This window comes from Convolutriloba macropyga, chromosome 2, assembly GCF_964194025.1.
Source record: "Convolutriloba macropyga chromosome 2, txConMacr16.3, whole genome shotgun sequence".
NCBI classification, from domain to species: Eukaryota; Metazoa; Xenacoelomorpha; order Acoela; family Convolutidae; genus Convolutriloba; species Convolutriloba macropyga.
Genome location: NC_134469.1, coordinates 20,375,625 through 20,447,713, shown reverse-complemented (window position 1 = coordinate 20,447,713; position 72,089 = coordinate 20,375,625). Strand labels below are relative to the sequence as shown.

General features: G+C 35.6%; 3 protein-coding genes across 3 annotated transcripts; 1 reads left to right on the top strand and 2 right to left on the bottom strand.

Moving 5' to 3' along the window:
- Positions 1-1,359: 1,359 nt before the first annotated feature.
- On the top strand, positions 1,360-4,700 carry LOC142335183 (uncharacterized). Its single transcript, XM_075383564.1, has 2 exons — positions 1,360-3,425; positions 3,926-4,700. The coding sequence occupies exons 1-2, from the start codon at positions 2,126-2,128 to the stop codon at positions 4,492-4,494; spliced, it is 1,869 nt and encodes a 622-aa protein (XP_075239679.1). The 5' UTR covers positions 1,360-2,125; the 3' UTR covers positions 4,495-4,700.
- Positions 4,701-19,602: 14,902 nt separating this feature from the next.
- On the bottom strand, positions 19,603-67,482 carry LOC142357804 (uncharacterized). Its single transcript, XM_075409329.1, has 10 exons — positions 66,994-67,482; positions 66,037-66,675; positions 64,107-64,348; positions 63,630-63,704; positions 55,414-55,786; positions 55,015-55,175; positions 49,091-49,337; positions 44,901-45,155; positions 37,225-37,580; positions 19,603-19,915 (listed from the first exon to the last, which is right to left on the bottom strand). Exons 1-10 carry the CDS (start codon positions 67,478-67,480, stop codon positions 19,682-19,684), a joined length of 3,069 nt encoding a protein of 1,022 aa, XP_075265444.1. The 5' UTR covers positions 67,481-67,482; the 3' UTR covers positions 19,603-19,681.
- On the bottom strand, positions 22,823-34,462 carry LOC142357790 (uncharacterized). The gene is made up of 2 exons (XM_075409320.1): positions 34,106-34,462; positions 22,823-23,129 (listed from the first exon to the last, which is right to left on the bottom strand). The coding sequence occupies exons 1-2, from the start codon at positions 34,433-34,435 to the stop codon at positions 22,911-22,913; spliced, it is 549 nt and encodes a 182-aa protein (XP_075265435.1). The 5' UTR covers positions 34,436-34,462; the 3' UTR covers positions 22,823-22,910.
- Positions 67,483-72,089: the final 4,607 nt, after the last annotated feature.

The following is a 72,089-nucleotide window of genomic DNA, read 5'->3' as shown; positions in this document are numbered from 1 at the left end:
AAGAATTAGGTGAAGGCGCTATGATATTGATTACATGTGTTGTGGCCAACAGATACGTCATCAATGATTATCTCTTTAGTGACCGCTTCACTTCGGTGTGGCGTCACTAAATTTGTTTATTTGTGCACACCTTTTGCCAATCATGGGTGAGTTATGTAGAGGGCCACTGCAGTTGAAAAGCAGAAGTAGTAACCCGTAACGGGATCGCTCTAATAGAAAGCAGACTGGTCGGAACAGGGCAAACCTGCCCCTTTGTTTACTCCCAGGTGTGTAGGGGGGTTGGGATCGGTAGTTGTGAGGATTGGGAAGCTGCGGCCGATCATGTTACAGTATCGTGTGGAGGATTGTCCTAATCACGCATCAAAAGAGGTGCAAAGTGTGCCACGCGCAAGGGAGAGAGGCGAGGCGTGAAAACACACAAACAATCGGGGCGCAGGGACGGCAGGTGAAGGAAAACAAGGGATAATTGGAGACTTTTATGAAAACAGTCGCCCACAGACCCAAATCCCCATTTAAAACCATTAGGGGTATGTGTAGCATATGGACGTACACTTCGAATTAAGATCCGATACAAATTGGTTTAATAGGATAATTTGGTTAGATTTGCTAAATACCGTTTATACGGTGATAAAATGCAATCACAGGTTGTGAATCAATCCCGCAGATTACTTTTATCAGATTTGATTAGCCGCCGACCCCCGCAACTACAAGCATACAAGCGTCGCTTTCTCTCTCCAGATCTCCGCTTTCTTTCCTCAATTCTCTCCCGACCAACCTCCCTCTTTCCCGCCCGCCTTTCGATTTGGTTGCCTTTATATGCGCCCGAAACAGAAGCAAAACACGTTTTCCCAAACTGTGTTGCCTCAATCGTTTCCTCTGTCCCAAGTAGTTGTCGGGATCACCTGTTTCGCATTTTGGGAGTTTCTGTAAAATCAAGGAAAAAGCAACAAATTTTGGGGATTTGAAGAGAGGAATAAATAAATTTAGAGTGTTTATCATGTTGTGATAATCCCTAGCATGCCAGCGCCATAGATCTTGAATGAGTTAGATGCATATTCCTAAAAACTAACATCTGTCCAGTCAAAATTAACCAAAGAACTACCAGGCAAAACCCTAATTGAAAACAAAAACTGCACCCCACCAAAAACCGTCAACAATTTATTCACTCCTTATTCCCGGAAGTAAAGCTTTAAATCCTTTCCTTTTGCAAAAAAATATCAACTTTCCAAGGAAAATTTCTGTGTGGTTTCTCTAATTTACGTAGCTTTGAGTGGAAACGTTAAGGGATTAATGTATTGTAATTTATAACTTTCTCCGTTAACTTGAGTTTTATCATTTCACACCTTGCATTTTCCCACTTAAGTGCAGCTTAGGGCAGGATATATAGATCCCTAAATCTTCTATGGTAACGTTTATTCCATAGAATGTATGTATGTTTATACATAGTGCATATTGATTTGAACTAGTAAGACGGAGGATTAATTGATTAGAATGAAACTAGTCTGAAGCGAAAGTTTAAGTATGGCTTGATTGGGGGCGAATTGGCCAATGAGATTAGAGAGCGATTTGGGAAGTGCTTTTCCCAGAGAATATCAAGTGATAATCGCGTTGGCTTCCATAATGCCACCAGCAGGCCTGCTCGGAGATAGCTCGAAATCACAAACCTACAATAGTCCAATCCTAACTCTTTAACTTATGCTGCCCAAATCACTTAGAATTGTTTATTCTAAATTTCATTTAGCCATTATTCCAAATTACTTAGTTTAAATAAATCACCACGCTCAATGCTCAAGCAACACCAACTCACTAGCCGACAATAAAAACATCCACTAAATTATTTCGGTCATCAGCCAGACACGAAAAATAAACTGGACAAACAATTAAAGACACTTTTTATTATCAATTTCCTTAAACCAACCGTATCGGCCAGACAACGAGTTTTAAAGAACTGGGTCCAAAAAGTTGGTCCGGTTATAATACCTATAATTCAAGTTATTTTTAACTTAATTTATCACAAACGAGTCAAGTCATAGGGCTTCAAAAACATTCCCAAGAATTCCAAACAAACAAACAGACAAATAAACAATCAAACAAACTGGTAAACAAAACCAGCTGTAAACAAAGTATGGAAACATCGGCAGGATCCGCAGCTTTGGAGCATCGGCAGGACGTTTTGGAACACAGTCCTCGAAATGAACCGAACTTTATCAAGTCAGAGCTTGACGAGCAGTTGTCGGACCAAGACCCGAGCGAAGACATGGGAGGCGGGGGAGGTGACGAACTTGAGGACGACTTGTTTTCGCCAGACGACCCGGATAAAAAGGGCGGTAATTTGGGCCGGAGACCGGAGAAACCGCCCTATTCTTACATAGCCTTAATTATGATGGCTATTCAGTCATCTCCGTGTCGTCGATTAACATTGAGTGAGATTTACCAATTTCTGCAACAAAGATTTCCCTTTTTCCGAGGATCATACCAGGGTTGGAAAAATTCAGTCAGACACAATCTGTCGTTGAACGAATGCTTCATAAAACTGCCAAAAGGGCTCGGCCGTCCTGGCAAAGGCCACTATTGGACAATAGACCCTGCCAGTGAGTTCATGTTCGAAGAGGGATCATTCCGACGACGTCCGCGAGGGTTCCGAAGGAAATGTCAGTCAGTCAGGTCACCTTATATCTACGGCCAGACATCCTCAGCACATCCAATGAATGCAGCAGCCGCAGCAGCTGGCATGTTTCCGGGTTACCCCGGCTACCTTAGTGCAACACCCGCAGATCTTGCCTCAAATGCCAGTTTGCAAGCAGCCGCAGCTGCAAGCAGTGGTGCTGCGCCCCCTACTTACTTCCCAGGATCTTACAACCCTGTTAGTTTGACCTCGGCTGCCCAGAACCCCTCGTTGTACTACGGCTCTGGAAATGTTGGTGGAATCGGCTCTGACTGTGGCTTACCCAGCGACTCAACCCAGATTCATCCACAAGCATTGCTAATGTATTCTGCGGCCACCAATCCAGTTGATACACATTCTTCAGTAGCTATGCAAAATGCAATGGCCGCTGCCATGAACGCAGCTGCTAATCCCTGGAACTTTGCAGCTGCTGGGTGTAACACGAAATTGGAATACTCAACGAACCCTACCTCAATTTCTTCCGGTTCACCGTATTACAGCCAGACTAACCAGACTATGACACCAACCAGCGGAGCCTCTCATTCCACGAATCCCTTTCAACAGTCGTCCAGTATTCATGAAAGTAACGCAACTGCCAACAGTGCCACATCCAGTGGATTCCCAAGTCCTGGAAGCCAGACTGCAATAAACGGCGGGAGTAGTTCTGTACCAAGTGCAACCCAGCAGTTCATGAATTCGACTCTTAATCCACATTCCTTAAGTTATCCCCACATTGCATTCTTCAATCACGAATCGTCAGGTATGTACTCCAAGAATTATAGTCAACCAGTTTCCGCTTCTCAGGAACTCATATCGTTATCAACTTGCCTCTATTGGAAAGTTGACAACAAATCATAAAGAAAAGTTGTCATTATCTCTTTTTAAACTTAATTTAACCCAGCTTAAGGTCCCAGACCCACGCCACCTCTGATCAGACTATGATCGCAGACTTCGATCTGTGCTCAGACAGTCAGACCGAAATGACCTCTGATCAGACTTTCGTGTGACCATTTTTGTGCGACCGTAGGAAGAACGAGTAAGAGCGTAGAGATCTCTGATCAGACTATAGTGCGACCAATTTTTTGCTATCAATGAAAGTCTGAACACATTATTCTCATTTTTCTAATATGCTTGATTAAAATCAAGGAAGTAACACAAATAAGCATTTCCTATAGCCTGAATTTCTTTAAGGATACGAGTTGAATAAGGTAATGCCGTTAGAAGCTCTGTTACTTCCAGTAAAAAAAGTTTCCCGTTTAGGTTACGATGGACAACTTTCCCAGCTCCAAGCAAGTCTCGGAGGTGCCGGAAACAGCAGCAGTAGTAACAGTAACATTGCCAGTGCATCCACCAACAACTCCGCCCCCTCTAGTCTCTTATACCCCCACTCATTATCAACGGAACATCAACTACCACCTCCCTCAGCCAACATCAACAACTCTACGACTGCTAATAGTTCCCACGCTGCTTACGCCTCACTTAACCGTTCAATGCCCACAGTCCCTGCACCTGTTGATTCTGCAGGTACAGCAGGCGTCGGTTCGAGTCCCGGTGGGAACCACATGCTGCCAAATTCCGCAGACATTGAATGTGTAAACAACAAGCAAAGATTGGCCAATATTTCTCCGGCAAGTGCTAATTTGAACTTGTCTTTGCTGGGCCAGAGCCAATCTATTGGTCACGACCAGCTTCACGAACAGAGTTTGAATAGTATGTCAGCTAGAGAGCAACAACATCAACAACAAGCGTTAGAGCTTCAGATGTCTCAACTTACAGCTGTAAAGCAGGCAGCTGCTGTTAATGCTGCACTTCACCAGTCTTCTTTCTGACAACTCAATAGATTGCCAATTAGTGAAGATGGTCAAAAAGTGAGAATGCAATGGCAACCGCAGCAGAATAAAATATCTTAAAACAAAAACTCGAGCGACCACAGAAATTTGTTTCAAATTATTTTCTATTTTTATCTTAACTGTTCAATTTATTTAGTTTTTGATATTTAGTGTATATCTGATTTCTTTCATAATAAAATTTTTAACGGTGAAATTAAGAAAATACATGATCAATAATAACACATATTTAAGAAAAATTCGAATGCAAGTAAAAACGTCCTTCATATAAATCTGGGAGGCAAGAAAAAAATAATCTAAGGATTCAATCAACAAAGGAAAAATAAGTATTTCACTTAAAATTGAGCATCCAATTTTTTCAAAACTCTGATAATTAATCAAAGTGAATGACAGCTCCAGATAATTAGGACATCGGATCCCTCAATTGTAAAAACTCAAAAAAATTCTATTATAGAATGCCCATGTAAAAACTCTCCCAAACGATTAATAATTTGTTACATTCAAAATTAGGGCTATATGGCGGAGTTTCTGCCTAAAAATGCAGAAAACTATAGCGAAGGCAACTTAATAGGGAACTATGGTCAACTGTTTTTGAAACTCAAATCATTTGTTGACTTCCTGGATAAAACAAAATTATCACAATATAATTTACGACAATTCAACTTGTAGAGAACTAATAAAACCGAAGTTTTGCTGACATGTTCAATTAGCTCGTGTTGATCGTAATAAAAATACAAAGAAGAGAACTTAATGAAAAGCAAAAATTTCTGAAAAATGTGGACAGCGTTCTCCACAACAGCGAAACAGCAAAAATAAATCCAGTAGAACAAAGAAAAAAATAGCTTCAAGTAGTACTCACGGAAAATATGTTTAACCTTTAAGGCGATGAACTTGTGTAACAATACATTTTAGTTAATTAAAACTGTTCTAAACTTCAAAACTAATATAAGCGACTGTTCTTATTATATAATAGTTTGTAGCATATTTGTAATAGCGTCAGAGAAATAAAAAACTATCAAACATTCATATTAAGACGAAACTTCCCTTCAGATGTTGTTTCTGTATGAAAAAACTTGAGTTTAATAATATTGGAAGCGAAATTTAGAAAAGAATAGAAAATAGAAAAAAAACATGATGAATTATCAAGTGAGCCCCAGAAATTTTTTTTGTTATGAAGCAACCAGGCAACAACAGATACTGAGAAAATAAAAAAAATTAAACAATCCCAACTTGGATCACTTGCAGCTAATATTCCTGAGATAAAACATAAAGCAAGTCGTGTCTAATTTAAAATATTTTCTCACTAAATATTTTCCTTTGATTTTATCCGTATAATAATATTTAGACAGAACAAACATAGTTAAATTATCAATTTTTCAGCTCTTAAAAGGTAAACTGAAAGATAAAAAAGGAAAATTTGTCAACATACAAACACACACACTCACACAATCATACATACACACACACACACATGTATGTATATATATATATATATATATATATATATATATATATATATATATATATATATATATATATATATAGTCCACATTTCCAATCATAGTCCATATTCAAGTCCTCAAATTCAAGTCCCAAATTTAAAACAGAATTCAGAGAATATCTATTTGCTTCAGCTGAGAAAAAGTACAAATCATACGCATGATGGACAGTGTTTGAGAGAAATCAAATTTAAGCCAAGTTTAATGAAATCCATCATTATTATTATAAATAAATATAAAGTTTTAACTAGATAGGTTCAAGTTTCTATTTCAGTTGATAGCAGAATATGAAAAAGAACTGCAGCAAGAGAACTGTAGTTTGACAAAACTTTTCAGAAGACAAAATTTGCTGCCAGTTTCTGAACTAGTCATTATGCATTTACGGAGAATAGACTTAATTTGCGATCCTACTTCGTTGCGAGAAACGCTACTGAAATCTGTTTTCACTTTTAACGCCTAATGTTAATTTCCTATAACTATCGCAACAATATTGCATGTTCAGTAAAAAAAGAAAAAGGCAGCGTGTTTTTACCATTAGCAAAAGTACTTTCTTATGTAGTATATTTCGTTGCTTTAACAAAGGCTAAACTAAAAAAAGTGGCTGCAAAGTACTATAAGACAAAGTGTTCAGCTGTTCTCACAACAGGTAATTCACACCTATCAACGTCTAGAAAAAGAGCAAGTTATGGTAAACATTGTGTCAATCAAGTCGAGTAAATCAATTATGATCAAGCTTCAATCAGGGTTGTCATTGATAGGTAAACTGCATTGATAAAATTGAATTAGATGGAAAAATCACAGTATTATATCAGACCTGCCTACAGTCGGGACGACAATAATCGGTCTGAAAAAATTTCAAAACTATGATTGGGAACCAAAAGAATAAGTTAGATATAGCGAAAAGGCATAAGACTTGCGTAGTTCAGCCGAATTCCGGAAGCAAAAACAACTTAGATTTGATCAAACTAAAATGTCATCGAGGCCACAGAAGCACAAACTGTAACCAGTACAACTCAATAAATTGATTTTGAAAAAAATAGAAAAAAGTGATGCGGAGACAAATTCTTACCGATTTGAAGACCATATTCATCCAGCACTTGCAAGTAATATTTTGTCCATGTCTACTGTTTCAACAAACTGACTTCTGTTCAATATTTCACTTTAATCTTATCTTGTGCAATGTGTTTAGTTATCACAATCCCTAATCTTTCATTCTTACTTAGCAATCGAGATTCAACATTTTCATTCTAAATGCGCACCACAATCGCACCCTCCAATAAATAACTCTATATTCGCACCACTAAAACAACATTCGCTATTTTCCTTCACCATACGGCGCAAAAAATCTATGGGAAAAGCCGAAATTGGCACCCTCATACAGTTGAGAACGTTGGAAAATCTATCTGAAGATGTCGATTTGGCAAAAAAGGGAAACCCAATCGATATCCTTTTTGGCCTACAAAAATCGAGTGGCATTGCTGCCAAATGCATACATGAAGAACAGTTAGCGAAGTTAAGTGCAACTGCGCAACGACATTTAAGGAATGTTTAACTGAATTTCACATTGAGAAACAAGTTTTAAAAAGATGAAGCGCAAAGTGTACTCTGGAAAAAGTCTTGAAAATTGCGTTATGAGAAAGCTGTTTCTTTGTCATTTCTCAGTCTCGTTATGGGAAAGCGACGCAGATTGAATGGCAAAATGTTTCTTGAAAATATCCAACTGAGGAAATATGGGAAGCAATGGGTGACGCATTTGTGAAACAACATATCATCAATTTTGACTTCTATCAATTTTGGATAGGAAAACAACTGAGAGGCGAGTAAGAGTTGTGTTCATTGAAAATATGCCTGATGGGATGGATATACAAAAACAATTTTTGCAACTGTGGGACCAAATGACATGGGAAATCCAACTACGAAATGGGAACTCACCATCAAATTCAAATGTCGTCTACACAGACAACCAATATTAGCAACCATTAGAGTGAACCAACTAGTGTTTTTTCGCTCCTATATGCGACACGCATGAAAGATACTTTGCCCAACTGAAAACAAGCAAAACCACGCTGAAATTGTGGTCAACAGTGGATTTCTGAGCAAAAAAACTCGCCCAAGCGAAAGATTGTCTACACTGCGTATCAAAATCAATTCACCGAAGTGAGTAGGAAACTTGAATATCACATCCAGAACAAGAATTTACACAAATGTTAATAATACAGAATATTGGAATTGTTAATAATACCAATCGTGAAGAATTCAATGGCATCTTTTGTAAACATGTCCCTCAATATCATTCTAACTACTCTTCGTTTTATGATAACTGTTCAGCCAAACCATTAATGCAACTCAATCATTAGAGCCGTTAATTTTTGATTTTAAAGGATGAAATGGGCAATAGTAAATTTAATTTTAATTTACATACGGAGAGCGCTTATAAAAGTATTAACGAAAGCCTCGCAAAGAGTAGACGCAACGATGATTTTTTCTGAATTAGTGACTAAGAAACATAGAAACATAAAATTCAAAACATTTTCCAATTTTGCAATGACACCACTTAAACAACTGATAGGATACAGTCATTCAACACTCGTAAGAATCGAACAGTAAATCGAGTTGAAAGTGTAGTAAAAGACAGTCACGGATCACTTAAGGAAAGATGTTTTCGATGCGCTCTGATTTTTAATAAAAAAACTCTCGATAGATTTACTCTGCGAATCCCAACACCCAATGTCCACTTAATGAACCTGTTAACAAAATTTTTCCAGGACATGTATCAGTGATGGGTAAGTTGATAGCCCGTGCTGTTCGATCAAAAATTCACGAACGCTATAGACCACCTACACATCAGGAAGGAAGAAACAGTCAAATAAATTTACAACTTCATGATAACTCGGAGTATCCTAAACGTATTTTTAACGGGCACATAAAAGTGAAAATTTTTATGACCAATAATTCATATCCAGTAAAACAAGATCAATGTGTAAAATTATCCCCAGACGCTAAAATAATTTAAGAAATCTCTCCATAAGAACAAATATCGATAGCGATATATTGTCATTTTAATAGCCAGTCTCCATCACTGAATGAATATTACCACACGGTTGTTATCGCCACTGTTTACCTAGTAACAGTGGCGACAAAAGAGTGTGATAAACTCGTAGTCTGATGCTGAAGTGTTTTTCCAGTGTCGATCGGGCATTAAAATTTATTACACTGGCAGCTTATTCAACTGCTATTATCGCAACAGGTGTTGATTAATGAATGTTACCACACGGTTGTTATCGCCACCGAGAAGTTATCAAACTCCGAGGCGAAGCCGAGGTGTTATGATAACTTCGAGGGCGATAACAACAGTGAGGTAATTTTTTTAATCAACACCTGTTAAGATCATTGAACACAGTTTTATTGGTTTTTCATTTTTAATTTTTGGGGACAATTACATTTTCAAAGGTAAGTGATATTTATTTGGATCAGTTCTTCATTTTGTCCTCAAGCGCCCCCTCCCCACACACACACACACACACATACACACACAGATAGACATACGCACGCACACACACACGCGCACACACTTACGCACACACACAAACACACACGCACACAGACTCACGTTTGCAAACGCACGTACACCAGCATCCACGCACATACGCACACACACACACGCGCGCACACACACGCACGCACACACACACACACACACACACGCACGCACACACACCACACACACAACACACACACCTGCACACACCACACACCACTCACACCGCACACACACCACACACACACAACACACACCACACAATTTTTTTATACTACAAGTTTATCAAACTGTTTCCATCATTAGACTACAAGTTTATCGCCACTCTTTTATCGCCACTGTTTACTTAGTAACAGTGGCGATCAAAGAGTGTGATAAACTCGTATTCTAATGCTGAAGTGTTTTTCCAGTGTTGATCGGGCATTAAAATTTATTACACTGGCAGCTTATTCAACTGCTATTACCGCAACAGGTGTTGATTAAAATTTAAAAAAACAAGATTGCAAAAAACGACGAAGAGTTTGTTTGCGGTGTGTTTCCACCTTGTGTTTGCAGTACGAATAGAGTCAAGTAAACCGGCACCCGGAAACAGCACGCTTTTGTAATTTTAATTTTGTCAGTGGAGATGGGACTGAAAACCGAATCTTACGGCCTAACATATATGCCGTCTGAATCTCAAAAAGCCTTGGAATGCATTTTAGTGAAACTCAAAAATACGCGTTTTTCCTGACGATATGTCAAAAACCGAGGTACAGTATATCATATAAATTTGGTCTACAACTGTTTTAAAAAGTTAGATGCTGATAATCTTAGATTCAATTTGCCCAAATGCCATTTTTCTAAAACGGAAAACCACTAATCATGATTAAAATTTTATATATCGAACAACAAATAGCGGTGGCAGCGCAAAAACCAAATGCTACACTAATTTTGAGGCTTAAGTCAAATTCGAAGCATCTCCGTTTGCCAGCTGCGTTAGATGGAAGAATGGAGATCGATTGTATTCGCATGATGTCTTCTAAATTCAAATGAGGAAAGATATAACACCAACGAACTTAAACCATCGGGTGCAGTTTAATCAGTTGAATAAAATAAATAATACGTGTTTGGAAAACCTCCGCCATCATTAAAGATCATAGAGCTTTTTGTCAACAATGAAAGAGACTCGTCAAAAGCAGAATGATACGTTGGATATACCTTAACCTTTTACTTAATACTGATTACTTTTCTGGCGCAAAAAGGGGCCTTGTAGAATGTATGTCCCACCAACGACGCAAGCCAAAAAGCAAAAATGACAAACAAATCTGGTCGGTAACTCTTAATTGAAACCGTTTCCCGCATTCGCGACGCATAGCAAAACCGCAGCTCACTGAGAAATCAAAATTCAAATTTGGCGCAGCAAAATGACTCAATTCAAGCACAATAAAGCATACAGATACAAACATAATCTCTGCACTACCACTATGAGTCGTCTTATATTCAGTATCAACAAAAACAACAAATGCCAATCGCAATATAGGGTAATCAGTATGAACGGACTTCACAGATCTTACAATACCTCGTGAGGTCATATTCGAGAGTCGTCTCAACGATCAGTTCACAAAAACCGCTCTGGCAATTCTTACTTCACAATACGCTTTCTTAAAGTACATTTGAGACGAATGGACGAAAAACGATGTAGAATAGTTTAAAACAATCAGTCCCTACCTTATTTCGTTCCGGAGAGTCTTACATGATAAGTCTCGATCTCTGCGTGTCGACAACAAAGTGGCAATACAAATCTCGGATCTCTTCATTTATAATATCCGGCGGGTCGGAGAATGATATCACTCTCAATATGCATGGTGGCTGCAGATACACCGCGATATAATTACCCGCTCTACTGAGTGTAATGAATTTATCGAAATCAATAAGAATTTAAAACGAGTTTTACCCGCTTTGCAATGGCAACCAACCGCATAAAAAAGTCCAAAACCAAAAGATTCATAAAGATACACAATAAACAATTCGCGAGGAAATATTCAAAATCTAGTTCTTCCGAAAAATATTGAAGTAGATTAAGCGCGCTGCGTTGGTATTAAATGTGTTTCTTTGAGTACTCAAAATAATATAAAAAAATTCTGCTGCATTTACAAATTATCCAAAACGACGATGATCCAAAACGACGACATTCTTTTAGCAAACCTGAAACGAATAATAAATTGAATTTTATTACTCGCCTGAAAACAAAAAAATATCAAAAAATTTTAAAATTTTTCCATAAACGCACAATTTGAAAACCAATATTGCACGGAGTAACAATGGTACAAACACTTGAGTAAAAGATATGATCGATTCTAATAGTGCTAAAAAGCGTTCAGACAAAGAAACAGTGCCATCCTCTATCTTGAAAGAAGTGGGTGCATCTCAGTTGAGCGAAGCAATTGCAAGATATAGACAGCGATTTGCAAAACTCAATTGCATGCTGGACGAAGAAATCGCGAGGCAGTTGGGGGTGATTCGTTTTCCATCATTCATCCTAAAATAAGCAACCTTATCCCGCAGAGCAACAGTTTCCTTCAATTAAAACTTGCTGTACGTTCCACGCAACATTGGATGGACGTCATAAGATTCTGGCGTTGTGTCAACTGTAATCAATACGTCGCCAATCAATGATTTAACAATGAATTAGCCTGGTAAGGCGCCTTTTAATTTAAAAAAATAATTTATTTCCGAACTAGTGTTTAGATATACAACACATTCGAGGAGTCACCAAAAAGGCTTTAGCTTGTCCATGGTGCCTCTCTTAAGCTCGCAGAATAAAGAAGTTACCCTACACTACTGATAACGTTACCAGAACTGTCCCGTCAACACTTCGTTTCCCTGTATGTAATTTCATCTTAAGTTATAAAGGATATTAACTAGAACAGATACGTTTACCACTAAGATTTCTCTTACAATGTTTTTGTCTAGAGTAACCAAAAAATTATACAATTTCCTTGTTAGGCACATGAGTTTTTCTGTTGGCACGCCGTCAACCTCAAGGTTTGTACGGTTCTTAGTCTTTCCTCATCAGGATGAATGTTTTGGATTTCTTCAACGCTGAAGATTTGTGATCCTTGGCCACAGACAAAACTTGGTCTTAAACTCTTACTCATCAATTTTAACAGCTCGTACAGATGCAATTCAATAGGTGTCAGTAATTTAAATTTCACTCTGACCTCGCAGAAACTATTGAATTTTTTCAGTCCAAACTTTATCCTGATTATGTAGTTTTGTGAACAGTTAACTTGTTTAAGCTCTGTTTTGTTTGCTCAACCATAAACTAGTACAAAATTGTTACTGCAAAATTGGTTGGACATAGAATTTATATAACTTAATCAAAGTATCCCTTCTGAATCTATTTTTGTATTAGTAGAAACAATAGATTGTTTATTTACTCTTTATTTCTCCTATGTGCGCTTTAAAGCTTAGTTTTTTATCAATGTGTACACCAAGGTATTTTGTACTCTCCTTGTCCTGCAATGTTATTCCTTGTAATTGTAATCTCTTCGCGGATTCTCATTTTGTAAAACACGCCAAGTTACTTTTTAAGAAGTTTACTGTCAGCTTGTTTCTGTCAAACCAATCGCACAACCTACCAAGATCGATTAGCAAGTCCGCTTTATTAAGTTTTGCAGAAGAGCAGATAGTTGTACTAGTAGATAGTAGTATGATTTCTCTTGATTGGTTAACTCTCTCGATATCATTTATGTACAAGAGAAAAAGAATTGGTCCTAAAACGGAGCCCTGTGGGACACCATGTTTGACATCTAAAACAGTAGACTTCTCTCCAATCTGGACGAATTGTTTACGATCAGATAGATAGGATTTCAAGAGATAAACACAACCTCTGAAACCATATCTTTTGCATTGTAATAATGGAAGATTATGGTTAACAGTGTCAAATGTTTTTGTCAAATCTAAAAAAAAACACTGCATGTTTCATCCGAAGAATCAAAACCTAAGCTGATATGTTCAATAAGTTTTGCAATGGCGTCAACTGTACTTCTTTTCATTTCTAAATCCGGAATGTCGTTCGCTCAAAGTAATATGTTGAACCAGCAAAAAATTTAGTCGGTCAAAGACCAATTTTTCAAATAAGTTTCCTATTACTGGGATTAGCGATAAAGGTCGGTAGTTTTGTCTTTCTCTCCCGAATTTAAAATTGGTATTACTTTTGCTGTTTTTAAAATTTTTGTTTTTGTGATTTTTTGTATGCATTTGTTAAAAATTGACACCTAGAGTTCACATGTTACCGGATTAAGGGCCTTCAGCAGGCTGCTACCTAAATGAAACATACCACAGGAATTTTTATTTTTAACTGTCTGACTGTTTCAAAGACTTCATACGCATTTGCTTCTTGCAAAACCGTTGTTTGCTTTTGTATTTGAATATTTTTCATTTCATCTAAATTGTTTTTCTTTAAACATAGCAAAGAATTAGTTCATTTGATGGCAGTCTACGGTGCACTGTTGTTCATTATTCTTGTCACCACTTAAATCTTTAAATATCTTGAATAATGTCTCTGACTCATTTTTCCGGCCAATCTGTCGTTCATAAAAATTTGTATTTGCTAACTTGCAGGCTGCTTTTGTTTTTCGACAAATACTTTTGTGTTTGTTTTTTGACTCGGTTGTATTATCTCTCAGATATAATCTTAATAGTTTCTTTTTTTGTTTGCGAGGTTCCGAATTGTTGCTGTGATCCATTGTTTAGTCGATCTAATCAATTTCATCAGGATGATGAACAGAAATACATCTCTGTGGTGTGGTCGATGGGTAAAATAAAATCCGTAGCAGATGACAAACTGATAACATCAGCTCTTTCATTTACATTTTCAAATGTTTCGCATGCATTGGAAACAAGAAAACTCACGTAGTCATTACTTGTGCACAAAAACCAAGCTACTTTAGAAATACCACAACCGCCAGCCGTTAATACAGAATTACAGGATTCATAAACGACTACAGGAAAACTTCGATGAGTATACACCTCAATACTACGGTTTCAAACAGTAATAGATTTGGAAGAAATTAAAACATTCCATGAAACAAAGAACGTCTGCAAATGTAGAAAATGGACGCAACATGCAATTACAATTGTTCCTGCGAACCAAAAGAGCTCCAAAAACAACGTTGTTTTATCTACTCAGGATCAACGACAGTCATAAGTTACCTATGAAACCAACACCTTTTGCACGGGGGTTCCTGCTTCCACCCCAAAACCCTCGTATTCGCCCTACGCATCATAACAACAGTAAAGTTAACTATCAAAAAAGCTCGAGCAATCAGTTCAGAATGCGGAGAATGAAATCAAACCTTAGCCTGATAATTGTAGCTTTCAGTCTGAGGAATATACTGAACCGCAACAATTGTTGAATAAAATTGTCACTGGCTATGATAACAAGTGAAATAATCTTTTTCATTATGACAAACAGAAAATTTTTTTTAAAGATTGTATTACATATATTGTTAATTAAATACGTTCTGTTAATGAATCTGTGAATACTCGTTATTAGTTCAGGGCAACTGTTTACTGTAGAGCCCATTTTGCACTTTTTTAGTTTTTCTAATTTTATTTTTGGTTTATCTAAATTTCTGCGATTGGTTCGGGGATAACAATCACTTATTGTTCTTTCTTCTCCTTTTGCGTCTTCGCAATTAATTGCGCATCTTTGTTTTATAACTCTCGTTCTGGAATTCTATATCAGGTGAGGTTGTTCGCTAAGCAATTTGTGACCTTCTGAGCGATTGAAGGAACCTTTACCTGGTTTCATATGCGACTACCAATGATTCTATATGCGAAAAAAACTCATGATTATATATGCGAAAACAAACATCTTGGCGAAAATAAAAATCCATTTTTCGAAAAAAGAAATTAGGCAAAATTACAAATTTTATGAAAATTAGGGGCGTCGAAACTAGACAAAACACAAAACCACATATTAACATCATTAATCACGGCGTAACGTACAACCTAGGAAGTCATAAAATAAACATTAGCAGTTCTATTAGGTGAAGGAGACCAAAATTACATGAAGTTCAGATTCAAAAACTCGCCAAAATTTTTTTTGGAAAAAAATTGCAGTTAAGTCGATGAAAGCGATAGCTAAAAGATGATAAATTTACATCGAGTACGCCACATTAGAAGACCAATGAGAACTGTTGCTTTTGAGTCTAATCAGAAAAACCATCAGAAAAACAACAGTAACGCCGAAGACTCAAAAATCGGCCAAACTGTGTTTGAAAAAGATTATCTGACTTTTTTTAAAAAAAACGTACTGTGTGCTGAAACAATTAATTAGAGGTATTTATGCCTCATTAGCAATCGATGAAATGACAACAAAAAAATTCAAAACTCTCTGAACGTTTTTTGAAAACAAATGGCATGGAAGCTGTGAAAAACACTAACTTTGAACTCTATGTTGAACGCCCAGAAAATGGGGAAACCAGGAATGCAAAAACTCAAAAAATTATAAATACTTTTCTGAAAACAATTTATGTCGAAGTTGTGAGAACCATTAGTTGTGATCGTAAACTATTAACTTGACTATTCAAACCTGATTAGCAACAATGTATGACCGTATACTAATCATATTGAGTGATATGACAATAAAAACTACTAAGAAAACCAGAAGGGACTCAAAAATTCTGAAAAAATTTTGAACACAAGTGTCAAATTTATATTTTAAAAATTAAATTTTAGCCACAACCACTGTTTAGACAAACAACGACAACTGTCAATATCAAGACTATGTGGTACAACAAATGAACATACTTCAAACCTGAGCAAGAGTCAAAAGATCAAAAGTAGATAAATTTGATAGATTTCCAACACAATGAAAAACAATCACGGTTCAAAGCTCTTTAGTTTTTCTATCACTTTACAAACACATTATGAAAAAACTCGTTACTGTAATTTGATTTCTCGTTGACATCAAAAACCAGGGAAGAGTATTATTAAATCTTAAAAAACATTTAGCAGGACAAATCCCGAAATACAATCCAAAGCATCGAATAGAATAGGTACTAAATCCAAGACCAACAGCCCAATCGGACAACATAAGCAAAACAAAAAATTCCACAAATTTAGAGGAAACAATCAAACTTGAACTGTAGGACTTCCAGTTGATAAGTTATTGAGAACCAAAACAAAATTTATAAAGACACAGAAAACAAAATATTCAAACCATATAAAATAAACAAAAACTAGAACAAGTTAAGAGCCAACAAAAATTTTTCTTCGCAAAAGAAGAGCAGAGGCAAAAACAAAAAACAGGAAAGAGAACTTTTTTCAAAAGCATTTTTCAATTAGGATGTTCTATAAAATCACTTGTTCTTATTGTCCACGGAAAAAAACTTTGCTTCAAGAACCCAATCCATTTTTAAATCTTTTGTCAAATTTAATCATTTAGTCACCTTCACTAATTTCATCAAAACCTCTTTCTCATATAAACATTGCTTCAAAACTTTTTCATTATTGTTTAAAATCCACAATCAAGCTTACCTAATGTTTCATTGGCCTCTAAATGCAAAAAAATAACTTAAAATGACGAAGAACGAAAAGGAAAAAAAGTTTAAGAATGATAAGACAACAATACCATGAGTCATCTCGTAAAGCTGGAACAAAAATTAAGCACACGCCAAAAATAATAGCATGAAAGTAGGTTTAGAAGAACGAAAGAGCTGTTCAAGCTCTAAGTAAGATGAACTTTAAAAATTTAGGAAAAGAATCGACTAATGTCGGGCGATTGGCGCTCAAACCACTGGCTAGTGGTTGGCTTCGGTAGCAACCAGCTGGTCTTAGAGATGCTAGCAGCAGGTGGACGGGGTTGAGGTTCATTGCAGTGGGAGGATTAGAGCGTTGTGGGTGTGTCAAACAAGAATTGGGATTAAAAAACTCCACTACTCATATAATTGCTAAAAATATTGTTTCGGCGCCATTACAGAAAGTAGACCTAGAAATGGACTATCGTTGTATTAGGACAAACACCCAGAAAAAATCCCAGCATAACAAAACAGTAAAAAGGAAAAAGCAAATTGCCACACGTGAACAATAAACCACTAGCAAGAAAGTGAACTGTTGTTCAAACACCGCTTGCTCACTCTACTTTAAGATTAGAGGGAAAAAATCCTTTCACACCGCAAAACAATTACTTTTTTCGTTATACTTCCCGTTTTGGCGCGAACAAAATCACTGCCTAACTCGATTTCAAGTCCAAAAAATGTACGAACACATTTTAAAAAAAAATAGCCGGAAAAATTCTGGAAGCGACCCGAGGCGTCAGAACTCCCAAACAAACCTCTAAATGCAGCTGAGACTACCATTTTTAGTCCAAAAACAATTATTCTTTACATGAGTTAACAAAAATATTAGGTAGTAAATTAAACCAATGTCGGCAAAAAAGTTAGCAATGAAATCATTGCAGCAAGTACGAAGTCATTCGGAAACCAAACCAAAAAGAGGTCAGATCTAAGTCCTAAAAACACTGCAAGAGTGAATTTCCCAAGAATTCTTGAAACCGCAAACCTTTGCATCAGGAAACAGCTGACTCAGTTCAAAAGTGAAAACTTTAAGATGGACAAAATTGACAAGCTCCCAAATCTGACCGGGTTAATAATTATCACAAAAAACCGGTTTCAAAAACTCTGAGCTTGAAACCCAAAAAATCTACTGAGAAAGCAAAAGGCAGACAGCTTTCTTGGAAACAAAAGGGGAAAATTATAAGAAAGTAAAAACTAAAATTTTGGTCCCGAAAAAAAACAAAAAAAATGGGTTTTGGCATCAATACAAATAAAAAAAATTCGAGTTAATTCTCTTTTTCAGATTTACTGCTAAACTGAATTTAACAATTGCATTGTTTTTATCAGAAAAAGGCAGAGTACACAGATTAAAACTCAAAGACAGAATTCGTACGTTAACAAAAAGTGCAATCAAAAACCTATATATCAAGTAAAGCTATACGTTATGTCATAGAAACCTGCCGAAAAACAAAAAGCGTCTACTGCTAGAATATGGAAGTGAGGCACGTTCCACAAAAAAGTAGAGATGGTAACTAAGACTTATAGGAACGACGTTCAAATAGCGGGCATCTAAAATTGGGCTTTATGGGTTTATCCGGTTTCTACTTCTGACTTCAATTTTTTATACTGACTCTGTTCATTTTGAATTGCTTTGCTGAGCAACTGATGTTCAGAATCACTTTTAGCAGAATGAGAGAAGAGAGAAACTAGCCTAGAGAAGTCAAAAAGATTTCACGCAAAATGTTGATCAAGCTGTGAATTAAGGTAAAGCAAAAAAATTTTAATCGACGAAGTAAAAAACGTAACAGGACAAGTCCTGACGTACAATTCAAAGAATTTTCATTGACTAAACAAAAGACTAGACCTAGAACGGACTATGAGTGAATTGGGAAAACCATTTCTAAAAAAAATCAGATCCAAAAAATTATTAAAAAAACAGAAAATGTAAAAATGCTGCATGTGAAAAAAAACCACGCGAGAAACGGAAATTTTGTTCAAACATCGGTGTGACCAAAATCACTACTCCAATTTGAATTCAAAAATCAAAAAAATGTGTGAACAGATCTTAAAAAAACAGCGCCCCAATACAATTCAAATTCTTTGAATTGTAAAAAAAAATTGGGAGCGCTATAATAACCGGCTGAGGCGGCTATTAAAAAATGAGAGGCCCTAAATAATAGCCGTTGAGAGGCTGACTTTGACTATTAACATCCATCTCATTTTCCATTTCTTAAAACAACTTGTTCGTCAGAATGAATATTATCACACGGACATATGGCCATCGAGAAGTTACCAAACTTCAAAATGTGGAACAACGTTGAGAGGGCGATAACAACCGTGGGTACTGTTCTTAACCATTCTTGTTGCGATTGAAATAGTTGCAAAAATTGTATAGTTCATTAACTACCCTTTCCCGCCAATTTTCATGCAGCATGAAAGGAGCAAATCCAGCTTTTTAAACGAAAGCCGCATTGAATGCAAAATATGCTCAATTTATCGTACAAACTAATAAGGACAGAAACTATATTAACATTAGAAGTAACAGTTGCAAATTCCTCAAACATGAATGTTCATAGTAACTAATTTATTCAACAAAGTTGAACTCGTCTGCCACTGAGACCATCGGAGTCATTAGTATTGTGCTCCATCACATTAGTGAAGTACTTTCTCATCTTCTGCTGGTAAGCCAGCATTCCCGGCCAACGAGAAAACTTCGAGGCAAGAGTGAGTGCAACGTTACACAACTTGATGGCCTCGATCCTTCTGCCCAAGTTGGCTGCTGCGAGACCATTGTTCCAGAACTGCACCATCAACCACTGCAGCTGAAAAGATAAATTTTTCTTTATTTTCCTACAAAGCCACGCGTTAAAACTCATAGCTACAAATGTTCAAAAATATAGTTAACTTTAAAATAGTTAACTTTTCCAGCTAATTAAAATAGGGAAACCTGAATAATTCTAATGATCAAATGGATTTTAAAGAGTTTTGAGTTTTTTTTTGCCAAATGTCCACAACAAACTTGAAAATTCTTATCTATAATCTCCTACAGTTGATGTCGGTTAATCAAACTTTCCCCCAATATCATAATTCCCCTCTCAACAGTCGACATGAAGGGAATCGATTGCCCGCAATTCATTCAAAAAAATCAATGCCGGACAGAACTCTGGACGGACGACTCTGTTTCTCTTTTGCGCGGTCGGATAAAAAAACGCCAGAAGTTTTTCGTCCAGGCAAAGAAATAGTTTCCGCTAAAATTTCTAATTATAAGGGCAAACAAATGATGATAAAAAGTCCCATGAACATTTGTTTTTTTTTCATAAGTGTCTTAGAGATGCTAGCAGCAGGTGGACGGGGTTGAGGTTCATTGCAGTGGGAGGATTAGAGCGTTGTGGGTGTGTCAAACAAGAATTGGGATTAAAAAACTCCACTACTCATATAATTGCTAAAAATATTGTTTCGGCGCCATTACAGAAAGTAGACCTAGAAATGGACTATCGTTGTATTAGGACAAACACCCAGAAAAAATCCCAGCATAACAAAACAGTAAAAAGGAAAAAGCAAATTGCCACACGTGAACAATAAACCACTAGCAAGAAAGTGAACTGTTGTTCAAACACCGCTTGCTCACTCTACTTTAAGATTAGAGGGAAAAAATCCTTTCACGCCGCAAAACAATTACTTTTTTCGTTATACTTCCCGTTTTGGCGCGAACAAAATCACTGCCTAACTCGATTTCAAGTCCAAAAAATGTACGAACACATTTTTAAAAAAAATAGCCGGAAAAATTCTGGAAGCGACCCGAGGCGTCAGAACTCCCAAACAAACCTCTAAATGCAGCTGAGACTACCATTTTTAGTCCAAAAAACAATTATTCTTTACATGAGTTAACAAAAATATTAGGTAGTAAATTAAACCAATGTCGGCAAAAAAGTTAGCAATGAAATCATTGCAGCAAGTACGAAGTCATTCGGAAACCAAACCAAAAAGAGGTCAGATCTAAGTCCTAAAAACACTGCAAGAGTGAATTTCCCAAGAATTCTTGAAACCGCAAACATTTGCATCAGGAAACAGCTGACTCAGTTCAAAAGTGAAAACTTTAAGATGGACAAAATTGACAAGCTCCCAAATCTGACCGGGTTAATAATTATCACAAAAAACCGGTTTCAAAAACTCTGAGCTTGAAACCCAAAAAATCTATTGAGAAAGCAAAAGGCAGACAGCTTTCTTGGAAACAAAAGGGGAAAATTATAAGAAAGTAAAAACTAAAATTTTGGTCCCAAAAAAAAACAAAAAAATGGGTTTTGGCATCAATACAAATAAAAAAAATTCAGAGTTAATTCTCTTTTTCAGATTTACTGCTAAACTGAATTTAACAATTGCATTGTTTTTATCAGAAAAAGGCAGAGTACACAGACTAAAACTCAAAGACAGAATTCGTACGTTAACAAAAAGTGCAATTAAAAACCTATATATCAAGTAAAGCTATACGTTATGTCAAAGAAACCTGCCGAAAAACAAAAAGCGTCTACTGCTAGAATATGGAAGTGAGGCACGTTCCACAAAAAAGTACCAAAATCAGTACTTCGTACTTTTGAAAGTTAGACAATAAATCGAAAAAATTGGGGTAGAAAAAATTAAAATTAAAATTTTTAGCATTACAGGTTGAGCAAAATAAAATATTTTTCTGTCAAAGTTAAAAACTGGAAACAAAATTAAAATTCTCAGACTATGGGGTATTTGGACAACAACGTAATTGTTAAAAATTGGGCTTTATGGTTAAAAATCTAAAATTGGGTTTTATGGGTTTATCCCGTTTCTATTTCTGACTTCAATTTTTTATACTGACTCTGTTCATTTTGAAATGCTTTGCTGAGCAACTGATGTTCAAAATCACTTTTAGCAGAATGAGAGAAGAGAGAAACTAGCCTAGAGAAGTCAAAAAGATTTCACGCAAAATGTTGATCAAGCTGTGAATTAAGGTAAAGCAAAAAATTTTTAATCGACGAAGTAAAAAACGTAACAGGACAAGTCCTGACGTACAATTCAAAGAATTTTCATTGACTAAACAAAAGACTAGACCTAGAACGGACTATGAGTGAATTGGGAAAACCATTTCTAAAAAAAATCAGATCCAAAAAATTATTAAAAAAACAGAAAATGTAAAAATGCTGCATGTGAAAAAAAACCACGCGAGAAACGGAAATTTTGTTCAAACATCGGTGTGACCAAAATCACTACTCCAATTTGACTTCAAAAATCATAAAAATGTGTGAACAGATCTTAAAAAAACAGCGCCACAATACAATTCAAATTCTTTGAATTGTAAAAAAAATTGCGAGCGCTATAATAACCGGCTGAGGCGGCTATTAAAAAATGAGAGGCCCTAAATAATAGCCGTTGAGAGGCTGACTTTGACTATTAACATCCATCTCATTTTCCATTTCTTAAAACAACTTGTTCGTCAGAATGAATATTATCACACGGACATATGGCCATCGAGAAGTTACCAAACTTCAAAATGTGGAACAACGTTGAGAGGGCGATAACAACCGTGGGTACTGTTCTTAACCATTCTTGTTGCGATTGAAATAGTTGCAAAAATTGTATAGTTCATTAACTACCCTTTCCCGCCACTTTTCATGCAGCATGAAAGGAGCAAATCCAGCTTTTTAAACGAAAGCCGCATTGAATGCAAAATATGCTCAATTTATCGTACAAACTAATAAGGACAGAAACTATATTAACATTAGAAGTAACAGTTGCAAATTCCTCAAACATGAATGTTCATAGTAACTAATTTATTCAACAAAGTTGAACTCATCTGCCACTGAGACCATCGGAGTCATTAGTATTGTGCTCCATCACATTAGTGAAGTACTTTCTCATCTTCTGCTGGTAAGCCAGCATTCCCGGCCAACGAGAGAACTTCGAGGCAAGAGTGAGTGCAACGTTACACAACTTGATGGCCTCGATCCTTCTGCCCGAGTTGGCTGCTGCGAGACCATTGTTCCAGAACTGCGCCATCAACCATTGCAGCTGAAAAGATAAATTTTTCTTTATTTTCCTACAAAGCCACGCGTTAAAACTCATAGCTACAAATGTTCAAAAAATATAGTTAACTTTAAAATAGTTAACTTTTTCAGCTAATTAAAATAGGGAAACCTGAATAATTCTAATGATCAAATGATTTTAAAGAGTATTGAGTGTTTTTTTTTGCCAAATGTCCACAACAAATTTGAAAATTTTTATCTATAATCTCCTACAGTTGATGTCGGTTAATCAAGCTTTCCCCCAATATCAGAATTCCCCTCTCAACAGTCGACATGAAGGGAATCGATTGCCCGCAATTCATTCAAAAAAATCAATGCCGGACAGAACTCTGGACGGACGACTCTGTTTCTCTTTTGCGCGGTCGGATAAAAAAACGCCAGAAGTTTTTCGTCCAGGCAAAGAAATAGTTTCCGCTAAAATTTCTAATTATAAGGGCAAACAAATGATGATAAAAAGTCCCATGAACATTTGTTTTTTTTCATAAGGCGGTTGGAGTGAACAGATGCACTTTTCGCACTGATCACTTTCCACAATAAGCTTTGCATAGCTTAAAGCTTATTAAAAGGATTCAGCAATTAAAAAAGCAACTGACAATTTTATGGTTCTAATCAAGCTAAAAATGCCCTAGAAAATATTTGCGATTGATACCATGCCCTCAATAGGCATTGAGCTGAGTACGGAAAGATTAAAATGACGTCGTTATAATAAAAAATATCAAAGGCGGTTGCAACTTAGCTTGATTTTGCTATACCAAATTCTGGCTCCAAAGTGGAAGATAAAAGTATTAATACCACTAAGCATTTGACAAAGCAAACACTAACCAACTTAGTATTTCCAAGTCATTGCTCGCATTTGTTTTTGATCTCCACTCTATTTAGATCGTTTTTCGGTCTTGAAAGAGTGCACTCTATAACTATTCTGTGAAATAATTCGCAATAAGACAGAAAAAGGGTAGATTACAAAAAATCACGCTGAAAGGAAATAGAGTAGGAAAAATTGAAAGCTGAATCTTACAACCGAAAAAACCGATAAAACGAAACTTTCGATTGACGGAGCAAAAACTAGAAGCACAATCACAGCCGGAAGAAAAAGGTAAAGCGATTTTTAATTATAGTTATTTTATTTTTTATTAAAAAACGAAGCTTCTATGTCCCACAAGAGAAAAGTTCAAAGCAGGGGAAGTTAAAAAAAGCGCTGTATTGATTGAACATATTACAACCCGCCAACAAAATCAAAACGTAACCGACTAACGTCGGGCTAATTGCTCTCTAACGGCCCGTCAGCCCCAGTAGTAGCCAGCTGAGCTGGGCATTAGGGACGCTAGCATAAGGGGGGAGTGGTGGAGACCTGAATGGGTGGGGGAACAAACGATAGCGGTGAGTGGGGGTGACTGAGGGGGTCAAACATTTGTTTTATTCTCATAAGTCGGTTGGAATGAACTGATCCACTTTTCGCACTGTTCACTCTCCGCAATAAGCCTTGCATAGCTCAAAGCTTATTAAAAGGATTCAGCAATTAAAAAACAACTGACAATTTTATGGTTCTTATCAAGCCAAAATGCCCTAGAAAATATCTGCGACTGATAACAAGCCCTCAATAGGTATTGAGCTGAGTACGGAGAGATTAAATTGACGTCCTTATAATAAAAAATATCAAAGCGATTGTAATTTAGCTTCATTTTGCTATACTAAATTCCGGGTCCAAATTTGAAGAAAAAAGGTATTAAAACCACTAAGCATTTGACAAAGCAAACACTAACCAACTTAGTATTTCTAAGTCATTACTCGTATTTGTTTTTGATCTCCACTCTATTTAGATCGTTTTTCGATCTTGAAAGAGTGCACTCTAGAACTATTCTGTGAAACAATTCGCAAAAAAACAAAAAAGGGGTAGATTACAAAAAAACACCCTGAGTAAGATTAGAGTTGGAAAAAAAACTGGAAGCTGAATCTTACAAGAACCAAAAAAACGATGAAATAAAACTTTCCAATGACGGAGCAAAAAAATAGAAGCAAAATCACAACCGGATGGAACAGGTAAAGCGATTTTTAATGAAAGTTAATTTATTTTTTTAAAAACGAAGCTTCTAATTCCCACTAACGAAAAGTTGAAAGCTCGGGAAGTTGAAGAAAAAGCTGTATTGATTGAACATATTATAACCCGCCAACGAAATCATAACGTAACCGACTAACGTCGGGCTAATTGCTCTCAAACGGCCGATCAGCCCCAGTAGTAGCCAGCTGGGCTGGGGATTACTGACGCTAGCATAAGAAGGGAGTGGTGGTGATCTGAATGGATGGGGGATCAATCGATGGCGGTGAGTGGGGTTTAACTGAGGGGGTAAAACATTTGTTTTTTTTTCTCATAAAATTGGTTGGAATGAACTGATGCACTTTTCGCACTGATCACTCTCCGCAATAATCTTTGCATAGCTCAAAGCTTATTAAAAGGATTCAACAACTGAAAAAGCAGCTTACAATTTTATGATTCTTATCAAGCTAAAATGCCCCAGAAAATATCTGCGATTGATACCATGCCCTCAAAAGTTATTGACCTGATTTCGGAAAGATCAAATTGACGTCTTTATAGTAAAAAATATCAAAAGCGGTTGCAATTTAGCTTCATTTTGCTAGACTAAATTCGGGCTCCAAATTGGAAGATAAAACCTATTAATACCACAAAGCATTTAACAAAGCAAACATTAACCAACTTAGTAATTTCAAGTAATTACTCTTATTTCTTTTTGATCTCCACTCTACTTAGATCATTTTTCGATCTTGAAAGAGTGTACTCTAGAACTATTCTGTGAAATAATTCGCAAAAAGACAGAAAAAGGGTACATTACAAAAAATCACGCTGAAAAGGATTAGAGTAGAAAAAATTGGAAGCTGAATCTTACAAGAACCGAAAAAACCAATGAAACAAAATTTTCGATTGACGGAGCAAAAAAATAGAAGCACAATCACAACCGGATGGACCAGGTAAAGCAATTTTTAACTATAGTTAAATTAATTTAAAAAACGAAGCTTCTAATTCCCATTAACGAAAAGTTGAAAGCACGGGAAGTTAAAAAAAGAGCGGTATTGATTGAACATATTTTAACCCGCCAACAAAATCATAACGTACCGACTAATGTCGGGCTAAATGCTCTCAAACGGCCGGTCAGCTTCAGTAGTAGCCAGCTGGGCTGGGGATTAGCGACGCTAGCATTGGGGGGAGTGGTTGTGATCTGAATGGATGGGGGATCAATCGATGGCCGTGAGTGGGGTTTGACTGAGAGGGTTAAACATTTCTTTTTTTCTCATAAGTTGGTTGGAATGAACTGATGCACTTTTCGCACTGGTCACTCACCGCAATAATCTTTGCATAGCTCAAAGCTTATTAAAAGGATTCAGCAATTGAAAAAGCAACGTACAATTTTATGGTTCTTATCACGCTAAATACCTAGAAAATATCTGCGATTGATACCATGCCCTCAAAAGTTATTGAGCTGAGTACGGAACGATTAAATTGACGTCTTTATAATAAATAATATCAAAGGCGGTTGCAATTTTTCTTCATTTTGCTATACTCAATTCCGGCTCCAAACTGGAAGAAAAAAAGTATTAATAACACTAAGCATTTGACAAAGCAGACACTAACCAACTTAGTATTTCTAAGTCATTACTCGTATTTGGTTTTGATCTCCACTCTATTTAGATCGTTTTTCGATCTTGAAAGAGTGCACGCTAGAACTATTCTGTGAAACAATTCGCAAAAAAACAGAAAAGGGGTAGATTACAAAAAACACCCTGAAAAAGATTAGAGTAGAAAAAACTGAAAGCTGAATCTTACAAGAACCAAAAAAAAACGATGAAACAAAACTTTCAATTGACGGAGCAATAAAATAGAAGCAAAATCACATCCGTATGGAACAGGTAAAGCGATTTTTAATGAAAGTTAATTTATTTTTTTAAAAACGAAGCTTCTAATTCCCACTAACGAAAAGTTGAAAGCTCGGGAAGTTGAAAAAAAAGCTGTATTGATTGAACATATTATAACCCGCCAACGAAATCATAACGTAACCGACTAACGTCGGGCTAATTGCTCTCAAACGGCCGATCAGCCCCAGTAGTAGCCAGCTGGGCTGGGGATTACTGACGCTAGCATAAGAAGGGAGTGGTGGTGATCTGAACGGATGGGGGATCAATCGATGGCGGTGAGTGGGGTTTGACTGAGGGGGTCAAACATTTGTTTTTTTTTCTCATAATTTGGTTGGAATGAACTGATGCACTTTTCGCACTGATCACTCTCCGCAACAATCTTTGCATAGCTCAAAGCTTATTAAAAGGATTCAGCAATTGAAAAACAAACTTACAATTTTATGGTTCTTATCAAGCTAAAAAGCCCTAGAAAAAATCTGCGATTGATCGCATGCCCTCAAAAGGTATTGAGCTGATTTCGGAAAGATCAAATTGACGTCTTTATAGTAAAAAAAATATCAAAAGCGGTTGCAATTTAGCTTGAATTTGCTAGACTAAATTTGGGCTGCAAATTGGAAGACAAAACGTATTAATACCACAAAGCATTTGACAAAGCAAACATTAACCAACTTAGTATTTTCAAGTAATTACTCTTATTTTTTGTTGATCTCCACTCTTTATAGATCGTTTTTCGATCTTGAAAGAGTGCACTCTAGAACTATTCTGTGGAATAATTCGCAAAAAGACAGAAAAAGAGTACATTACAAAAAATCACGCTGAAAAGGATAAGAGTAGAAAAAATTGGAAGCTGAATCTTACACGAACCGAAAAAACCGATGAAACAAAATTTTCGATTGACGGCGCAAAAATAAATAGAAGCACAATCACAACCAGATGGACCAGGTAACGCAATTTTTTGAACTATAGTTAATTTAAAAAAACGAAGCTTCTATTTCCCAGTAGAGAAAAGTTGAAACCAATGGAAGTTAAAAAAGGCGCTGTATTGATTGAACATATTATAACCCGCAAACAAAATCATAACGTAACTGACTAACGTCGGAATATTTGCTCTCAAACGGCCGGTCAGCCCCAGTAGTAGCCAGCTGGGCTGGGTATTAGTGACGCTAGCATAAGGAGGGAGTGGTGCTGACCTAAATGGGTGGGAGTTGAAGCAATGGCGGTGAGTGGGGGTTGACTGAGGGGGTCAAACATTTGTTTTTCTTATAAGTCGGTTGGAATGAACTGATGCACTTTTCTCACTGTTCACTCTTCGCAATAAGCTTTGCATAGCTCAAAGCTTATTAAAAGGATTCAGCAATTGAAAAAGCAACTGACAATTTGATGGTTCTTATCAAGCTAAAATTCCCTAGAAAGTATCTGCGATTGATACCAAGCCCTCAATAGGTATTGAGCTGAGTTCGGAAATATCAAATTTCCGTCTTTATAATAAAAATATCAAAAGCAGTTGCAATTTAGCTTGATTTTGCTAGACTAAATTCGGGCTTCAAATTGGAAGATAAAACGTATTATTACCACTAAGCATTTGACAAATTAAACATTGACCAACTTACTATTCTCAAGTATTTACTCGTATTTGTTTTTGATCTCCACTATATTTACATCGGTTTTTGATCTTGAAAGAGTGCACTCTAGAACTATTCTGTGAAATAATTCGCAAAAAGACAGAAAAAGGGTAGATTACAAAAAATGACGCTAAAGGGGATTAGAGTAAAAAATTGAAAAACGAAGCTTCTATTTCCCACTAGAGAAAAGTTCAAAGCAGGGGAAGTTCAAAAAAAGCGCTGTATTGATTGAACGTATTATAACCCACCAACAAAAAGTCATAACATAACCGAATAACGTCGGAATAATCGCTCTCAAACGGCCGGTCAGCTCCAGTAGTAGCCAGCTGGGCTGGGGTTTAGGGACAATAGCAAATGGGGGAGATGTTGGTGACTGTAATGGAGGGTCAAGCGATGGCCGTGAGCGGGGGCTGATTGAGGGGTCAGTCGAGATTAAAAACCGACCTTCACAAAAAAAGTATCCAAAACATATTTAGTGAAGTGCATACTTCGCGACTACTAAGGCGTAGGTTTCTAAAAGAGTATAATGCCCTCCTTTACCTGCATATTCCTTTTCTGAGAACGAAAAGTTAAAAGGGTCAGACGATTAAATCATCGCATAAAAAAGACCTCAGGACTAACATAATTTCTACAAACTAATTGAAAGCAATTAAACATAAAACCACTTCCACCCATTGAGTCTATCTGCTATAAAAGATCAATTTAGATCAATCTAAAATCAAAAAGATGCGATAGAACCGTGATAAGTCAAAAAGTGACTCGATAAGTCAATACGGCCAAGCAAAATTGTTACAAAAAAGACAGAATACAAGAATAGTTTTTAAAACGGTATCAGAGAGAAACCAATCAACCAAAGAAGGTCATTGAGAGCGAAATAAATTGCTAAATACGCATTTCAGAGAAACTAATAGTCTGCTGGGTAATGTGTCTTCTACAGCGATTAATAATTGAATTAAATGATAGGCCGAATAATAACGGTTATAAAAAAGCTGTCGCATAATGTGACTAAGTGTTCGATAAAGAGTTTCACTAGTCTAAAAGGAGTACTGGAATTAGGGCTACACTTAAGGACAACTAAGACTTCGATCACGTTTGCTAATTACTGAAACATAAACCGACTAACGTCGGAAAAATTGCTCTCGAACGACAGGCAGGTCAACTCAATTCAGAGGGGGCTGTAGCCTAGATAATTTTCTGAGTGCAATTCAGAAAAAAAGGATTTTGCAACCTCAACCTCCGGCGTCATGGTCTGAAACATTATTCACTCTACCACAAATTCAGGACCTTGTGCTAGCTTAACTTACAATCGCTTTTGCACTCTAGAACTATTCTGTGAAATGTTTCTCAGAAAAGAGAACATCACAGAAAATTATGCTAAATAAGGCAATAGAGTAGAAAAAACTGAAAGCCAAATCGTGAAAGAACAAGAAAACCAATAAAACAAAACTTTCGATTGACAGAGCAAGAAATAGAAGCACAATCACAGCCGGATGGAACAGGTAAAGCATTTTTAATTAAAGTTAATTTGTTAAAAAACGAAGCTTCTAATTCCCACTAGAGAAAAATTCACGAATATCTCCAAAACAGATTTAGTGATTTGCAGAATTCGAGACTAGTAAGGCGTAAAGTTCTGAGAGAGCTCAAATCCCTCCTTTACCTGCATATTCCTTTTTGAGAACAAAAAGTTAAACGGGTCAGACAACAAATGTATCGAAAAAAATGCATAAAAAAGACTACAGACTAAAATAATTTCTACAAACTCTCTTTGAAAGCGATTAAACATAAAACCACTTCCAGCCATTGAGTTTATCTGTTATGAAAGAGCAATTTAGATTAAAATAAAATCAACAAAGCTGCATTGAAAGCGCGATAAGTCAATAGGTCACTCGATAAGTCAATACGGCCAAGCAAAATTGTTACAAAAAAAGACAGAAAAGAATAATTTTCAAAACTTTATCAGAGAGAAACCAATCAACCAAAGAAGGTCATTAAGAACAAAATTAATTGCTAAAAACGCGTTTGAGAGAAATTAATAGTTTGCTGGGTAATTTGTCTTCGACAGCGAGTAATAATTGAATTAAATGATAGATAGGCGGAATAATAACGGTTATAGAAAAGTTGTAGCATAATGTGATTGTAGCATCACATACAAAACTGTCAATTAAAAATATATCCGGCCATCTGTAAACTAACACTTACTAACAGACAGTTGAGGTAATCAGGGGTATTGAAATACTGTTTGGTCGAAGTAGTCCAATATTAACGGATAAAAAGAGGCTACAGATCGTTATACGTCATCTTTCATCCCAACTAACAAACTACTTTGAATTCAAAAACAAAAAATTCCAATTAAGAGATTTACTAGAAAAAAAATCAGCACTCGAATTACGGCTTCACTTCACTTGAGGACAACTCAGACTTCGATCACGTTTGCTAATTACTGAAACATAAACCGACTAACGTCGGACAAATTCCTCTCGAACGACAGGCGGGCCGATTAAATTCAGAGGGGGCTGTAGCCTAGATAATTTTATATGGGTGCAATTCAGAATATGATGGGTTTCGCACACCCGACCTCCGGCGTCATATACGGAAACAATATTTGATCTATCACGCAATAAGGACGTTGTGCTAGCTTATCTTGCAATCGCTTTTGTTTTAGCAACAGTCTTATTTCTGACTAAGCGCAATACAAGTTACACAAAAATGAGGTCAAGCGTGAGAAAGTCACTCGAGAAGAATTGAAAACTTATTAAGGATAAATAATCCTTAAAAGCCTCTCTATCGTTTTAAAAACTAGTTTTGAAAGTATGAGAAAAAGTATAATGCCCAAAATTACTCTAGAAACATAGCCGGCAGATTGCCGGAAAACAGCAGCCGTTGACGCACTTGGTGCACATCGGGATTGAAACAGAAAAAAAAGATAAATTGACCGACTTTTTTTCTATTTTTTAGAGTCAAAAACTGTTCAAATTTAGCGTGCAGTTTCAGTTGGATTCTAAAACTATACTTATTTCAGCTTCTGAACCAAAGGGTATTAAGCTCAATACCAATGTCAGCTAGCAAACACTTTGACCGTATTCACTATATTGCGTAATCCAATGCATGAAAAAATTTAAAATCAAATTAGTTGAAACACTGAGTGACGTAAGTCATAGGTGAAACGGGAAAATAGTAATTTATGTGAAACTAAAAACGTGATCAAAAGGTATGGCGAAATAAAAAAACATAGCAGGACAAGTCATGACGTAAAATTCAAAGAGTTTTCATTGACTAAACAAAAACACTAGACCTAGAACGGACTATAAGTGAATTGGGAAAACCATTTCTAAAAAAAACAGATAAAATTATTTAAAAAAAACGGAAAATCAATGTCAAAATGCCGCTTGTGAACTAAAAAACACTCAAGAGAAATGAAAATCTAGTTTAAACAAAAAACTAGGCCAAGAATGAACTATGAATTGATTGGGAAAACCATTTAGGGACAAATCCGATCCAAAAAATTGAAAAAAAGCAGTAAAAATCAAAGTAAAAATGTGAACAAAAAACCACTAGCGAGAAAGCGAATTTTTGTACAAACACCGTTTTCTCACTCTATTTCAAATTCAGAGCGAAAAAATTCACGACGCAGAACCACTCGCTTTCTCGCTACACTTCCTGTTTCGGCGTGACCAAAATCACTACTCCAATTTGACTTCAAATATGAAAATGTGTGAGATCTTAATAAAGAACATACCCGGCAGATTGCCGGAAAATAGCCGCCGTTGATTCCAATAAGCATGATTGGGATTGAAAGAATAGAAGATATTGAAAAAAAGATATTTGTACAAAAACATTTTTTAAGTCCGATTTATTTTGATGGCATTTCGTAGTTGAACATAACGTACTTCTGTTTCTTAGAGAGAAGCTACAGGGGCTACTATCAATACCAATAAGCATTAGAGATGGTAACTAAGACTTATAGGAACGACGTTCAAATAGCGGGCATCTAAAATTGGGCTTTATGGGTTTATCCCGTTTCTATTTCTGACTTCAATTATTTATACCGACTCTGTTCATTTTGAATTGCTTTGCTTAGCAACTGATGTTCAAATTCACTTTTAGCAGAATGAGAGAAGAGAGAAACTAGCCTAGAGAATTCAAAAAGATTTCACGCAAAATGTCGAAAAAGCGGCAAAATGGTAAAGCGAAAAAAAGTTTGACGAAGTAAAAAAAAAATACGAGCGCAATAATAGCCGGCTGAGAAGATGAGGGCGGCTATTAAACATAGCAGGAGAAGTCCTGGCGTGCAATTCAAAGAATTTTTATTGACTACACAAAAAATTAGACCTAGAACGGACTATGAGTGAATTGGGAAAACCATTTTTTAGAAAATCAGATCGAAATTTTTTTTAAAAAATCTGAAAAAATCAAAGTCAAAATGTAGCATGTGAACAAAAAAACCAATAGCGATAAACTGAAATTTGGTTAAAAGCAAAAAACTAGGTCTAGAATGAACGATAAATGGATTGGGAAAACCATTTAGAAAAAATCCAATCCAAAAAATTGAAAAAACAGTAAAAATCAAAGTGAAATTGCTGCATGTGAACAAAAAAAAACTAGCCAGAAAGCGAATTTTTGTTCAAATACCGTTCTCTCACTCTACTTTAAAGTTAGAGAAAAAAAAATTAAACGCCACAAAACCACTCGCTTTTTCGCTCCATTTCCTGCTTCGGCGTGACCAAAATCACTACTCCAATTTGACTTCAAAAATCATGAAAATGTGTGAACAGATCTTAAAAAAAGACAGCGCCCCAATACAATTCAAATTATTTGAATTGTAAAAAGACAGCGCCCCAATACAATTCAAATTATTTGAATTGTAAAAAGACAGCGCCCCAATACAATTCAAATTATTTGAATTGTAAAAAGACAGCGCCTCAATACAATTCAAATTCTTTGAATTGTAAAAAGGAGAGCGCCTAAATAATAGGCGTTGTGAGGCTGCCGGCGGCTTTTAATAATTTTGTACTAATTCACAACATTTCTTGTCAATAATAGCAATGGTGAGGGCAGATGTAAATTGGGTTGGGGTATGTGGGGATATGATAGGCCGGGGGAAGCGTTGTAGTTGAGGAGAGTATGTATTGTTGGTGGGAAGGGGGAGGGAGCAAATGTGTTAGAGCATTACCCTTTTTGGAGTGGGAAATTGGGGCGTACGAGTATGTGAGGCAGGGGATTGATCCTAAATATTAATGCGACGTTCGAAAATAAAGAAGTCAAAGTTCAAGTCTGAAGATATGTTCTCGAGTTAATAAAAATTAAAAAAAGAGCAATAATACTCTTCTTGTCGGAAGAAGACACACGACAACAATGATGGCTTAAAACTTTACTCAAAGAAAATCCAGCATGTTTTCAAAGAAGTGAGAGAACGCACCTTTGTGTTCAAGGCATAATTATCTTTAGTTGGCACAGGGCTGAACGAGGTTGAAGCTTGTTGTAGAATCAATGTCGCTGAATCCTCAACAGCTTGCGATACCAGTTCGACTACATTTGCATCCGACAGTGAATGTCTCCTCAGAAGTCGATTCACTTCTTGATTAACCTTGATGTATCTGATGACATTGTAGAGCTGCTGATCCGGGGAAAGCGTTATCTTGCTAATGCTCTCTGAGGCACTTGATTCAAGTTGACTCGTTGAAAATTTCGAAGGACAAGATGACGGAAAACCTCTACTAGTACCGCCTTTCTTTTGTTGCAGATTCATTATAGATCGACGACAGTACAATTCGACTAAAAGAAAAAGGACATTTTTAAGCACTTAAAGCAAAAATTAGGCTACTGTAGGCGCAGCCAAAGAAATAAACACTACTCGGAGGAATTATCAACAGAACGTTTGACGTCAGATGTAAATCTTTGCAATTTTAAACATACCCGGTAGATTGCCGGAAAATAGCCGCCGTTGATTCCAATAAGCATGAATAGGATTGAACGAATAGAAGATATTGAAAAAAAAAGATTTTTGTACAACAAAATTTTTTAAGTCCGATTTATTTTGATGGCATTTCGTAGTTGAACATACTTCTGTTTCTTAGAGAGAGGCTAAAGGGGCTACTATCAACACTAATAAGCATAAGAGATGGTAACGAAGACCTATAGGAACGACGTTCAAATAGCGGGCATCTAAAATTGGGCTTTATGGGTTTATCCCGTTTCTATTTCTGACTTCAATTTTTTATACTGACTCTGTTCATTTTGAATTGCTTTACTGAGCAACTGATGTTCAAATTCACTTTTAGCAGAATGAGAGAAGAGAGAAATTAGCCTACAGAAGTCAAAAAGATTTCACGCAAAATGTCGAAAAAGCGGCAAAATGGTAAAGCGAAAAAGAGTTCGACGAAGTAAAAAAACATAGCAGGACAAGTCATGACGTAAAATTCAAAGAGTTTTCATTGACTAAACAAAAACACTAGACCTAGAACGGACTATAAGTGAATTGGGAAAACCATTTCTAAAAAAAAACAGATAAAATTATTTAAAAAAAACGGAAAATCAATGTCAAAATGCCGCTTGTGAACTAAAAAACACTCAAGAGAAATGAAAATCTAGTTTAAACAAAAAACTAGGCCAAGAATGAACTATGAATTGATTGGGAAAACCATTTAGGGACAAATCCGATCCAAAAAATTGAAAAAAAGCAGTAAAAATCAAAGTAAAAATGTGAACAAAAAACCACTAGCGAGAAAGCGAATTTTTGTACAAACACCGTTTTCTCACTCTATTTCAAATTTAGAGCGAAAAAATTCACGACGCAGAACCACTCGCTTTCTCGCTACACTTCCTGTTTCGGCGTGACCAAAATCACTACTCCAATTTGACTTCAAATATGAAAATGTGTGAGATCTTAATAAAGAACATACCCGGCAGATTGCCGGAAAATAGCCGCCGTTGATTCCAATAAGCATGATTGGGATTGAAAGAATAGAAGATATTGAAAAAAAAGATATTTGTACAAAAACATTTTTTAAGTCCGATTTATTTTGATGGCATTTCGTAGTTGAACATAACGTACTTCTGTTTCTTAGAGAGAAGCTACAGGGGCTACTATCAATACCAATAAGCATTAGAGATGGTAACTAAGACTTATAGGAACGACGTTCAAATAGCGGGCATCTAAAATTGGGCTTTATGGGTTTATCCCGTTTCTATTTCTGACTTCAATTATTTATACCGACTCTGTTCATTTTGAATTGCTTTGCTTAGCAACTGATGTTCAAATTCACTTTTAGCAGAATGAGAGAAGAGAGAAACTAGCCTAGAGAATTCAAAAAGATTTCACGCAAAATGTCGAAAAAGCGGCAAAATGGTAAAGCGAAAAAAAGTTTGACGAAGTAAAAAAAAATACGAGCGCAATAATAGCCGGCTGAGAAGATGAGGGCGGCTATTAAACATAGCAGGACAAGTCCTGGCGTGCAATTCAAAGAATTTTTATTGACTACACAAAAAATTAGACCTAGAACGGACTATGAGTGAATTGGGAAAACCATTTTTTAGAAAATCAGATCGAAATTTTTTTAAAAAAATCTGAAAAAATCAAAGTCAAAATGTAGCATGTGAACAAAAAAACCAATAGCGATAAACTGAAATTTGGTTAAAAGCAAAAAAACTAGGTCTAGAATGAACGATAAATGGATTGGGAAAACCATTTAGAAAAAATCCAATCCAAAAAATTGAAAAAACAGTAAAAATCAAAGTGAAATTGCCGCATGTGAACAAAAAAAAACTAGCCAGAAAGCGAATTTTTGTTCAAATACCGTTCTCTCACTCTACTTTAAAGTTAGAGAAAAAAAAATTAAACGCCACAAAACCACTCGCTTTTTCGCTCCATTTCCTGCTTCGGCGTGACCAAAATCACTACTCCAATTTGACTTCAAAAATCATGAAAATGTGTGAACAGATCTTAAAAAAAGACAGCGCCCCAATACAATTCAAATTATTTGAATTGTAAAAAGACAGCGCCCCAATACAATTCAAATTATTTGAATTGTAAAAAGACAGCGCCTCAATACAATTCGAATTCTTTGAATTGTAAAAAGGAGAGCGCCTAAATAATAGGCGTTGTGAGGCTGCCGGCGGCTTTTAATAATTTTGTACTAATTCACATTTCTTGTCAATAATAGCAATGGTGAGGGCAGATGTAAATTGGGTTGGGGTATGTGGGGATATGATAGGCCGGGGGAAGCGTTGTAGTTGAGGAGAGTATGTATTGTTGGTGGGAAGGGGGAGGGAGCAAATGTGTTAGAGCATTACCCTTTTTGGAGTGGGAAATTGGGGCGTACGAGTATGTGAGGCAGGGGATTGATCCTAAATATTAATGCGACGTTCGAAAATAAAGAAGTCAAAGTTCAAGTCTGAAGATATGTTCTCGAGTTAATAAAAATTAAAAAAAGAGCAATAATACTCTTCTTGTCGGAAGAAGACACACGACAACAATGATGGCTTAAAACTTTACTCAAAGAAAATCCAGCATGTTTTCAAAGAAGTGAGAGAACGCACCTTTGTGTTCAAGGCATAATTATCTTTAGTTGGCACAGGGCTGAACGAGGTTGAAGCTTGTTGTAGAATCAATGTCGCTGAATCCTCAACAGCTTGCGATACCAGTTCGACTACATTTGCATCCGACAGTGAATGTCTCCTCAGAAGTCGATTCACTTCTTGATTAACCTTGATGTATCTGATGACATTGTAGAGCTGCTGATCCGGGGAAAGCGTTATCTTGCTAATGCTCTCTGAGGCACTTGATTCAAGTTGACTCGTTGAAAATTTCGAAGGACAAGATGACGGAAAACCTCTACTAGTACCGCCTTTCTTTTGTTGCAGATTCATTATAGATCGACGACAGTACAATTCGACTAAAAGAAAAAGGACATTTTTAAGCACTTAAAGCAAAAATTAGGCTACTGTAGGCGCAGCCAAAGAAATAAACACTACTCGGAGGAATTATCAACAGAACGTTTGACGTCAGATGTAAATCTTTGCAATTTTAAACATACCCGGTAGATTGCCGGAAAATAGCCGCCGTTGATTCCAATAAGCATGAATAGGATTGAACGAATAGAAGATATTGAAAAAAAAAGATTTTTGTACAACAAAATTTTTTAAGTCCGATTTATTTTGATGGCATTTCGTAGTTGAACATACTTCTGTTTCTTAGAGAGAGGCTAAAGGGGCTACTATCAACACTAATAAGCATAAGAGATGGTAACGAAGACCTATAGGAACGACGTTCAAATAGCGGGCATCTAAAATTGGGCTTTATGGGTTTATCCCGTTTCTATTTCTGACTTCAATTTTTTATACTGACTCTGTTCATTTTGAATTGCTTTGCTGAGCAACTGATGTTCAAATTCACTTTTAGCAGAATGAGAGAAGAGAGAAATTAGCCTACACAAGTCAAAAAGATTTCACGCAAAATGTCGAAAAAGCGGCAAAATGGTAAAGCGAAAAAGAGTTCGACGAAGTAAAAAAACATAGCAGGACAAGTCCTGACGTACAATTCAAAGAATTTTCATTGACTAAACAGAAAACTAGACCAAGAACGGACTATGAATGGATTGGGAAAATCATTTAGAAAAAAATCCGAAACAAAAAATTGAAAAACTGTAAAAATCAAAGGGAAATTGCCGCATGTGAACAAAAAACCACTAGCGAGAAAGCGAATTTTTGTTCAAACCCCGTTTTCTCACTCTACTTTAAATTTAGAGCGAAAAAATTTCACGCCGCAAAACCACTCGCTTTTTCGCTCCACTTCCTGTTTCGGCGTGACCAAAATCACTGCTCCAATTTGACTTCAAAAATCATGAAAATGTGTGAACAGATCTTAAAAAAAGACAGCGCCCCAATACAATTCAAATTATTTGAATTGTAAAAAGACAGCGCCCCAATACAATTCAAATTATTTGAATTGTAAAAAGACAGCGCCTCAATACAATTCAAATTCTTTGAATTGTAAAAAATAGGAGCGCAATAATAGCCAGCTGAGAAGATGAGGGCGGCTATTAATAAAGATTGGGATCAGAGATCTTTTCGGTTTCTCCCCCCTTCCTCCCGAAAAAGGTCCGACATCAGATGCAAAAATCTTCGGAAATGAATCTTAAGCCTCTCAAACTTAAGATTCGAACTATACTCGTTTCTAATTGTTTTCGTGATAGATCACTTATCAAATGTTTGTTCGGTATCCATATACACTCGCTGTCATGGCAATGTATATGACTCTGACATTTTAAAATGCTTTTAAAAACACCCAGCAGATTGAAGGAAAATGGCCGCCAGTGATTCCCACAACTCCGACTGGGATTCAGAAAACAAAATTATTTTTGCAAAAAAAAAAAATTAAAATGCAAACTATTGACATTATTCCGCAGTTAGACATACTCCTGTTTCTGGAGTGTGGTGATACAGGGGTTAGTATTAATACCAGTCAGCAAAAGAGTTAGTAATTAAGACTTATTAGAACAAAGTGCGTCCCCTTCCTATACTAGAGTTCGTTTTTATGAATCCATTTGGATTGGTTTGCTGAGCAACTGCTGTTTAAAATCGCTTTGAGTACACTGAGAGCGAAAAAAAAGCCTAGAGAAGTCAAAAAGATTTCATGCAAAATGTTTAACAAGCAGTCACTTACGGAAAAGCGAAATAAATGTTTATTCGACGAAGTAAAAAAATTATAGCACGAGTGCTGAAATACAATCTATAAAAGGACTGGAAGCCTGAAATTCTTTACCTCGCCAGCAAATTAATTGACAACTACAAGCCAAACACAGGAAAACGTACCTGACTACCGTCGCGCGAAATGCTCTCAAAAATCGACTGGCGAGCAGTGGGCTTCGGTAGTAGCAAGCTGGGCCTTAGGGATGCATCAAGTGGTTGTGAGCGGAGTGAAAGGGAGAGGGTCAAACAAGGGGGGGGGGGGGGGGGGGGTCAAGTGCAAAGGAGAAGAGTTGTGCGAGAGCTGGGCGAGAGGACGATTTCGGTGAATCGCCCATTTAGAGACTAAGTAAGTCTCTAAGAGAGCTTCTCAGCCACAAAAAGTCCTCCATAATGTCCTGTTTATACCGTTAAAAGCTTCAGCTGAAGAATTGGTCGAGCAAAAGAATTGCATAAAAAGAGAAACTAAAAAAGTTGCATAAAAACACAGGACTAATATAAATTCTCGAACCTCGTTTTGCAGCAATTAAAATTCACTAATTAAGTAAAAAAAAAAAACAAAATGAGCTGTTGATAATTTGGTGTTCAAAAATGAACACCAAATACTTCTCGCCAGAGACGAAACAAGCGCATTAGTGCATAGTTGGATTGCTAACAAATTTGCTTAACAAATAATAAAATTCCAATACAAAAGCGCAGATCGAAAAAATTCAAAAACCTTAAAGTCAATAGATTTTCCAACAATTGCAAAGGTATCCTGATGGTAGACAAGGTACACAAGATACATCGTCCGGGTAAGAAAGACTCCGGGTAAGTCCGGGTTCTTATATGTACTGGTAGGAACAAAAATTTCATGCTCATTCTTGGTTTCTTGAACGCAACGAACAGAAAAAATTCATTTAGAAATCAATTTCCTATATACATGAAAACACAGTAACGAAATCCATTCAAAAATCTTTGAACGCTTTGCTTATATCTTCAAAACAAACTTAATATTCCGTAAATCAACAAAAAAAGCTCCATCTAAGGCTAGCAGAACAAAACTTATGGACATAGAAGACACAGACACAATACAGAAAACAAAAAGTTGATAAAGTACTTTTTCTCAATCCATTCATGATCTATTTTTTCTGTCAAAATCTACCCATTAACAAAAAGGTAGGTCTAAAAACATTAATTGGTCCCTAACATCAAAAATCCATTACAAAATGACAAAAATTTGGAACACAATTTAAAAAACTTAACTAACGCTATTTGTTTCAATTGTTTGATACTATTGTATTTAAAACAAACCCCTTCTTGCCAAAATCTGACAAACAACTAACAGACCTAAAAACTGGTAGAATTCTGTCTGGGCATGCTGGAGACAAACCGAGTCAAAAACGCCAAAATGTTAACATAACCGACTAACGTCGGGCGCAGTGCTCTCAAACGACCGGCGAGCGGTTGGCTTCGTCAGCAGCTAGGCACGGTTTAGTGAAGCTAGCTTTAGCTTAATTGAAGGGGCGTAAGTGAGCGCATGGGGGAGGGGTGCAGCAGGGGCTGATGGTGTGGCAACAGTGGTGGGAACAGTGGGGGGGGGGTCAATCTCTAAGAACCACCTTTCGCACCATAAGTATAGGTCTCCAAAACAGATTCTGTGAATCGCATAATTGTAGACTAGTGAGCTGAAGACTCTAAGAGCACTTAATGCCCGCTGGGCGCTACCTGTTCATCCCGTTTTTCAGGACGAAAAGTCAAATGCGTCAGACGAAAAATGGTCAAGCGAAAAATTGCATAAAGACAAAAATAATTGGTAAAAAAAGACAGGACAAATATGATTGCTACAAACTTCGTTTGAGGGCAACTAATAATTATAAAATTATGAAAAGGCTGCCAAAATTCGTGAATCTAACGCCTTTTGGAAGCAAATTAATACTACTTTTTTAAGCAGAAGCTTAAAAATACCTTCCAGGGCGCCTAAACATCAAAAATTTAAAATTGCCAAAAAAATCCTAAAAGATCACTACTTTTTTGTGTTTAGGTTACATTACCAATACGTTCACCTAAAAACATAGCAGAAAAATTGCCGGATAATAGCCACGATAGACGCTTATGGCCTTCCATCAGTTGAAACAACTAGAGAAATAATATAAGACAGATTGACCAAAAGTCCTTTAATAGAACACTAGACTTTTTGGAACTTTAATAGACCACTAGACCACTAAAAATTAATATTCGAAATCAAAAACTCAAGACTCTAATACTCAAGAATTAGGGCATATACGTTTGGTACTACTTAGATGCCCAATATTGACTTTTAATAAGCAAATTTTCATAAAATTTAGAGTTCACAAGTCATTTTTTTGAGTGAGGTAAGTCACTCAATTGACCTAAAAGCAGAACAAATGACGTCACCCACCCAAATTTTAATTGCAAAGCACTGAAATTGAAAGTATATTCCAAGGAGTCAGGTGGCAAGAATCATCGATGGAGACGACGAATTAAAAAAAACCAAGATGTCCCCAATAATAGCCATTATCACTTTGCGGCTATTAAAGAGACAAACAAAAATCAAACATTGCAGTAAACCTATATGAATATCGACAAAGGTCAATTTAAGGCTACTCTAACAAACTCACAGACCGATTCAACTTGATTTTATGCCTTCCAAGCAGCTGCAGCACATTCGGCAGTTGAAAAATTACGAGCCAGCAGAGGGCTTCTAATGATACATACTGGCCACTGGGCTTTAACTGTTAATATAGTTTTGAAAGCTCAAAGTCATGGAAAATTGTGTAAAAACAGTGAAAAAACTTCACGCCGCAAAACCACTTGCTCTCTCCTTCCACTTCTCTTTTCGGTGTTACCAAAATCATCACTTCAAATTGACTTCAAAAATCATGAAAATGTGCAAACAGATCTTCGAAAACATCCGGAAGAATTCCGTAAATGACTCGAAGTAGAAAACTGACGATCCCCACAGAATATTCAAAACATTAACGGGAAAGTTCACAAGAGAAAATCAACTGACAAAAATTTCAACAGCATCAGATAAAATTTACTCTAAGCTGCGACCCCATATGAACTCGGAAAAAAATTGTAATGCAGGAAAAACAGATACTGTAATACCAATATAGAAAAAGTAATACCAATTGACAGACAATGTAACCTGTTCATTAAGAACAAAAACCGAGGAAAGAGAAATTTGATGACGTACAAATTCAAAAAACAGCTGCAGATTGCCAGCAAGATAGCCGCAATAGCTTCGTAGATCTGAAATCTCAAAATGATAGTAAAAGAGACGAAAAAAATTCATGAAATGCTGAGATGTTATATTTGATTATGAATCTGTATAACTTTTTGCTGCTTCCATTAGTTGCTCTTAAATAACCTTCAATTAGAGTGACATACACTCAATTGACGTTATCTTTTTGAACTAAATTTTAAAAAGTCGATTTCAGAGTGAGGAAGTCATTTTTGAGATTGAGGTAAGTCACGTGTGACCAAAGAAATAATCACGCGAATGAAAAAAACTTGCTCCACTAAGAGGTAAAAATGACGTCACGCACGCAATTCAGTTGCCATTACATAAACGAATGAACAAAAAGCAGATTTGAAGTGGTTGTGACGTCATATGGTCGTAAGAAAATCTTGACGAAATTAAAAAACCAAGAGAAGGTCAATAATAGACCCAGCTATCGCTGCACGGCTATTAAAAAAATCAGAATGAAATTCAAACAAAAGTCTCTATAAAACCATAAGAACGCAACTTCCCAGCCATTTTTTTGGCCAAAAAAACAACTACATCTTTTTTTAGATCAGTGACGCACCCAATACTTCGCAGAGAAATTTTAAACAACAAGTTAAAGCAAAGAAAAACCTGAGAAACTGCTATTAATTAAGAATTGATTGAGAAAAACTACAACCATAATATTCGATTTAAAAAAGCGTAAAATGCGCAGAAATGTTTCCAAACGCACTAAAACCAGTTTATATAATTAGGAGAAACACCTGTAACTGCAAAAATCGGATCTAAAAAACTGCTTTCAAAAAGCCGCATGTGATCAAAAAATGCTGGTAAAATTTTGTTCACGCCTACTGTTGTCGCTCTCTCTCAAATACGCGACATTATAAAAAATCACTCTCTTATCTCAGCTCTTCGGCAATTTGACCGAAACAATTTGTTTTCACACATTTCACTTCCTGTTCAAATACACTACAAAATTACCGATCAAAGCATAGCCGGCAGATTGCCGGAAAATAGCCGCGATAGACGCTCGTGGCCTTCCAGGAATTGAAACACCAAAAGAAATGAGATAGACAGATCGACCACCAGTCCTTCAATAGACCACTAGACTTTTCGGGCTAGCTTCGGACTGTCAATTTTTGACACATAAGTTTTATAAGGAAAACGCCCTTAAAGAGCTATTTCAAAATTGATATTCGAAATCAAAAACTTAAGACTAATAATCACAAATTAGGGCATATAAGATTGGCACAACTTAGATGCACACTATTAACTAGTAAATCTGCATTAAAAACTAAAGTTCCATTAGTGAGTTCAGAAGTCATTTTTTTGAGTGAGGTAAGTCACGCAATTGACCTAAAAGCAGAAACAACGTCACGTACACAAATTTTAACTGCAAAGCAATAGAAGTCACTGAAGTCAATTCCAAGAAGTCAGGTCGTAAGAATCATCGATGGAGACGACGAATTAAAAAACATAGCAGGACAAGTCCTGACGTACAATTCAAAGAATTTTCATAGACTAAACAGAAAACTAGACCTAGAACGGACTATGAATGGTTTGGAAAAACCATTTAGAAAAAAATCCGATCCAAAAAATCGAAAAAACAGTAAAAATCAAAGTGAAATTGCCGCATGTGAACAAAAAACCACTACCGATAAAGCGAATTTTTGTTCAAACACCGTATTCTCACTATACTTTAAAATTAGAGCGAAAAAATTTCACGCCGCAAAACCACTCGCTTTTTCGCTCCATTTCCTGTTTCGGCGTGACCAAAATCACTACTCCAATTTGACTTCAAAAATCATGAAAATGTGTGAACAGACCTTAAAAAAAAGACAGCGCCCCAATACAATTCAAATTCTTTGAATTGTAAAAAACCACGATGTCCCCAATAATAGCCGCTATCGCTTCGCGGCTAGTAAAAAGACTCACCAATATTCCTCTTCTTTGAATTGTAAAAGAGACCCAGAGCACTAATGCAATCCAATTCTTGGATTGTAAAAAATTGGCCCGCTATAAAATCAGACTGAGTTGAGGGCGGCTATTAATGATAATGAATTGTCCAACCCTGCTGTGTTCAAATAAAGTTAACTATTACCTACAAGTACAATTTCAGTACTTTAGATGATCCATTTGGACATGTCTGTACTAACGGAATATCAAGAAATACTTATCCTAGAAAGAATCGAAACCAAGATATTTCAGTGAAAAGAGCTATAATCGTGTTTATTTGGAAGAATAAGTTATATTGCGTGAAGGGATATTATAACTTTGTGTCAGTACTAATATAATTCACCTTCAAGGTAGGCTTTGTCTTTTGCCTTTGCGGCCAGTGTCATCAAGAGTGCGGGTGTACAAGTCATAGAAATTGAAGAAATCTCTTGTAACATCTGCTCAATGTTGTCCACAATGGTGTTGGAATCCTTTTTAAGGGCAATCAGAATGTTTATTCTGGTCACCAGAACAAATGAAACCAGATCTGCCAATTCATGCTCACCGCAGTTTATTTCAGGCTCAGCACATATTTCTGTCGATTCTTCCTCGGTGTTTTCTACAGCAAAACGGAAAAGGAAGTAATGCAGGGTCATGTCAGCATGCAATCACCTGCAAAGCAAAATTAGCGGGTTCAAGCAAAATGGGGCGGGTTTAATCAGGGCTTGGTAGGAGGCGGCTACCTTCTAATAAAAAGACTGCCGGACTAATAAAATAATACATTTTGGTTTGAGAGCAATTAATAACTATAGTATTCTCAAATATTTCAACCCAAAAGATGCAGTGGAAGTTATTGTGCAAATAGGTAAGTTCCGAGAGCATCTCTAATGCCCAAGAGAGGGAACGGTTAACCAATTTTTTGAGTTAAAGAAACCACAAACAATACAAACATACTAAAGGACATTCTGAATCATTTTCCATATTTGCTCATTCCCAGGTTGCCCACCTTATCACTAGATCGTTGTTTTCGCAAAAATTTTTATTTTCTTAAGTTTTTGCGAAGAGAAAGCGATTTTAACTAAAACGATTTTAAATGGGGGATAAACTGGCAAAAATAGTGTTATCCGTACTTCACCTGGACCGTGATTTGCTAATTTTTTTCTCGAAAAAAACGTGTCTTCAAAATATCTATCCATTGAGAAAATTTGTTCCCTCGACGGTTGGGTTTTGAGATTTGCCGGGAAATTGCAAAAAGGCAGGAAATCTTGTGAGACTCTGTCAGCTGTCATTTTATTTTCGTTAGTATGTTTTGTTTTCATAGTATGTTTGTATTGTTTGTGGTGATTGAAACTTATGTACAACCGAAAGAATAAAGAAGAAGGCTCGTAGAAGACGCGACGTCGCACAGAATGATCAAATCAGTCTCTTGAGCTTGTCAAGTTATATTCGTTCTGCAAGAATAGCTTCTATTTTTATTCATCAATATCATCCTTGGCTTACAACATACAGCATATTTTTGAGCTTTTTAGAAAACGTTTCTGTGGTTATGTCATACGGTATTGGATATTTTTGCCTCTGAAAAGTAGCTAAACTGACGTGACAAACTGTTCCCATAAAATCATAGTCCGAAATCCGCATGACAGGAGAATTTTAATAAAATGCTTAGGGTAACGTATAGAAACATAACCGACTAACGTCGGGCGAATTGCTCTCAAACGACCGGCGAGCGGTTGGCTTCGTCAGTAGCTAGCCACGGGGGGGGGGGGGGGGGGTGCACCGGGGGCTGATGGGGGGCAACAGCGCGGTGGGGGTGGAGGCAATAGCGGGGGTGGGGGGTCAACGGGGGGGGGGGGGTGTCTCAACCTCTAAGAACCGCCCTTCACACCATAAGTATAAGTCTCCAAATAGTTTGAGTTGAAACAGAACTGAAAAGCTCTAAGAGCACTTCATTCCCGCTGGGCGCTACCTGTTTATCCCGTTTTTGAGGACGAAAAGTCAAAAGCGTCAGACGAAAAATCGGTCAAGCAAAAAATCGCATAAAAAAAGACCGACAGGACTCAGATAATTGCTACAAACTTCGTTTGAGAGCAATTAAAAACAAGAAACATAAAAAAATGTCATTTCATACGTTCTGAACTTATGTTGTAGCTTACGTGTGCTCAAGTAGTAGTGAACATAACTGATTTCTATTAAAAACAGAAAAATTCAAAAAAAACGTGCTGCAGTGTTCACAAAAACAAAAAACAATTAAAAATTTAATTAAAAACAATTTTTAAAAATTGGGGAAAAATGGGTCAGTTGTTTTTCTGATAAACTGAGGTTTTCTAATTTGAAATTCAACATTTGAATTTGAATCACAACTCTTTGAAAGAAGCTTAACGTAAATAGGCATTTAGAAATCAAACATCCTGGAACTCATAGAGTGTTTGTCTTTTCAATGAAAACTTTGACGTGTGCTTGTTAGGTTTGACGTGTACAAAAACTTTGACGTGTACAAAAACAAAAAACAATTAAAAATTTAATTAAAAACAATTTTTAAAAATTGGGGAAAAATGGGTCAGTTGTTTTTCTGATAAACTGAGGTTTTCTAATTTGAAATTCAACATTTGAATTTGAATCACAACTCTTTGAAAGAAGCTTAACGTAAATAGGCATTTAGAAATCAAACATCCTGGAACTCATAGAGTGTTTGTCTTTTCAATGAAAACTTTGACGTGTGCTTGTTAGGTTCATCCAATCACAGTTATTTGCCGTTCCGGTTGAACCGAAAAAACTTTTAGAATGTAAAACGAAAAAGAGTATCAGACGACGAAACAAAAAACATACCAGGACGAGTCCTGACGTACAACTCGAAAGAACTTTCATTGACCAAACAGAAATCTAGACCTAGAACGGACTATGAATGGATTGGAAAAACCATTTAGAAAAAAATCCTATCCAAAAAATTGAACAAATCAAAGTGAAATTGTCGCATGTGAACAAAAAACCACTAGCGAGAACGCGAATTTTGTTCAAACACCGTTTTCTCACTCTACTTTAAATTTAGAGCAAAAAATTTCACGCCGCAAAACCACTCGCTTTTTCGCTCCACTTCCTGTTTCGGCGTGACCAAAATCACTACTCCAATTTGACTTCAAAAATCATGAAAATGTGTGAACAGATCTTAAAAAAAAAGACAGCGCCCCAATACAATTCAAAATCTTTGAATTGTAAAAAACCAAGAGCACCGCAATATAGCTCCGCTCAGCTATAAAAATAATTACGCAGATGCCCTAGAAGCTCTTGCTAGGGAGAGAATTAGAAATTACGCCAGGCCGACAAATGCCGTTAGTCGAAGGACGAAGCGTGTCACAAAAATGTCTTTTTCGGCTTAGCTGCGTGAACAAAGGTAAAAACGAAAATAGAGCGTCCGACAACGAACCAAAATAGTCAAAGAATTCCCGAAGCAACACAAAGCGTCGGAACAGCTGGAGAAACCTGTAAAAACACCTGCTAAAACTGATGCAGGATAAAGTAAAAAAACAGCTCAACTCTTAATTATAAATAAGTTGAACGAGAAAGAACCCATCGAGCCCAAAAATTGAGTTTTGAAAATAAAAGAAAACGTTATTGAACCCAAAACCATACTTATCGAGGACCTCCCTCTACCTCGCCATTGTTGCTACTTGATAACTTCCAGAACAGAAAAGAAATCAAAATGGCTATTCTTGAAAAAAAATTATAACAGCAAAACAATTTTTGTCCTTACAACATCTCAAAAACTTTTGATGAGTCGGTCTCGTAGCACAAAGGGCACAGATTTGAAATTCCAAATAGTTTCATTTGACAAAGTCTGTTCCGATGAAATCTTTCTGAAATCTTTTAGAAATCTTTCTAAGGGACCAATAGACTCTTAAGAACTGCAAAGAGATCATCAAGCATTGAAACAAATATCAAAAGTCAAAGCAAAAAAATCTCGAAATTGGGTCGCAAATGTCAAAAAAAAAATCGAAACGGCAGCAAGACTCGAATCAATAGGAATTAACGAGCACAGATAAAAAAGCAGCAAATCGCAACTTCATTATTTTGAAAAACGGAACTAAAAAAATTAAACAGAAAATAATAAACATGTAAATTTCATTTATTAGCCTAGTCAACAACCCAAATTTAAAGACATTTTCCTTTCTAATTAAAACTCTGAAAACAAAATTTAAGCAATTGAAATCTTTTGCTAAAATAACGAAAAATTGTTTCAAATTGGTTTTATTTCATAGACGACCGTACCGTCTCGACTTGAAATTTGAGTCTAGAGGTTGTCCACAACTAAAGGCTCCACCAATAAACCATTCATTATGTACAACCAGTTCCTAAATAATCACATAACCACGTTTCATTTATCATGTGCTCCTAGAGCCTTCTTATGGGAGTAAATAGACGACTCAATGGAAGCAACTCGATGAACTGAAATTTAAATCTCATTGAATTGAGTCACATTTTATGAGTTCGAATTTCATATGAATCAACGTTTTCCATCAACCAGATTCTCTCCGCAATATAATATGCAGTATAGATCACCTGTCCCTGCTTGCTGGCTCACTGCAGTTTCAACTGTCTTAACTTGACCATGACGCGTACTGGTGCTCGTCAATTCTCTACGTAAGTAGTCTCCAGTTCGTAATCTCTTCAAGACAGCAAACATCTCCTTGATGACATCACTACTCATCTGATCAATTGCTGACATGTCTCCTCCTTTGACAAAAGCAGACAGTGACAGGAGGAGCGACTGGGAGAGACTCTTCAGCCAAAGACAGAGAAGCTCTTTCTAAACATGCAAATATCTGTCCAAATTGGATAATTGGAGGCATTGCCTCATTTTACTTACCAAATTTAAAAATTTCACAGGATTCGACAAGCAGCATAAACTAAGAAACTATTGAGCTCAGATCAATCAGTCATAACTTTCAACCAGTGGATTTTTTTTACGCAAAGGCGATTTGGTAATGAGGAACTGACACTATTTTCTGATAGTTAGTTCCAAATATTGCATCTCAAATTCTTTAAGATATGATAGAAGCAGAAGACTATTATATCCCGCAGATAAATTGGCATTTTCATTTCAAGGAATTTGGCACGAAATTATGCCACTTCAGCAACTTCGGTAAAATTAGACTAGCAAAACCCAAAAAACTACCAAACTGGTTAATGCATTCAACATTTAATGGATTCCACATTTAGTTTCGTTGAAAAGTCTATAATAACGATAGCCAATTCACACAAAAAACACTGAAAAAATCGCGCAAATGAAGGACTAACAAGAAAAAAAATAGCTTTTCACCTAATCTCATTCCGAAAACGACAATCGAATCCACAGCGGATTATTTGGTGGAAACAAAAGTAAAGGAGGGGCCTTAAAAATGCCGGTGGATCTTTTACGAGACATAAGGCCTTTATTGTTCCAAACTCACCTTGGTGTGCGGGTGGAAATATATATTTTTTGCAGTCAATTTTTACCGATCGATATTTTCATCGTAGAGTTGTGAGTGGTACCATTAGAAAGCCCTTCAAGGAAATAATACCAAACCTAAAAGGTTCCCTCAAACATCTGTTTCTTCAAGTTCTCGATGTTAAGTTTTGTGAACGTTCGATATTCGACCTGATTTTATTCACTTTTAGCGTCATTGTTTTTCAATCTAAGAACTATGTATAAAACTGTTGCTTCAAATTAAGTATTACATTAAGACTGGGAACTGTTACGTGATTTCAATAGACGCACAGCAAATGTGATTTCATCGTGGATTTTACAATCAAAGGAGTCGAATTATTGCGGCTGTTTGTCTTAAAATGTTTTACAGTTATTTTTTGTTTTTCGCTGTCAATTACAACTCTCATATTAAGGTTCCGTTAAGATAGAACCCGTTTTACGTTCAAATGAATGAAGCTCAATCGACATTTTTTTCAGAGAATAGAAACTCTTGATTTTTATTCTTCAACACTAGGCTTTCATAAGTTTCACATTTCATATTTTCGCCTGTATTTACTGCGTTTTTCTAGTCTCATGATTTCTCATTAGACAAAACGTCCGATTTGCTTCATAGAGAGGGATAAGTGAACTTATTTAGTGTTTTGAGACACCTAACGGCAGTTATGATTACTTTGAAAATAATTTTAAATTGCCCGCTTTTTCATCTTTTTGCCAACTTGTAGTTCGATCTGATTAATAACAGCTCTGACAAAAAATAATCTGAACCTAATCAGTGGTTTAATATTTTAAATGATTTCATGACTTTGAAACTACATGTTTTCATGAATATTTGAAGATTTTTGTTCACATATCTTTGGACATTTGTGGTCTTCTTTGAAGTCTCACATTGTGACAATATTGAGAGGTCCCAATGGCTTTCAAAAGAAGACAAAGATTTTTTAAAAATAATTTAAAAAATTTAATTTTAAAATTAAAAAAAAAATTAAAACATAACCGACTAACGTCGAACGCATTGCTCTCAAACGAACGCCGAGCGGTTAAATTCTTCAGTAGCTAGCCACGGTTTAGTGAGCCCAGCCTTGGATTAATTGAATGGGCTAAGGTAAGCGCAGAGGGGGTGCACCGCAGCAGGGTTGCAAAAGTGGATTGGGGGACTGATGTGGGGGCGGTGGGTGGGTAGGGTATGGGATCCCTTTCTAAGACCGCCCTTCACACCATAAGTTTCCACATCAGTTTCTGTTAATCGCATACTTGAAGAGTAGTGGGCTGAAAGGCTCTAAGAGAACTTAATGCAAACTGGGCGCTACCTCTATTCCGTTTCTGAAGACGAAAGTCAAATGGGCCAGACGAAAAAATGGCCCAGCGAAAAATAGCATAAAAGAGACAAACAGGTTAATATATTTGCTACCAATTGCTTTTGAGAGCAACTAACAATAATAAGTGCCTAAGTCAATTAGGATGAAAACATTTCAATTATAACTCATTGTTAATGAGGATCAGATGATGACATTACACCACATAACAGCAGCTGAAGTGCGGCATCAAAGAGATAGAGAGAGAGAGAGAGAGAGAGAGAGAGACAGAGAGAGAGACAGAGAGAGAGATAGAGAGAGATAAAACATGAACAAGAAAGAAAAGGAAAAAAACCCTAAATGATAGCGAGAGAAAGAGAGAGGAAAATTTTCCATGATGGGATTCGACTCTGCAACTTCTACAGTTTTCTAGCCTTGTTAGTAAATAAATCAAACGTGAAAAAAAAGAAAAATTAAAAGTTTTAAACTTTGCAGTGAAAAAGTTTGAAACCATTTTTTGTCTCAAAATTATTGTCAAGTAACCCATCTCCGAGATTTAAAAAGTTTTGTTGGCCAGTAATGGTCGTTAAACTCAGAAAAGGACAAAAAATATTGAAAAACTTTAAACACAATTGCAAATTTTAACAAAATGTTGATAAAACTCAAGATAATAATATCTTGAGAACCATTTCATTGTCTCAAGAGACTATTCAGTATCCCCGTTTCAAGCCTGAAATAGTTTCACTGGCCCAAAGATCCATACACTTGGAACAAAATTTTTCAAAAAATTGAAAATTTTTAAAAACTTTATCCGAAAATTACTAAACCTTGAGTCGTAAAAAATATTGAACACCATCCCATTATCCCTAGAGACTATGCAGCAGCTTATTATCAGACCTTGGAGGAGGTCCCAGGGCCCTGGTGCCGGAAAAACTCAAAATCATGAAAAAATTGCAAATATATTATAAAAATTGCTTAAATTCGTGATATTAAAGTCTTGAAAAACATTCCATTACATCTATAAACAATGCAAAAACAAATTAACAGACCCTAGAGGAAGTTTCGTGGCTCCGGAGGCTAGAAAAACCTAAAAATGACAAAAAAATTTAAAAACTTAAAAAATTTCAATTTATAAAAAAAAATTTGGTAAAACTTGTGATATTAGAAATTGAAAATTAATCCATGACCAATAAAAATTTTCAGGTAACTTATTATCAAACCCTAATGGAGGTTTTCTGACCCTTGAGGCTCAAAAACAAGAATAATGATAAATGAAAAATATGGCAAAAATTGTCAAAATAATGCAAAACTTCGTGAAGTGAAAAACGTGCGAGAGATTCCATTACATCTAGAAATTAAACAGTAACCTATTTTTAAACCATAGAAGAGGTTCCATGGTTCTTGAGGCTGAAGAATTATTAAAAAGAAACAAAAAAATTTTAAAAAACTTGAAAAATGCAAGTTTCATCGAAATATTGCTAAAATGTGATATCAAAAGTTGAAAACAATTCCTTGGCCAACAAAAAATTTTTCAGTAAATTATTATCAAACCCTTAAAGAGGTTTTCTGATCTCTGGGTCAGGAAAATACTTGAATAATGGTAAATGTCAAAAAACTGAGAAAATTGCACATTTTGTCAAAGAAATGCTTAAATTTGTGATGTTAAAATGTTGAAACCATTCCATTACCACCAGAAACTATGCAGTAACCTAGAGCAAAAAGATACAGCAACCTAGAGAGGAGATTCATATGCTCCTGAGGCTGAAAAAAACCTAAAAAACGACAAAAAACTTTAAAAACTCGAAAAAAAGCAAGTTTTGTCAAAAAATTGCTGAATTCTGTGACATAAAAAAGTTGAAAAACTATTGCATGGCCAGTAAAACCTTGTCAGTTACTTATTATCAAACCCCTTAGGATGTTTCTGTCCCCAGGGTCTGGAGTGACCTGAATAAAGAAAAATAAATGTCAAAAAGGAATAAAAGAAAAATTTCATATTTTGTCAAAAAAACTGCTAAAATTCGTCATGCTAAAATGTTGAAACCATTCCACTTCGACCAAAAAGTATGCAATAATCTTTTATTACATTCTGGAGGAGGTCTCTTAACACCTAGGGCTAAAAAAAGGTCTAAAATTTTCAAAAATCTTGAAAAAAATTGCAAAATAGTATAAATTTGCGTTTTTAGCAAGCGGTTGTTCGTCTGTAGCTTATACGGGAGGGGGGAGTGCACCGTAGGCTGATGGGGGCAACAGTGGGGTTGGGGTAACAGCGAGCGGGGGTGGGTTGGGGGCAATAGTGGGGGTCAAAAGTGGGGGGGGGGGTCTTCAACCTCTAAGAACCGCCCTTCACAGCATAAGCATAAGTCTCCAAAACAGTTTGAGCTGAAAGGCTCTGAGAGCACTTAATGCCAACTGGTCGCTATCTGTTTATCCCGTTTTCGAAGACGAAGAGTCAAAAGCGTCAGACGAAACATTGGTCAAGCGAAAAATCGCATAAAAATACCGACAGGACTAACATAATTGCTACAACATTGTTTGAGAGCAATTAAAAAATAGCTTTGTTTTCAAAATTTTCACGCACTTTGAGTTTTTGGTTTCGGTCATTACTTGTTCTTTTTGTAATTCTAAGAAATATTCTCATTACTTACAGATCTCATCCGCTTCCCGTCGAAGTATTAATGAAATTATTTAAGGCGTTCAATTGATCGCTAATGCTGTTAATAACGGATTTTGTTTTCAAAAATATCAGTTAACTTAGTTTATTCAATGACAGCTCCCATCCACTTTCTTGTATTGTTTCAGCTGATGTTTATGCTTGAACAATGTTTTCATAAAAACTCTGAGTTTTTGTTAGTAGTCAATATCCGTGTTTTTTTTTAGGTCTTTTCAGATAGTCCCTTTGATAAACAGGTCCAATTGATGTTCAAACAAATTTAAATGATGCAATATATTGTATTTACATAAATTAATTGCGAAATTTTGAGTTTTTGACTGTATTTGTTCCTATTTCGTTGTCTTATAAGTTAGTCGCACCAACCACAGTTTCCATTGGCTCCCTCAGAAGTTACTTGTTAATACTTCTAGTATGTTTCACTAAAAAAATTGTTATGACTTGAAATTATTTGCTTCCAAAAAATTGTTGATTTTTGAGCCTTGCCGCTTTTCTTCTTTTAGTCGAATTTTTACCTTGTCCCATTAGGTAAATGACCCATTCGCTTTCTAGTGAAGGGAAAACAAATTGTGTACTTTGATGTGATGGTATTTTTGACTATGTTAACTATGTTGATTATGTTTTGCTAGTCTTTTTGAAAATAGGTTAAGTTTTTGCCGTAATTAATGTTTTGTTTCTGTTTATTTTGCTGTTTGTCTTATCTCATAAACTTATTAATGGCAATTTTCTTCTATCCCCTAATGCAGCAAATGATTGTTGAATTCATTTTGTTTTCGTCGGTAATTTTTTTTTACTCAAGACCAATAATTTGAAGACATATTTTCGAACAGCATGTGCACTTATCTCTTCTTCATTTGGTAGACAATTAATTGTAGAAATTATTGTGATTTATGACATTTGTGGTAATGTTGTGGCAATAATTTCTGACAATAACTCAATTGTACAAAATTTCCGCATAGTTCTAGAAAAACAAGTTAATTTTCGCCTGCGGAAAACGCATAGATCACGAAAGATGTTTTGTTATTTTCTCGTGTCGCGCTCTCCGATCATTTCTTACCGTGTGGAATGGCAGCGCAGCACTCTGTTTTGGTTCCTTCATTAGGTCAAACAGATTGAGAGCCATCTTGGAGAGTAGTTGGAGCAGTCCAGTCGCAATTGACGCCGGGGCTGCCATTGACTCATTCCAGCACATTTTTATCACAGTCTCTGCGTGCTTGGCTAAACGATCATTTTGTCTGATGAATTTGTGGAGGTATACAACCCGAACAGTTAATTCAGCATGCCCCAGGTTTTTCGAAGAATAAAATAGTCTCTTCAAAAGCTTTAGTAGCCCAAGTGGATTTTTTCATGTGATCAATATTCGCAGAACAACTAATTTATTTTGGCTACCACGAATAAAAACTTCATTTGCTTTTATATTATTCGATATTGAAACAGAAGCTTAAATTATTATTACCCTGCAGCTCTGGATTTTTCAGCAAACAATCACAAAGCTTCTGTATGACCTCTAAGCTTCGGTGCGAGCCAGTGGATTCATTTCTTTGCAACAACATCAAATAAAGATTGACAACTTTTTTCGGATTCGTATCAGCTGGCAAGTCTGCTATCATGTTATTCAGGATATCCACACCTTGTTTCTCTAGACCCAAGTCGAAACATTTGAGAGCACAATTGGCTAGAATGTCAACCTTCGTATCCGAGGCGAGCTGTGAGTGTCTGGCCATGTTTTTCACATGCTTGTTGAAAGAGCTGAAGTCCCGTTGGCTGATTGAAGCTTGAGCCAGCAAATAATACAGGAATGGGTTTGTTGGATCAAGTCTGTAGGCTTCCTAAGAAAAAAATTTCAATTCTAACAACATCTTCAAAAACTGCTGTGAGAAGTGAATTAAAATTTTAAATATGATAATTGTTCCGACCCCACTTGTGGGGGGAGGAACTATATACTCAAATGGGTTTCTTTTGTTCAGTCAATTTTGGCTTCAATATCAAAAAAATTCGAAATCTATTTGAGAGCTCTTTTTTATAAAAAAAATTTCTACTTTTTTTTTGCTTTTTTAGTCTCCTAGAGACAAGTCACTTTTCATATCGAGGTTCCATTAATGACAAAACTCCTTTCCAGTCAAATGAAGCCCAATGAACAAAAAAATTGTTTTCAAGGAGTTGCTCATGTTTTTCTTTTAATTCGACTCTGAGTTTTCGTAATTTTCAATGAAATTTTGAATTTCTTTTTGAGGTTTTACTATTTTTTTGAAGTCCAATGGCATGGACTCATTGACTAACAGTGCAATATGTTCCGTAATGAGATTTAAATGAACATATCTAGTGCTTTAAGTGGACAGCTAATGGCTGTTAAGACATTAAAAATAATTTTTCGAAATTTTTTCGAACATTAACCAATCATAAACTTATTATGGTGAACTGTGTGTCAATCTTTGTCATGGCAGCGCCACATTATCCAAATATTGTACAGATTATCCAAATATTATTCTAATCCCATTGGCTTTGAAAAGACATTCAGTGGATTACTGATAAAGTTTTCAGAGAAAAGCTAATGGTTTAAATGGCTTCGAAATTTTCTCGCACTTTTCTACTGAATTTTGTTTTTCGCCTGTTTTTGTTAATGTTTTTATAGTCTTAAGATTTTTAGTGATCTCTTATTGATTTTCTATGCATGGCAAACATATTTTTCTGCCATCGTATTATTTCTGAGCGTAGTTATTGACCTCCGTTAAAAGCTTCTAAGTTTAATGGCTGTTAAGACTTCAAAAAAAGTTTTTCGAAAGCTTTTTGAACCAATCATAAAATTATTAATGTGAACTGTAATTCAATCTTTGTGATGACAATGCCCTCGCCCGTCCTATTGTAACCAAATTTGATCTATCGGGCGGTTTTATCTTCTAACTTTTAGTAATATGACTTCAATGACACAAGATTTCAAAGAAATAATTTTTTTTTTGGATATTTCCGTATTGTTGATTACTTTTGAAATCTTTAACACATTATCCTAAAATTTACAGCTCCTATTGGCTTAAAGAAGACGTTCAGTGGACCACAGATAAAGTTTTCTGAGAAAAGCTCATGGTTTCAATTGGCTTCGACATTTTCTTCTCGCACTTCTCCACTGAATTTTTGGTTTTTCCCTAATTTTGTTGTTTTCATAGTCATAAGACCTGTTGTGATGTCCTATTGATCACCTGAGCATGATAAACATTACCATACTCCTATACAAGTATATTTTAGCATTTTTATTGACTGCCGGTGAAATTTATTGAATTTAATGGCTGTTAAGAATTTAAAAATAATTTTTCGAAATTTTTTTTAACATTGACCAATCTTAAAATTTTGGTGAGCTGTTAGTCAGTCTCAGTATTGACAGAACCCAATTGCTTTCTACTGCAACTAAAAAAAATCTAGTTAGCGATTTTATCTTCTAACTATTGACAATATGACTTCAATGACACAAGAACTCAAAATTTTGGATATTTTCGTATTATTGGCTACTTTTGAACTCACATTATCCAAATATTGTACAGATTATCCAAATATTATTCTAATCTCATTGGCTTTGAGAAGACATTCAGTGGATTACTGATAAAGTTTTCAGAGAAAAGCTAATGGTTTAAATGGCTTCGAAATTTTCTCGCACTTTTCTACTGAATTTTGTTTTTCGCCTGTTTTTGTTAATGTTTTAATAGTCTTAAGATTTTTAGTGATCTCTTATTGATTTTCTATGCATGGCAAACATATTTTTCTGCCATCGTATTATTTCTGAGCGTAGTTATTGACCTCCGTTAAAAGCTTCTAAGTTTAATGGCTGTTAAGACTTCAAAAAAAGTTTTTCGAAAGCTTTTTGAACCAATCATAAAATTATTAATGTGAACTGTAATTCAATCTTTGTGATGACAATGCCCTCGCCCGTCCTATTGTAACCAAATTTGATCTATCGGGCGGTTTTATCTTCTAACTTTTAGTAATATGACTTCAATGACACAAGATTTCAAAGAAATAAATTTTTTTTTGGATATTTCCGTATTGTTGATTACTTTTGAAATCTTTAACACATTATCCTAAAATTTACAGCTCCTATTGGCTTAAAGAAGACGTTCAGTGGACCACAGATAAAGTTTTCTGAGAAAAGCTTATGGTTTCAAATGGCTTCGACCTTTTCTTCTCGCACTTCTCTACTGAATTTTTGGTTTTTCCCTAATTTTGTTGTTTTCATAGTCATAAGACCTGTTGTGATGTCCTATTGATCACCTGAGCATGATAAACATTCCCATACTCCTATACAAGTATATTTTAGCATTTTTATTGACTGCCGGTGAAATTTATTGAATTTAATGGCTGTTAAGAATTTAAAAATAATTTTTCGAAAATTTTTTTTAACATTGACCAATCTTAAAATTTTGGTGAGCTGTTAGTCAGTCTCAGTATTGACAGAACCCAATTGCTTTCTACTGCAACTAAAAAAAATCTAGTTAGCGATTTTATCTTCTAACTATTGACAATATGACTTCAATGACACAAGAACTCAAAATTTTGGATATTTTCGTATTATTGGCTACTTTTGAACTCACATTATCCAAATATTGTACAGATTATCCAAATATTATTCTAATCCCATTGGCTTTGAGAAGACATTCAGTGGATTACTGATAAAGTTTTCAGAGAAAAGCTAATGGTTTAAATGGCTTCGAAATTTTCTCGCACTTTTCTACTGAATTTTGTTTTTCGCCTGTTTTTGTTAATGTTTTAATAGTCTTAAGATTTTTAGTGATCTCTTATTGATTTTCTATGCATGGCAAACATATTTTTCTGCCATCGTATTATTTCTGAGCGTAGTTATTGACCTCCGTTAAAAGCTTCTAAGTTTAATGGCTGTTAAGACTTCAAAAAAAGTTTTTCGAAAGCTTTTTGAACCAATCATAAAATTATTAATGTGAACTGTAATTCAATCTTTGTGATGACAATGCCCTCGCCCGTCCTATTGTAACCAAATTTGATCTATCGGGCGGTTTTATCTTCTAACTTTTAGTAATATGACTTCAATGATACAAGATTTCAAAGAAATAAATTTTTTTTTGGATATTTCCGTATTGTTGATTACTTTTGAAATCTTTAACACATTATCCTAAAATTTACAGCTCCTATTGGCTTAAAGAAGACGTTCAGTGGACCACAGATAAAGTTTTCTGAGAAAAGCTTATGGTTTCAAATGGCTTCGACCTTTTCTTCTCGCACTTCTCTACTGAATTTTTGGTTTTTCCCTAATTTTGTTGTTTTCATAGTCATAAGACCTGTTGTGATGTCCTATTGATCACCTGAGCATGATAAACATTCCCATACTCCTATACAAGTATATTTTAGCATTTTTATTGACTGCCGGTGAAATTTATTGAATTTAATGGCTGTTAAGAATTTAAAAATAATTTTTCGAAAATTTTTTTTAACATTGACCAATCTTAAAATTTTGGTGAGCTGTTAGTCAGTCTCAGTATTGACAGAACCCAATTGCTTTCTACTGCAACTAAAAAAAATCTAGTTAGCGATTTTATCTTCTAACTATTGACAATATGACTTCAATGACACAAGAACTCAAAATTTTGGATATTTTCGTATTATTGGCTACTTTTGAACTCACATTATCCAAATATTGTACAGATTATCCAAATATTATTCTAATCCCATTGGCTTTGAGAAGACATTCAGTGGATTACTGATAAAGTTTTCAGAGAAAAGCTAATGGTTTAAATGGCTTCGAAATTTTCTCGCACTTTTCTACTGAATTTTGTTTTTCGCCTGTTTTTGTTAATGTTTTAATAGTCTTAAGATTTTTAGTGATCTCTTATTGATTTTCTATGCATGGCAAACATATTTTTCTGCCATCGTATTATTTCTGAGCGTAGTTATTGGCCTCCGTTAAAAGCTTCTAAGTTTAATGGCTGTTAAGACTTCAAAAAAGTTTTTCGAAAGCTTTTTGAACCAATCATAAAATTATTATCGTGAACTGTAATTCAATCTTTGTGATGACAATGCCCTCGCCCGTCCTATTGTAACCAAATTTGATCTATCGGGCGGTTTTATCTTCTAACTTTTAGTAATATGACTTCAATGACACAAGATTTCAAAGAAATAAATTTTTTTTTTTGGATATTTCCGTATTGTTGATTACTTTTGAAATCTTTAACACATTATCCTAAAATTTGCAGCTCCTATTGGCTTAAAGAAGACGTTCAGTGGACCACAGATAAAGTTTTCTGAGAAAAGCTTATGGTTTCAAATGGCTTCGACCTTTTCTCGCACTTCTCTACTGAATTTTTGGTTTTGTTGTTTTCATAGTCATAAGACCTGTTGTGATGTCTTATTGATCACCTGTGCAAGATAAACATCCCCATACTCCTATTAAAGCATATTTGAGCGTACTTAGTGACTGCCGGTGAAATTTATTGAATTTAATGACTGTTAAGAGTTTAAAAATAATTTTTCGAAACTTTTTTTTAACATTGACCAATCTTAAAATTTTTGTGAGCTGTTAGTCAGTCTCAGTATTGACAAAACCCAATTGCTTTCTACTGCAACTAAAAAAGTCTAGCTAGCGGTTTTATCTTCTAACTATTGACAATATGACTTCAATGACAAAAGAACTCAAAATTTAGGATATATTCGTATTATTGGCTACTTTTGAACTCACATTATCCAAAAATGATTCTAATCCTATTGGCTTGGAAAAGACATTCAGTGGATCACTAATAAAGGTTTCAGAGAAATGCTAATGGTTCAAATGGCTTCGAAATTTTCTCGCACATGTCTACTGAATTTTGGTTTTCGCCTGTTTTTGTTGTTGTTTTTATAGTCTTAAGACTTATTGTGATCTCTTATTGATTTCCTATGCATGGCAGACATATTTTTCTGCCATCGTATTATTTCTGAGCGTAGTTATTGACCTCCGTTAAGAGCTTCTAAAATTAATGGCTAGGACTTTAAAAAAAAAGACTTAAAAAAAGTTTTTCGAAAGGTTTTTTTGAACATTAACCGATCCTTAACTTTTTTCTTGGACTGTTAGTCACTGTAAGTTTTAGTATTTTAAGGATTCCTTTTTATATCTTGTGCAGCCAAATTTAATCTGGTTAGTGTTATCATATTTTACCTATTTGTTTTAAAACTTCAATGCCACGAGTTTTCATCTTTTTTTAAAAAAATTTCGGGTAAATTTTTCCTTTTTTTGGATCCTTTTAAAATCTTATCACATTATCCTATTACTGATAGTTCCAAATGGTTTAGGGAAGACGTTCAACGGATCATAAATAAAGTTTCCAGATAAGCAGCTTATGATTTAAATGGCTTCGACACTTTCCTCTGGCACTCTTTCACTGAATTTTTGGTTTTTATTTTTGATTTTTTATTGATTGTCTATGCATGACAAACATCTTTTTCCTGCCATCGTGTTATTTTTGAGAGTAGTTATTGACCTCCGTTAAAAGTTTTTGAATTTAATGGCCGTTAAGACTTTGAAAATAGTTTTCAAAAATTTTTTTGGAATAATAACCAATCCTAAACTTTTTATCGTGAACTGTCAGTCAGTCTTAGTACTTTCGGGATCACTTTTCATTTCTAATGCAGCCAAAAATAATCCGGTTAGCGGTTTTATCTTCTACCTATTAGTTTTAAAACTTCAATGCCACTAGTTTTCATATTTTTTTTAAATTTTCGGGTACTTTTTCTCATTTTTGGATCCTTTTGAAATCTTATCATATTATCCTAATACTGATAGTTCGCATTTATTTAGGTTAGACGTTCAACAGATCATATATAAAGTTTTCGGTGAATAACTTATGATTTAAATTGCTTCAACACTTTCTGATGGCGCTTTTCTACTGAATTCTTGTTTGCAGTCTGTCTTTGTTGTTGTTTTCATCTTCAATAACCTGTTGTAAGGTTTTATTGAAAAAATATGAATGGCAAACAAACTTGTTGTCAAATGGAGGCATAATTAGCGTATTTAGTTGATTCCGTTGAAAGCTAATGAAAATAATGGCGTTGATACTACGGGTTTTCTCACAATATTCATGGTTCTAATGTATTTGTTCATATTTGATTTTTTCTGAAATTAAATTGATAAAAAAGAGAAATCCCATTGCGGTCAGAAATTTAATTGAACATAGGAAAACTTTTTGTGAAATGTTATTTTTTTAATGCCTTTGACACTTTTCTCGCTCAATATTTTTTTCTTGAAATTGCTTGTTTTTGCCTGTTTATGTTGTTTAGGTAGCCGTAAAATGCTGGCAAGTCTCTTAAGCTTGTCGTTGAGGATTGAATTAACCCCGAATCAATCAGTCAGTTTCTGGCTTTTAATGTTAAGGTTTATGATATACATTTTCAAATATTTTTCAAATTTTTCTGTTTTTGTTGTTCTTTTCGTCAAATTGTAACTTATTTTCGTCAATGAGAGGTCACATCCCATTTCTTGTATTTCAAAAAAAAAACAATTCTACTGATAACATTTGTCACCGATGCTTTGTTGGACAATATGCGTTTTATAAACGTTTTTTGAGTGGTCAATTTTTGTATTTGTTTTTCTCTTCTTTCAGAACAATCGCGTAATAACAGGTACCAATGGTTTTCAAATGTGGCCCAAGTAAACTTATTTAATATCTGAGTATAAATCCTTCAGCTGAATTAGTAGAAATAACGATTGAATTAAAACTACATAATATTCAGATATTAGCTAATGATTTTAATGGTAGCAAAAGTTTGTGTTTTCGCAAATCATTTGTAAATTTTTGAGTTTTTCTTTAGTTCGTTTCTATGGCTTAGTCTAATCAAAGACAAGTCCTTTTGGTTTTGTAATAAATTTTTAGTAATTTATCAGGGATCATTTATTTAAAAGCTAATGATTTTTAAGACTTTTGAAATTTCTTGCTTTAAAAATGTTGATTAATTTTTGAATTTCGCCTCATTGATCGTTCGCCTCTTTGTTGACTTGTAACAGTCTCATTAAGAAAACTTTCCATCCGCAGTATAGTTAGGAGAAAGTAAATTTGAGTAGTTAAGGATTAATCTGACTGCATTTTGACGTTGTTACTATGTGCTTTTAAATTTAGATATTCAGTTATTGCCAAGAAATGTTTGTTTTCGCTAAATTTTTTTGCTGTTTTTTTTGTCTTGTAGTCTTGTTAAGGTCACATCTCATTGGCTCTGTAATAAGGCATGGCATTAAGTTATTCAATTAGTAGATAGGTTGTGTAACCATTGTTTTAAACTCGAAAATCTATTTTTGTTATTTCTTCATTTGGTTGACAATTAAGTCAAAAATGTAGATGAGCTCGGGTCGGAACATCATGTGCGAACGCACATTAACGAGCCGCCTTGTTCAGTCGGTCCTCAAATTTCTTTTCCATATTCTACTCCATTCTATACGCTATTTTACGAGCTTTTGTCTCATCCCACAAAAACAACTAATATTTTCAATTTTTCAATATTTTGTACTGTATATTTTCCAATTTGAGCAGCTAATATATATTTTAAGCCTGCTCATCATAAGCGCAATTCAACCACGACTCTCACATTCAATTTTGCTGTGTTTGATAACAATTCGACAGCATTTTATAGAGATCAGACCAAAGCTTATAAATAAACTTTAATTTAGGTTTTAGCAACAACCAAGGTAAATACCTCCAAAACTTCTACTGCTGCTGGCAAATTTTGCTGTTGCATGTAGATGTTTCCAAGATGTCGCATCAATCGAGCCTAAATATTCACAAGTTCAGTTTCTGGAGCAACTGAAATTCTGGAGTTAAAGCATTGAGATGCAAAGCACCATTTAAAGCAGGAATTCATCTTACTTAGCCACTCTGTAAGTTCATAACTCTAATATGCTATCACTAATATTATTTCAAGATTAGCATAGAACCCTCAGAGCAAAATTCCTTGCCATTCAACCACCTGATTCCAATTCTTTCAATCATTCCAGTAAATCTACACTTGAGAAAATCACATTGAGGGTTTAAACAGAATCAGAATATCTAAAATAGAAGCTTAATACTAATGCATCCAATCAAGGGAGGAATGCGACTCCTCAGAGATAAACATCAATAACAGACATCGATTCTACCCATCAATTTTGAAACTCAATATCAGATTTTACTTAACCTTAGACATCTTATCAAGACTTGAATCACGACACTTAGCTGCCAAATCTGCAGCCAATGCCAACAACCGCACGATTAAGTGGTCTTCATTCTCACATCCATGCTTGGCTATCAGATCCGCCGAGAACGGCAGCTGGTTGACCTGATCTGTGAATTCCTTCCTGCTTTCAGCATATTGCCAAATGTCATGCACAACTGACACCGGACAGCTCTCAGCTTGTTGGAGGGAAGCTGTGGCAACTTCTTAAGCAGACAAAAGCTAAGCTCTCACATCTGTTGTTTCCCGAGAGTTCATAGTAAAGATCTTTATTGTTGAGCAAAGAGCTTATGCGCTGCATCATATTCCTTTTGCGCACTGTAATTCTCTTCCTATTTTATATATAAGAAAACAAAACCGAAAAACGATATCATTATTGTGAAATATCAATAAAAAGTACAAAAACCCTTAAAAAAGCGTCTGCAACGATGAAATCATAAAAATAGCTCAAGATTGCACATAAAACTCTTAATATATGATAGAGATGGTCAAAAACGCTCCAAATCGTACAATTACTTGTTCATATGGTTTAGAAAACCACTTCACCAAAAAAATTAACGCAAAACTAAAAAACTGCTTCGAAAAAGCCGCCCGTGATCAAAAAATTTTGCTCGCTCTGCAAAACTTTTCTCGCTCAAAAATCCGGCTTGGACAAAAAGTAACGATCTCTTCTCTCTGCACATCTTCAATTCGTTCAGCCGTTTGACCTAAACACTAGATTGCGGCATTTGCATCCTGTATTAAATATACTCCAAAAAAATTACTCCTCTTCGAGTCGTAAAAATGAGTGGACAGATCTTGAAAAAAAGACAGCGCACCACTACAAACAATTAAAAACCAAGAGAAGGACAACAATAGCTTGCTATCGCAGCTATTAATAAGGAAAAATGTAATGTCATGCAACGAACTCTAACCTTTGATATTAACTTTGTGTGATGTTCAGTGGCGTGATATCGTAAAGATTTGCTTATATCTTTTGTGCTTTCGTTTCAATCACTTTTTGAACAATACCCACTAACACCGGGTATTATACTCCTAACATCGAATAATTGACTAATTGACTTGGACTTCACTTTTGGTGAGCGCTCAGTCATTCGATGAGTTTTTCGGAAGATACGAGAACGTTTAAGCAGTGCAATAACAGTTTACGGTAGACCAATTTGAGTATACGATAAAAAAACATGTCTCGCATAACTCTATATGAGGCACAAAAAATTGAACAATCATATTAATAGCGAGTAAGAAGGCATCGCATAATGAGGCTGCAATGCCTGCGAAAAGCTCGCAAGCTTCAGTAGTATCCTGATCATGCTTAATCAGGCTAGCCTCAGAGGCTAATCGGGAGTAGTGTCTAAATCTACCGACTGACATAATTCCCTTTCACAAAAGGAAATGATGTCTCCTCAGCAGTTTCGACAAAACGTACACTCAGGGACTACTGAAGCATAGGAACTTACTGCTCTAGAGAATTACCATCTCAACGCGTCACAAAAAGTAAAAAAGGGCAGGTTATAAAACGATCAAGCAAATGTCGCATAAAAGAAACCAAGACAAAAATAATTGCTAACAAATTTGTTTGAGAGAAATTAATCACCCAGACCGCTTTACATCTGTAAGAGAATAACTTAGAAAGAAAACTTTAGACAAGTAGACCTCACAACATCTAAAAAAAACGCGAGCTCGCTTTTAATTTGAATTACTTTTTTCTAAGGAAGTTACTGAGCACTTTAAGAAGCCAGAAATTGAATATTGATAATCACTGTTTTGAAACACAATGAAAAACGCTAATTATGCTTCAATTGCAATATAATAATCTCAGATTTTTAATAATTCAGCAAAGAGAGTAAGTAACGAAAACAACAATTAAAAAAGTAAGAAGTAAGCAACAACTAACCGCTAATGATAAGTTCGGGTCGATTTTTGCCAATTGCCGCCTTTACAAATCCACAACGGACAGACCATTTCTCGTCTTCAAGTCGGCCTTCATACTTATTCAGAACACTGGTGAAAGTGGACTCAACGTACTCGTTTCCTCTACATTCTAATAACACCCCGAAGAGAAGCTCAAAGTGGATTTCTTCAGAAGAATTCTGCACTATTTCTTTCAACAGGCCAACATGTTGATTATGTTGAGAGGTGCTACCACCATCGGACATGGTCAGAGAAAGCTTAACAATCATAAACATCACCAGATTTTCTTTGCGCATATTGGCTTGCAGGCTACTGTAAATATCTCGAGCTTCTTCTGTTCTGTTTTCTTGATTCAAAATGCTCATACAGTTACACAATGCTCGAAAATCGTAAAAATCCAGGTCCGCCTGTGAGAGCCTCAGAATGTTAAGCACAACCAAGATCAAGTCCGCTATGTTTGCCCTAAAATCTTGATTATTGGACACATTTGACGGTATATTGTCATATTTCGGTAAGATTATCTTGAGAATGAACTGACAAGTAGCTTTTGCCAAGTCAGCAGTACAGGTCTTGAATTCCAAAAACTTGGTTTTGATCCAGTTTTCCACAGTTTCAAATTCATCTGACAAAAATTCATAGAAATGAGATTATTGAGAGGAACAAAAAAGCAGTGACTCAATATGGCTAAAGAAACGCTGCAGACTGTCCCGCATAGCTTACTTCGGAGGTCTAACATGGCAAATAAGCTAATCGTCCAGCCTCTTAACAACAAAACTGATTACCGTGTTCAAACTTCCATAAATATTCAATGTCTCAAAAAGCGCTTGCAATATATCACTGCTGTTGTCTTCTTTCCTGTCATTGACAATCACTTCAAGTGAACATCGGATCGTACAATTTTATACTTTTAGGGGAAAAATTTGTAGATGATTAGATGCACCTTGAAACAAAGATGAGAGCACTTTGGCTAACTCGATTTCGAACAGCGACTTGTGCACTTCACCGACCAAGCTCACATTTGGGCTCGACATGTTGTTTCCTAGTAACCAAACCGCCGCTTTCCTGCCAATCTCAGCCGCCTGTAGAACCGATTCCCTCAACTCTCCTTTCGCTTCCTTCAACAATATCCAGCCACTCTTTCGGCAGATGAACATGCTTGTCCTGTGGTCTTTAACCTCCAGTGGCTGTAATCTTGCACAGCATTCAATACACAATTGTACACACTTCAAAAACAGTGGCTTGGAAACGTCTAAGCTTGGACTTCGTATAAAGTTATACAATTCTTTCACAAAGGCCGAATTTTGTACCACATGTGCGCTTCCATCGCTAAGTACACTTCTCTGGAACAGTTCGAATGACTTCTCGTCTTTAGTTTCCCTAAACTCCATGAACGCCGGCACATTTGCCAGCTTATTAACGGTCTCCATCCCAATCTGAAGTGAGTTTAAAGACTGTGAAATTAAGACAGCACAAGCAGTAGCAAACAATTGATGTTCAAACAGTCATTCAAAACAAGGACGCTCGCGTATGTAAAATCACAGCATAAAAATACAAAAAGTTGTCAATGGCTGTCAAACTTTTCCATTTTCATTTTTTCAGAATTCGAATTTAATTCATTGCGAATCAGAATTGCGCGGTACATCAAACAATTAATGCTGTATGGCATGTTTTATAGTCCTGACTAATTCCTTCGCGTATCGCCGCAGTAAAAAATGACCAAAAATAAGTTATGATCCAACCCTCCGTTAAATGGGATTTAGGAAATTTAAACCAATACGACTTTGTTTAAAGCCAATTTAGGCCGATTGACACCTTTTTAGAGAAAAAGATATAGTAGTACCATTAAAAATTCATTTTCCCACCTTTTCAGGTCTCAAATCAACTTAACGCCCTTAGATAATTCTAAACCATTTTACAAGATTAGCAAAGGAAAAAAATACAAAAGGGCTCAAAAGGCATCAAACGAAACAGTAATAATCCAATGTTAGGTTACACAAATTCCAAAAATGAGCAACGTTTTGAAGGAACTCCTTTTAAAAACTTTTCAATCAAAAGAAATCATTTTCCTGCATGCTCAAGATCATCAAAAGAAAAGATGTACAGTAGTATGCTACAGATGTCCCTTTCAGAATATGAGACTAAAATAGTTTTTTTTCAGTCGTTCCAATTTATTTACAAATTCATTTTCAGAAGAACTCAAAAATCCTTTAACAGAGCTGCATTTAATTTACCCTTCGAATTATAGTTCACAAGCCACCTTTTCTATTCCCTCAGAAAAGAATATAGAAAAAAATTGCGAATATAAAAATAATCCTGGAAGAGACGAAAGAAACAGAATAATAGTCAAAGGCAAAAAGTCGTATAATACCATAACCGACAGGCTAAAATCATCTAAAATTTTAAACGAAAGATAAAAGAAGACCAAACAAAACTATAGGCCTGAGATGAACGCTGGACAGATGATGATAGAACTCGCAAAGTAAGGACACAATGTAATAAAAAAAAACAAGAAAACTACTTCTTGATTTTTGAAAGTTAAAATCAAATTGAAAAATAATTGAAGAGGAAAAAGCATTTCATTACTAAGCATTCGATGCGTAGAAGAACTGCATAGCCATCCTCCTGTACAAAAAAACATAGTTCAAAGAATCGAAACATTCAACTATTTAAAAAATCCAAAAAACTGAAATGAGAAAAAATTTTCCTTGAATTTCAACGCCTCAGCGCCAAAAGATCATTCAAAATACCTGAAGGTGCAAATAGTTTTTTCAAGTAATTATACCAAAACACAAAAACGACCAAGATAAACTGGAGAAAAACTGCCAATATCGGATGAGCATCTGTACATTTCAACAAAACAAAGACGCCTCCTGGTAGAAAGGGGCTTTCAAAGATCCAAAAACCAGCTTAAAGATCAAAAAATGAAGAAATCAAATAAAAGCAAAAAAATCTGACAAAATGAGATATATGTTCTCATTTCACATTTGAAACGCATTGTTAAGTTCTGTGAAACACTCTCGTATCAATTGCGGAGGGTTACAATTAATAGAGCACCGATTTCAAATTACTTCCACTATAAACCAAAATACAAACAAGAGAACTGGGATGATTGGACAAAGAACTGGGACAATCTGTCCTCGCCATTCTGTCCACGCACGCACGGATCATAAAAAATTTGCAGAGAGTTGATTCATGATACGGTTATATAGCTAAGTAACCATTGAGAAAAAAGCTTACCAGCCTGTCTTATTTCAACTGAACAAGGCCCAAATTATCCAATTGATTTTATGATTAGCCACTAATTTTTCCATTCTATTTTCAACTACTTTTGGCTCTGGCTCTCCTTTTGACATCTCGAGTTTTTATAATATAGGAAAAAATCTTAAATTAATCTTAGCAGTACTGCTCTTCTGATAAAGAAAAAATAATCGTCTAACACTTGGGACGATATAAATTACGTTGCCAATTGTAATCATCGAATTATCGAAATCTCTTCAAAAGCATCAAACTAAAAACTTCGGAAAATGAATGGGTCATCAAACATCAGAAAAATTTTGAACGTTCAAGGACATGTCATCCTCCAACTCAACTCAAAATAAACCTAAAAAAAAACACCGAACCCCTACCCGAACTCTCACAGCCACGCATACACGAATAAGGCAAAAACTTGCCGGAAGGCGACCTCCAACTTCAAAGCCACCTCTTCTATTCGCTCAAAGCATAATATAGAAAAAAAGATTTCAAACAATTGCGAAAAATCAATCCTGGAAATGACGACAGAAACAGAATAATGGTCGAAGGCAAAAATTATTAAAATACCATAACCGACAAGCTCAAATCATCTATAAGTATAAACGTATGGTAAAAGAAGAGCAAATAAAACTATAGGCCTTAGATGAATGCTGGAAAGATGATGATAGAACGCGCAAAGTAAGGTTACAATGTAATAAAAAAACAAGACTACTTCTTGATTGTTGAAAGTTAAAATCAAATTGAAAAATAATTGAAGAGGAAAAGGCATTTCGATGCGTAGAAGAACTACATAGCCATCCTCCTGTACAAATTAAAACCAAAATAAAGTTCGAAGATTCGAAACATTCAATTAATTGAAAAAAGCCAAAAAACTGAAATGAGAAATTTTCCTTGAATTTCAAAGACTCAGCGCCGAAAGATCATTCAAAATACCTGAAGTTGCAATGAGTTTTTTCTAGTAATTATGACAAAACACAAAAAATTAACTAGAAAAATTGGAGAAAAATTGCCAAAATCGGACTAGCGTCTGTACACTTCATTAAACCAAGGATACCTTTTGAAAGTTAAAAAATCAAATTGAAAACCAATTGAAGTGGGAAAAGCATTGCGCTACTAAGCATTCGTTGCGTAGAAGAACTACATAACCATCCTCCTGAACAAAAAAACAAACACAGTTCAAAGATTCCAACCACTTAATTATTTTGAAAAAAGCCAAAAAAAAACGAAAATATCCTCGAATTTCAATTCAAAGACTCCCTGCCAAAAGAATTAAAATCCCTGAAAGTGCAAAGAGAGTTTTTTTCTGGCAATTATTCCAAAATACAAAAACCACTGATAAAAATTGGATAAAACTTACAAAATCGGATTAGCATTTGTACATTTGCCTTAAAAGAAAGCTATTTCCTGCTAGAAAAAGGTGTTCAAAGATCCAAAAACCAGCTTAAAGAGCCATTAAAGAAGAAATAATTGAAAAGAGCAAAAAAATCTGAAAATGAGAAAAATGTTCCCATTTCACATTTCAAACTCATTGTTAAGCTCTGCGAAACCTTGTGGTATCAATTGCAGAGGGCTACAAATTAAAACAGCTGACTTCAAATTATTTCCACTAGAAACCAAACTACAAACAAAAGAACTGGGATAATTGGACAAAAAACTTGGGATAATCTGCACGCGCCATTCCGTCCGCGCACGCACGGATCATAAAAAATTTGCAGTGAGTTGATTCATGATACGATTAACTAGCTAAGTCATGGTTGATAAAAAATACCTTCTATACTTGTCTCATTTCAACTAAACAACGCCCAATTTGGCCTACTGATTCTATGTTTAGCCATTTATATTTCCATTCTGTTCTCAACTACTTCTGGCTCTGGCTCTCCTTTTGATTTCTTGAATTTTTATAATAGACGAAGAAAATTTATATTTATCTTACTGTTGTTCTGATAAAGAAAGAATAATTGTCTTAATATTTCGGACGACATAAAATACGTTCCCAATTTTAAACATCGAGATATCGACTTTTCTTCAAAAGCATCAATTAAACATACCCCATACCCGGCAGATTGCCGGAAAATAACCACCGTTGATTCCAAAAAGCATGATTGGGATTGAAAGAATAGATATTGAAAAAAAAGATTTTTGTACAAAAACATTTTTTAAGTCCGATTTATTTTGATGGCATTTCGTAGTTGAACATAACGTACTTCTGTTTCTTAGAGAGAGGCTACAGGGGCTACTATCAATACCAATAAGCATTAGAGATGGTAACTAAGACTTATAGGAACGACGTTCAAATAGCGGGCATCTAAAATTGGCTTTATGGGTTTATCCCGTTTCTACTTCTGACTTCAATTTTTTATACTGACTCTGTTCATTTTGAATTGCTTTGCTGAGCAAATGATGCTCAAAATCACTTTTAGCAGAATGAGAGAAGAGAGAAACTAGTCTAGAGAAGTCAAAAATATATCACGCAAAATGTTGAAAAAGCTGCAAAATGAGGTAAAGCGAAACATTTTTTTATTCGACGAAGTAAAAAAAAAATTGGCGCTCAAGTTCTTGAACATGACACCCTCTAACTCAACTAAAAAAACCTAAAAAACAGTGCTAAACTGAACCTAAAACCTAAACTGAAGGAGGGCCCACAAATTTAACCTAGAAGCGGTATTAATTTCTTCAAAGTCAGCTACTAATCACTCATACAATCACAAAAGAAAATTTTTTAATGTAGGAAATCATTCTTGATTAAAAATTAGGACCAACCAAGTAATATCTCTTGAACGACGC

Bases quoted from the DNA above. Each gene is read 5' to 3' on its own strand.
- LOC142335183 (XM_075383564.1), top strand. From the start codon at position 2,126: ATGGAAACATCGGCAGGATCCGCAGCTTTGGAGCATCGGCAGGACGTT. The intron at 3,426-3,925 runs GTATGTACTCCA...TTTCCCGTTTAG, and splicing joins CTTCAATCACGAATCGTCAG to GTTACGATGGACAACTTTCC.
- LOC142357790 (XM_075409320.1), bottom strand. From the start codon at position 34,435: ATGAATCTGCAACAAAAGAAAGGCGGTACTAGTAGAGGTTTTCCGTCA. The intron at 23,130-34,105 runs GTGCGTTCTCTC...TTATCTTTTCAG, and splicing joins ATTATGCCTTGAACACAAAG to CTGCAATGGTTGATGGCGCA.
- LOC142357804 (XM_075409329.1), bottom strand. From the start codon at position 67,480: ATGGAGACCGTTAATAAGCTGGCAAATGTGCCGGCGTTCATGGAGTTT. The intron at 66,676-66,993 runs GTGCATCTAATC...AATTTTTGTCAG, and splicing joins GCTCTCATCTTTGTTTCAAG to ATGAATTTGAAACTGTGGAA. The intron at 55,176-55,413 runs GTAATAATAATT...ATGATCGTTTAG, and splicing joins GAAAAATCCAGAGCTGCAGG to CCAAGCACGCAGAGACTGTG.